The 72,089-nt window shown below is 39.7% G+C and overlaps 2 protein-coding genes across 2 annotated transcripts; both read right to left on the reverse strand.

The window, feature by feature from the left end:
• Nucleotides 1-2,123: 2,123 nt before the first annotated feature.
• On the reverse strand, nucleotides 2,124-23,480 carry Ifi44 (interferon induced protein 44). Its single transcript, XM_036191393.1, is given in 10 exon segments — nucleotides 2,124-2,270; nucleotides 13,199-13,372; nucleotides 16,531-16,631; nucleotides 17,595-17,766; nucleotides 20,194-20,340; nucleotides 20,477-20,672; nucleotides 21,711-21,747; nucleotides 23,033-23,047; nucleotides 23,050-23,158; nucleotides 23,160-23,480. Coding segments are annotated over 10 exon segments (1,419 nt in total).
• Nucleotides 23,481-28,184: 4,704 nt separating this feature from the next.
• Ifi44l (interferon induced protein 44 like) lies at nucleotides 28,185-39,287 on the reverse strand. The gene is given in 8 exon segments (XM_036191395.1): nucleotides 28,185-28,256; nucleotides 31,210-31,428; nucleotides 32,275-32,375; nucleotides 33,819-33,990; nucleotides 35,913-36,065; nucleotides 36,806-36,997; nucleotides 37,668-37,720; nucleotides 38,816-39,287. Coding segments are annotated over 8 exon segments (1,434 nt in total).
• Nucleotides 39,288-72,089: the final 32,802 nt, after the last annotated feature.

Below are 72,089 nucleotides of genomic sequence, written 5' to 3' on the forward strand. Positions count from 1 at the left end.
TCAAAAAACTCAAGGACTTTAAAAAATACACAAAAAAATCTCAAAAGAATTTAGAGAAAATGAACTTAAAGAAAACAAATGTCAAGTGATGACCAAGAAAAGGCAAACATGAAGCAGATGGGGATGACAAAGACAATCTGGGATCCAAAAACTCAATTCAATAAACATTGAAGAGATCTCAAGTTGAAATGAAGATGGAACTGAAAAGCTCAATAACCCAACTAGGGAAAAGCCTAACAGGTCGAATGGATGAAGCAGAAGGCAGAACAATGGGACTTGAAGTGCATTGCTATCCTTCTTAGGGCATTTTCTTGTTGATTGTAGTACATGTGTGTTTGGTGTAAGAAAACAAAAAAAACTTTAATCACTTCTGGCTAATATCGTTGACCTAAAGGATACACAATGGGTCAAGAGAAGAACATGGATCTGAAGCTGAAAGCAGGAACCTATATTCAAGTCCTGGACACCTGATACTAGGTAGCTGACCCTCAAACAACATTATCTCTGCCTGTAAGTTTGTATTGGTCTACTTTACATTATTTTAATGGCATACCTGTGCAGACTATAAAGAAAACAGGTCTAAAGAGCATTAGTGGCTTTCTTTGTCTTTGATTTTGATTGGGGCCTAGGACTATCATGTTGTATCATATAAATTAATGAATGAAAATCAAAGGAATGAATGGATTATAATTAGCCCCTGTGAGTCTTTAGTCTAGAATCCTGTGTATTAGTCTAAATTTCTGCAAAATACTCCTAATAACTGGTATTGAGGGAGAGCAGCAGTAATAAATGTGCCAGGAACATAGCAGAATTAATATATTGTGGGTTTACAATTTACAGTGGTTCTGAATGCAGCTAATTTGTTTTGTGACTAATAAAAAACATGAAACTAATAGTTGGACAGAGCCACCTAGGCACCAACCTGCTCATCACTGCTCATGAAGCCCCACAGGCCAGGACTAAGACCACCCTCTAGGCAGCACTGTCCATGTTTATCCATCTCTTCTACCCACACTGCTCACGCTCTCTCCTTCCCTCTGTCCTTTCCTCCTATTGCATCCCCCTCTCTTCTTGACCCTTCATTTTACTGTTCCCTCCCCTGTGCCCAGGTCTCATTACCATGTATGAGCCTGCTGCAGCTTGGCCCTCTAGGCAGAAACTGCAGAAATGTAATCCCTGGTTCTCTGGACACAGTCATGCCATTTGAACTGAGACCAACTGCCTATATCTTGTATTTAGTCATTTTAAATGACTTCTAAAAGCAGAGTCAACATGATTAAATTTTATTCTCTCCTTTGGTCTTTGCTACAAAATTATGGATAGGAAACTAAAAGCTGAAATAAAAGAGGTATCTGGTACATAACTTACGGTTTGTGGATGTCTTTGTAAAACAGAGTTTATTCTACCACTGGGTTATCAACATTATTTTCAAAATCAAGTTGACATCTTTGACGTTTTACAAGGTGTAAACTTCACATTAGAGATTTATAATCTACAGTTTTAACTGTACCTCCTATACTTGTAAATATTAACATTGAGGTTTTCACTTTATAGTACTACAGAACTTCAAATCTAGAAAATACTTTAATCTTCTGAAGTCCAAGATCCTTATTTTAAAAATAAATAAAATTTAGAAAAGTAAATCTTATAGAAACAAAGGAAGTAACTTCAGAGGTCTACTAAACAATAAAGGAAAACATCACACTCAGGTTCCCAGAACCCTGTGTCAATTCCCCCTCACTCAGACTGTGGATTCTGGGAGGAGGGAATGCCCTACATGGTAGAGAATTATGAATAATAATTGTGGGATGGAAGGGGTTGATTTTGTTAAATACAAGCAGAAGTTCATTCTTGCAAATTACTATTTGGGTGATTTTTCAAGATAAGCATTTTTCCATGCACATGGAATGCAAAGGAAATGTAGTCCAGATGAGTGCTGGGTGATGTATAAATGAAGCATGCCTGGAGAGAAAGCAAAATTAGAACAGTCAGGAGTAAGTCTAAGGACCTGAAACTGAGATGGCAAGTTTATCAGAGACCACAGAGTAACTGCTTTCTGGTTACAGGCTGATCATTGGAGGATGGACAGGAGCCTGTGACCCGCATACGTTTCTTTGGCATGGCTATAATGCAATTAGACTTGACTGTTCTGAAACGAGCTGAGCCTCTAGAAGCTGCTTAGGCTTGATCCCCATGGCTTGCTCAGCCTGCTTCCTAATAGCACCCAGGACAATCAGCCCAGGGGTGGCGCTGCACACGGTGAGCTGCGCCTTCCCACATGAAACATCAAGAAAATGCACCACAGATTTGCCCACAGGCCAAAATGGTGGTGGCATTTTCTCAAATGAGATTCCCTCTTCACAAATGATTCCAGCTTCTATCAAGTTAATGCAAAAGTACTCAGTACAGCTAGAGAGAACTTCCGTGGATACCTGTGGAGAAAGAACATGGATGTTCCAAGAAGAAATAACAAAGATTAAAATTATTAAAGAAAGCTTCCACTCAGTTGCATATAAATGTAGGCAAAGATGGCATGCATGGGTCTGTTCATGGGTCTGTGTGTCTGCGTGTGTGTGTGAGACAGTACTACCCTGAAAATCCATATTGTTTGCTTCCTTACTCACCCAAGCTAGCAAAGCCTAGAGAAATATCATAATACTCAGAATAACTGAAAAACATTGGCTAATTCATAGCATATTGCTAATCCAGCCAATAAATCACAAATGCTTTAATAGACATTTTCTATGTGGAGAGAGCATCTTTCTTGTGAGTCTTGGGTAAAATAAGACGTCTTTTGCTTTACCTACTATATTTAGATCTACTCCCAAGGACTCTCAGCCATATTGGAAGTCCTACTGTTTTTTAAATAATCTTAATATATACCTCTCAGATTTCATCTCAAAACCAAATTCTCCTGCACTTTACAGTTTTAACAATGAGCTGTTATTTGGGAAGCAAACAATACCCATCCTACACACTCCTTAACAAATCTACTTTAGTGAAGAAGAATTTAAACAACAGCCAAGCCTTTGCCTTGGGAAATGGGGCAGAGCCAAGTCCAGCTCCGTTGGTGTTTTCATCCTTTCTCAAAACATCCACATTTCTGTAGGTGATACAAGAGTTCACACTTTTAAGTGTTAAAATTAATGCTTAATCTGTAGGAATTTCCAGTCAAAGCAATAGACATTTTTTACATTATCAGAAAAAGAACATACCCATGATGCACTATACTATAAAATAAAAACTACTGCCGCAAGAAAAGAGTCATGTAAGAACTAGCGAGAGAAGGAATGCGGATCAGTCTCGGGCAGCTCTGTGAGAAGCCCCCATTTGAAACGGCACTTGAACAATTCAGTGAGTTTTAACAGGGACTCCTGGAGCAATCTAGGAAATTGTTCAGAGCAGGAATTGTTCAGGAACACGCTTCTTCTATTTAGGAATGGAGAGAAGTAGAAATGTTGGAATAAAAGGTATGGGGAAGAACAGGATGTGTTCTCAATGGTGAGCTTTCATTACTGACGCATCCTCTTCAGCTTTCCATCCAACACCATCCGCATCACCACAAACTCCACCCTAGCTGGACACTCTCCCATGCTCTTCCTTCAGCTAGTTTTGTGGGTTTTTTTTTTTTTTCCTGAGTTTGGTCAGAGAAGGGAGACACGGCTGGAGAATGGAAAGCAAGCCAGCATGTCCAGGTCCCTCTCACTCCCTGGAGCATAAAGGCTGCAGGCTGTGCTGACACATGCATAGGTCTGCGGTAAAGAGCACCCTTGCAGCCACTTCTCACCAAGATGCCTTGGCTGTGGTGACACTTCCCTCCAACGAAGTTCAACTCTTTGGTTCTTGGAGCACCACCTCCTCACACTGTCCTCTGAGCCCCAAAGGTGCTGGTGATTTCTAGCTGTCTGATCTATGTCTTCGTTCTGTTATTTGCCTTCTTGTCCTTCTCATAATTTAGTAGCTAAATTTCCTCACATAAGTGACTAAGGCTGCTTCCCAGCTTCATCTTTCCTGCCTTTCCCTATACTGCTAAATGGTTGCTTTTGTTTTCCTCAATTACCTTTGAGTGCCTCAAGGTCATATTCTGTCAGCCTCATATCTTTTCTATTCATGTTATGCTGTCTTCAAAATATTATTAAACATCAATTATGTGTAGACACTCCACTAATAAATCCCTGACCGTGAAAAACACTATAGCCAAGTGTGTGCCTTGTGCTAAACAACTGACATATAGTGTAATAATTTAAAGACATGGCTACTAAAGACATCCCATCAAGAGCCACAAGGTGACTCACTGAGTAGACACCTGCCACTTGTGACACCACAGGAAAAGCATCATGGCAGGAGCAGGAAACTGCTTAGTCATTTCACATCTACACTCAGGGAGTTGAAAGGGAATAGGAAGTGAGTCCAGGCTTTTAAAAAAATTCAAAATGCAACCCTCACAGTCTTCAGAACCACCCCCAACACACCCCAGTGACATACTGTGCAGCTGGGGTTATCTCCTGGTCCTGCCTGGCCCATGGCCAGAACAAATCTCTGTCACCCACCAATCCCACAGCTGCTCGGACCCAGAAAAACACACAGATGCTTACATTATTTATAAACTGTATGGCAGTGTGGCTCAGACTTCTTGCTATCTAGTTCTTATATTTTAAATTAACCTATTTCTATAAATCAATACCTTGCTATGTGGCTCGTGGCTTACCAGTATTCTACATCCTGCTCTTCATGGCAGTGGCTAGCAGCATCTCCTGACTCAGCCTTCCACCTTCCAGAATTCTCCTCTCTGCTTGTCCCACCTACACTATACTTTCTGCCTAGCTACTGGTAAATCAGCATTTTATTTATCAATCAATGAGAGCAACACATTCACAGCATCCCCAGCAATACTGTAAGGCTCCTAAAGGCCACAATCTTTCCAGACAGCACCATCAGCAAGGGACCAAGTGTTGAAACATGTAATCCCATGGGGTCTGTTCATATTAAAACCACATCTCACCTTTTGCTAGCAACCTAGCAACCTCCTGAGTTCTCAGGCCTTGGCATTCAGAATGAGAGTCACACCCTTCATTTACTGATCCTGAAATACAGGAAAAGAATGGCCACAAACCAGACCCCAGTCATTCACCACTACAGAAGAATGCACCTTCATAATTATGTGCACAATTCATCTAATGTAATCTCTTTTTTTAGTTTTTTATTAAGATATTTTTTTCATTTTACACACCAACCAGAGATAACCCTCTTTCCTCCTCCTATGCCCCCCCAACCTTCCCCCGCAACCTACCCCTCATTCCTCCACACACAAGAAGGCAAGGCCTCCCAGGGGGAGGCAATCCAGTATAGACTAATACAATCTCTTGATAGATAGATAGATAGATAGATAGATAGATAGACAGACAGATAGATAGGTAGATAGATCATATATCAATCAATCTTGTTTTTCTGAAGAACCCTGACAAGTAGCCCGTTCTAAGAAGTGTAGACTTAGAACAGTATAACTGAAAAGAATCCATTACAAAATTTTATGGTTCAAGTGTTGGCAGGAAACAAGGGTATATTCTCATTTTTGTAGTAATTTGTTCTTGTAGCCAATTTTCAAACTACTAGTTTCTATCCAATAAACCTAAAGCAATTATAAGTTAAAATTGAGGTAAAATAACCATTGAAACATAATTTTTCTCCTGTTTCATAATGACTTTTCAAATTATGCTCATGTATAGTTGTCTTCAAAACTTGGTTATCCAAATTTGTAACTGGGAAATCACATTTATTGAAAAACAAAAAAGAAAGATAAAAAAAACATGAGGCATGAGCCCTGTCAAATGTTGGAGATTGTATTTCCATTCTTCAGGAAATCTTCAGGTTGATAGATACCTAATAAAGTAGTAATGTGTCTGAAAAATAAGTTTTTGTTTTGCACCAGAATAACTAAATATTACATCAGACACGGTGTTTTCTAACACTTCCACATAATCAACACCAAAAGCAAATGTTCTTCTCTTAAATAATTCACGTTACATTACTTAATGGTTTCAAATGTTTTGTCAAGTTACAAAGTTCCACAGGCTTTTTACAATGAATGCATCACCTCCCCTTTCCTTTATTCTCTCTAGCCCCTCCTGCGTCCTCTCCTGTCGTCTCTCCTCACACAGTCATGGTCCCTTTTTTCTTTTTCTTATTGTTACATCCATTTTATTCAAACCTCAGAAGCAGCTCGTCCGCATCTCTCCACACTGTAGAGCATTGGCCACTAGGGGGCAGACACGACCAAGACATTTCATATGTTTCTAACAATGCTTTACATTTTAACCTATTTGAAATATTCTGGATAAGTGAGACAGTTGAATAGCTTGAACTGTTTGGGAGGCACGCAGGCAGTGGGACCCGGACCTGTCCTTAGTGCATGAGCTGGCTGTTTGGAACCTGGGGCTTATGCAGGGACACTGCTCAGCCTGGAAGGAGGGGACTGGACATGCCTGGACTGAATCCACCAGGTTGAGCTGAATCCCCAGGGGAGTCTTTGCCCTGGAGGAGATGGGTTTGGGGGGGTGGGCTGGGGGGAAGGCGGGGGGGGGGGCGGGAGGGACAGGGGAATCCATGGCTGATATGTAAAATTAAATTAAATTATAAAAAGAAAGAAAGAGTGCTTTTTTTGTAAGCAGAGGTATATATATATTCTGTTGCTGTGAGAAGACACCATGACCAAGGTAACTCTGATAAAAAGAAAGCATTTAATTGGGGCCGACTTGCAGGTTCAGAGGTTTAGTCCATTTATCTTCATGGTGGGGAGCATGGCGGTGAGCAAGCAGACATGGTGCTGGGGAATGAGCCCAGAGTTCTATATCTGGATTGACAGGCAGTAGGAAGAGAAGGACTCTGGGCTCTCTTGAGCACCTCAAACCTCAAACCCACCCCAGTGACACACTTTGTCTAACAAGGCCACACCTCCTAATAGTGCCGTCCCTATGAGCCTGTGGCCATTTTCAGTCAGACCACCACAGTAAGGAAATGTGCAAATTTTTTCATTTTTTTTTATTTTGATAATTTAATTTCCTGCTGGGGTCCAGCCTCAGCTCAGGTTTGGGTCCTGAGGTGGGGAAGGTGCATCAGTGTGAGGAAGAAATCTGACCACCAGGTGGGTTGCACTCAAGTGGCCCTAAATAGCTCAAGCATTCATTATTTGTACTGTAACAGAATGTTTCCCAGGTTTACATGAACAGCTTAACTATTGGCTACTGTTTTTGAGTTTTAAAAAAATATATCATGTTTTAAGAAATGCATTGTAATCATTATTAAAGCCCCCATTGTTCCCCTTTATGTGTCCTCAAATACATTTTCCCACCCGCTACATGACTTTATTCTAGACAAAGTGTTCAGCACTTTTGCAGGCTTAACTAAATATCAAGCCAGACACATCCTGCTCTTATAGCACCCATGTTATCTTGCAGCTACTTTTGGTTACAAAGTTAAAAAAGTAATATACCTGTAGAAGACTTTAAGGACAACAATATCCAAACCCAAACAATTATTTCATTTCTGAAAAATATCCTTTTGTACAGTTCCCTTTTCTACAAGAGAATTCCATGTCTCAATCTCTCTATAAAAGGCAGAATTTGATAAGACAATCTTTTCCCATCCCACTATACCACACTTCTTTCACCAGTATAAGCTCTTACATGTAGCAGGAATCTTAACAGGTCTTACTAATAAAAAATAAAAAATAAAAAAAAAACTGGAGCCAGGTATTGGGGTGAATGCTGGAAGATCAGAGAAACAGAACAAGCCACAGCTACCTCACCTCACCAGTTCCTCAGCTGATCCTGTTTCCTCAGACTGGAAGCCTCCGAGTCCTTATCCAAATGAATCTCAGCTGAACTGCTGCTCAAAAGCCTAAAAGCTTAACCAGGCAAAAGCTTAACCAGCCAAACGCTTCACCAGCCGAATGCTTCACCAGTCAAATGCTTCTAGTTTCTGGTTCTCACACCTTATATACCTTTCTGCTTTCTACAATCACTCCCTAGGATTAAAGGCGTGAGTCACCACACTCCAAAAACAGATGGATTTCTGCCTCTGGAATGCTAGGATTAAAGGCGTATGCTACCACTGCCTATCCTCTATGTCTATCTAGTGGCTGTTCTGTCTCTGACCCCAGATAAGTTTATTAGGGTGCACAATATTTTGGGGAACACAATACCACCACACTTATGTATGGTAAAAGTGGATCTATCCATCCCATACTTTACATTGCATTTCTTCCCATTGGATTATACTAGATCCTATCTTTGATTCTTTATGCTTATTGTCCAGGGAACTTACCCTCAACAGTTCGCCCTACATGTACTTCTGAGACTTTTTCCCTATTCTGTGTATGCATGCCTTACTCTCCTTCCCAGAACTCTGAGACATAGTTAATGTTCCAAGTGTTAAGTCTGAAAAGTCCCAGGATTAGGAGTTGTTAGAAATTTTGGGAGAGAGATTTGAGAAGCATTAGTCCCCTGCTGAATTTTAAGGGAAAGTATTCAAGAAAGAGTAGAATTTCCAGGGAAATTACAGCTGTTGCATGTGTGACTGACAAAATAAAACTAAAAACCACATAAACCTTCAACAATATAAGGAGAGAGAAAAAAGCCTGCTGTCCTGGGGTCCTTGCTAAGTGAGAATCCATTTCCATGGGCGCCAGAGTAAACGGATTGGATGCATAGTTGGACGCTGACCTGAGACTAGTCTGTGGCTCCTGACATGTTCCTCTGACAGTTTCCTGAACGTATCTAGTACATTCTGATCACTGCCACCCTCAGCCTCATTTCTTCACATCCCGAGTTACTTCCTCATTCACATCCTTCTGTTTTGTTTTCTGTTTGTTTGTTTTCTTTTTGTGACACATTGAGTCTAACCCGGTTGTCTGTGTGACCACACATTTGCTGTTGTTCATTGTGGCATGGTGAGCTCATCAGAGAGTACAAACCGGAGACAGTGTCTGTGGCTTCACCAGAATCCATAAGTAGCTCATAGCATGAAGGAACGAGGCCAGACCTACCCCAGAGGCCCCATGATTTCTTGTTTACAGGCTCATTCTGTGCAGTTCCATTCTTGGCAGCTACAGTCACTATGTGATCATGACTGCGAATTCACCCACAGGACAATATTTCACAGATCTAATCCCTGTGTCCCAGCTCTTACCTTCTTCCTTCCCAGAGACTGAGAAGGGACAAAGAATGTCCTCTGAGAGTACCCCACTAACACTTATTCTCAGTATCTTGAGTAACAAGGAGCCATTGCATTTATAGCCTTCCATTGTGAAGAGAATTTTCTCTGGTTAAAACTGAGGTAAACCTTTTCCTATGTGTACAAAGGTAAATATGTATAAGGGAGCTTGGCACTGTGTCAATGTAGTTAAACAATATTAAATTACTTCCTAGGACACAAGACTTGCTCAGCTATGGGCTTTACCAAGCTTACAGTACCAAGCATGGGTTCCTTCTTATGGAACAGGCCTCAATACTAATCACAGTCTTTGGTTACCCCCACAGCAGTCATGACACATTAAAAAAAAAAAAATCACACCAATGGGAACACCTTGCCTGACAGCTTGGTCAGGTAAGACCAACATAAAAGAATGCAACACATCTTTGCATTATTAAACAAATATTCCACAACATAAGTGAATGTAACATCTTGAAATAAAATTCTACAACAAAAACATGTATTATTTTTCCTGTGAAAAAGTAAATTAAATCTAAATTTTCTTTTATATTAAAATGGAAATCAAAGAATAAGAAAGAAAATGCATGATCTGCAATCACATGTGTATGTGTATATATATATATATATATATATATATATATATATATATATATAAAATCGAGATATATGCTCACACATGCACATGTGGGTGTAATAGACATATAAATTAATTATTGATTGTGGTGATATTGTGTTCCCCGAAATATTGTCTGTTCCCCGAAATAAACTTATCTGGGGTCAGACAGCAGGACGGCAGAGATAGCACACGCCTTTAATCCTAGCATTCCAGAGGCAGAAATCCCTCTGGATCTCTGAGTTCAAGGCCACATTAGAAACAGCCAAGCATGGTGACCCACACCTTTAATCCCAGAAACCCAGCCTTTAATCCCAGGGAGTAACCGCAGAAAGAGAAAGATTATATAAGGCGTGAAGACCAGAAACTAGAAGCATTTGGCTGGTTAAGCTTTTAGGCTTTGAGCAACACATTTCAGCTGAGATTCATGTGGATGAGGACTCAGAGGCTTCCAGTCTGAGGAAACAAAACCAGCTGAGGAACTGGCAAGGTGAGGAAACTGTGTCTTGTTCTGTGTCTCTGATCTTCCAGCATTCACCCCAATAACTGGCCTCGGGTTTGATTTTATTAATAAGACTTTTAAGATTCATACTACAATTGATAACACTATTTTCCTACATTTCACACTCACATACATTGTGACCTCATTTCAGACTCTTGGTTTGGGTTTCACCATATACTTGCTTTTCTTTGTAGCAGGTCATCAGAAATGATACTTTGTGGTAAGCTTAGGATTTGAGGGGCCTTGAACATTTCTCTTTACCTTCTTGTAATTCTGCAAAAAAATAATTCCTTAGGAGCCTACTGTCTCTTCAACCCTTGCTTCAGAATGCACACATGCAATGTGGCACAGTCACTGTAGACACAGCCTAAATAGGAGCCCTTTGGTGGTGGGGGGGGGGGGGGGCGTGTTGGGTGAACAAACCCACAGCCAATCTCAAACTTAGGTAACAATAACCTAACTTCTGACTTAAGTTCTAAATTTCAGAGTGGTTTCTTAGACAGCAATACTTAACAAAATTCAGTGTATTAGTTCATCAAGTTTCTTTTTTGTTTTTGTTTTTGTTTTTCTCTTTCTTTTTATTTATTCTTCTCTAATACAAAATCACTGTTTCCCGCCCATTCACTCCTGCCAATACCTCCCACCTCCTTTCTCCCTCAAATCTACTCCTCCTCCATTTCCCTTCAGAAAAGAGCAGGCCTCCTGGGGATATCAACTGAACATGGCATGACAAGATACAATAAGACTATTCACAAAGCCTCATATCAGGGCTGAGCAAAGCAACCCAGTAGGAGGTAAAGGGTCCCAATAGCAAGCAAAGGAGTCTGAGACAACCCCATTCACACTGTAAGGAGTCCCACAAAACACTGAGCTAACAGCCGCAGCATGTACACAGAGGACCCAGTGCAGACCGCGCAGGCCCTGTGAATGGCTTACCACTTCAGTGTCTGTGAGCCTCTCTGGGCCCTGCTTAGTTCTTTCTGTGGAATATCTTTGCCTGGGTCCTCAACCCCTCTGGCTTCTACAATTCTTCCTCCCTTTCTTCTGCATGGTTCCCCAAGCTCCAAGGGGAGGGACCCAGAGGAGATCTCTAATTTGGGCTCTTTCTCCCCCTAATGTTGGCTGTGTGTCTCTACATCTGCTTCCATCAGTAGCCTTAGGAAGCCTCTCTGACAACAATTGGGCTAGGCACCAACCTATGAGTATAGCAGAATATCATTAGTAATCATTTTATTAAGTTTTTTTTCTATCCTGTCTCTGTTATAGTCATCTGTTTATTAATGCTGTCCAAGTTGAGTTTTATCACTTGTAACTCATAATCACAATAATAGAATTTGAAAAGTAATGACATATACTTGAGTTAGATTTGGGTTTTATAACAACAAACCATTTTATTTTTCATAGATATGGAATATAAACTCACCAGGAATTATGATTGATTTTTCATAACTGATTACTTTTATCTTATTTTTCTATTTATCACAGGCATTGCTTTTCGCACATGTACTTCTTCCTAGCACAGTTAAAATGCATTCTAGTTTCTGCTGCTGCTTCTTCTTCTTCTTCTTCTTCTTCTTCTTCTTCTTCTTCTTCTTCTTCTTTTTCCCTGTTTTCTTATTGTTCTGTTGATCAGTTAATTATTACTACATGATAAATTCTCTTATTTTTCCTCCTTTTTGCACACATGGGAGTGTTTCTTTTCTGATGCCTAAAAAAAGAGAAACAAAATGGCCTTAGTTATTTTACACTGAGAAGCAGCCAGAAGGTTGCTAGAGATCTAAGCTCATCTCAGCTAGGAGCCTGCACACAGCAAGAAAGAGGACTGGAAAAGCTGAGGTGACTGTGTCAGACATAAAGCTGAGCAGTGTGAGGCCTTCCCAGTTCTTTCAGAATTAGCAGTTAGTGAGGAGGATAGAGTACTCAAAAATAATGAAATAATGTTTGAATGAAATAAACCAGAACTCCCATTTAATCTCTAATAGTAACAGTGCAGCATATGCTGCCCACAGACTGATAACAGAACACCCTGAAGGGCAAGTTGAGTCTATAATCACAAATGATAAATATTTACCCAGGAGGAGCCACACTAAATAAAGCAGAAATAAATAATGTGGAGGTCAAAAATCCAAGCTAAAAAATATCACAAAAATATTCCACACTTGTATATTATAGCATTATTTATAGTAGCTAAGGATGGAAGCCATCTAGGTGTGGAACAATGGAGGAATGAATACAGAAAATGTGTGAGCTACACACAGTAGAATTTCTTTCAACTACAAAGTAAAAAGTTAGGTTATTCCTGGGAAAATGGATGCAACTAAAGATAATCTATTGAGCATATTAGGCTAGTTTCAAAAGACATTTTACCCCAGTTTTGGTTCCTAGATCTCTAGATAATTATATAAATTGTGTATGTGTGTGTGTATATATATATACACACATATATATATGTATATATGATGTGTATCACATATGATCAGATGCATTTGGTTCTAAGGCAGGGACAAATCCTCTAAGATCGCATCTGATGAGAGATAGTGTTGATCCAATCCGGTCCTAGGTCCCAAGCAAAACAGCCAGTGTGAAAGAAGAAACCAGAGGTGAGCACAGTATTTTCAGACAGTGAAAGAAATATATCATTTCATAATTTTCTTTGTAAAACAAGAGTGAAGTTATGCAGATCCTCCAAGACAGATTGGAGGAGGAAGGCAGGAAGAAAATGTGCATTAAAAAGGTATATTCACCCAAGGGGTTAAAGGTCAGAGCTACTCATATGCCAATAGCCCAGAGACAGACCTACCAGGTAAACAACAGACCCAAACAATAATTAGCCAAGTTGATGATATCTTCAAGCTCTGAGATCACCAGTCTACCTGTTTGTTCAAAGGCAAGTCCTCTAAGAAGTCATTTGCAGTATGCAGGATCTCTCTCAGTGCCGAGAGGATTACCATGTTCTTCACAGGGTCCAGATGCCACTCTGAGACATAATTACTAATCACCAAGATGTCAGAAAGGGCAAAACCAAAGTCTCTATGGACTGCTTCTAGCTGAAATTCAAAATTTAAAACCCAGAGCTGTATAAAAATGAGAACAGATTTTGATCCATGATAACACATGTTAAAACAAATGTCAGTGCTAAGGAAGAGACAAGAGAATCCCAAGGACTTGCTGGTCTATCAGCCCTGTCAAATAAATGTGCTACAAGTTCAGTGAGAGACTTTTTCTCAAAAAATAAAGTGGAGATCAATTAAGAGGACACCTAACATCAAATCAGGACTTCCATACACATATGTGGTTATACACAAATAAGCATGAGCACACATGCACACTCACACAAAGACACATACACACAATCTCTCAGGTGTATCAAATAGTAAAAGGTGTAATTCCAATATAAGTTATCAGAGAAGTAATAAAAAGCAAGAACTTGATCATCATTTTCCTATATTTTTTTAAAAACAAAGATCAGATCTTCTACAGTACTTTCTTGAACAACTTCACATCAAGTTCCAATATCACTGTTATTTTTATTTAAAATGCATTAATATATTAAACATGAATTAAAAACAAATGGTATGCTCATTGATCATTAAGTGTAATATTGTGAAAATGAATGACCTGCTAAAACCAAGCTACAGATTCAACACAATCCCCATAAAAATTCCAATGTAATTATTCATAGAAAGTGAGAAAACATCTGTAACTTCATATAGAAAGACACATATTTTAAAAAAAGCAAAACACGGTCACAAAAATAAGCCTGAATAATAAAAGGACTGAAGGACTAGTGGAGGTGTCATCATCCCAGATCTGAAATTGTGTTACTGAGCTACAGAGATAAAATAAGCATGGTATTGGCATAAAACAGACATGTTGATCTATGGAATTGAATTGAAGACCCAGACATAAACTCACATGTAGTCAGAAGATTTCTCAGGGCCACTTATAAAATAATTACTCAAAGGCTGATACTAATTACTAATCACATGACATACGGCAGGCTTCTTGCTAGCTAGCTCTTATAACTTAAATTAACCCACTGCTATTGATCTATGTTTTACCACGTGTTCTGCAGCTTACTGGTCTTCTGGCATTTGGTTCCTTGGGTGGCAGACTGGTGTCTCTCTGCCTCTCCTTTCTCTTCCTGTCTATCTGCTCAGGTTTCCACCTGCCTCTAAGATGCCTTGCCATAAGCCAATGCAGCTTTATTTATCAACCAATCAGAGCAACACATATTCATAGCATATAGAAAGACATTCCACAGTGCTCACACACCTACAGATATCTAATTATTGATAAAGAAGCTAGAAATACACAGTGGTAAAAAAAAAAAAGAAAGAAAACACCTTCAACAAATCATGCTGGTCAAACTGGGTGGCTACATGTAGAAGAATAAAAATAGATTTGTTTTTAGTGTTAACTGTCCTTCCTCACATTCTCTCCCATCCCCCTCTGCATTTAATCTTCCTAGTTTAGTGTACCCTTTATCCCTCTATAACACTGTATTAGATTCCCATTCCTTGGGAGAGTCCTCCCTTTACCTCTCAGTCTCTTACTTAGTATCTAATATCTGTGGTATTTACCACCCTGCAAAAACCTCAACTGCAAATGGAGTTTTGTGCATCAGTTTAAGACCAGATACACTGAATCTGATAGAAGAAAGTGAGGCATATCCTTGAACTCATTGACACAGGAGAAGACTTTCTGAATAGAACACCATTAGAAAAGCACTAATACCAACAACTAATAAATGGACTTCATAAACTGAAAAGCTTCTTATGGCAAATGACACCATCATTTGGCCAAACCAGCAGCCTACAGAATAGAAAAAAATATCTTTGGCAATTATACATCTGATAGAGGATATCTAAAACATATAGTTTAGTATCTAAAACATACAAAGAACAACCAAAAAAGTCTGGACATAAAGAAAAAGCAACTCAAATTTTAAAAAGGGTATAGAACTAGGCCAAGAGTTCTCAAAAGATGAAACACAAATGACTGGGAAAAGTTTAAAGAAATATTCAACATCTTTAACCATTATGGAAATGCAAATCAAGAATACTTTGAAACTTCTTCTTACCCCAGTCATAATGGCCAACATCAATAACACAAATGATAGATCACACAGGCAAGAATGTAGGGAACACTTATTAATTAGTGGGGAGGGGACAATAAACTGGTACAACCATTACGGAAATTGGTGTGGTGGTTCCTTAGGAAGCTGGCAATAGACCTACCTCAAGACCCAGCTATACTACTCTTAGGTGTATACCCAAAGGACTTTATATCCTACTATACAGATACTTTCTCATCCATGTTCATTACTACTCTACCATACTCATAATAGCTAGAAATTGGAAACAGTCTAGATGTCTGGTTCCTCAGGGTTTTTTATTATTTTGTTGTTGTTTTGTTTTGTTTTGAAAGTGAGAGGACATAAAATTGGGTGGGTATGTAGGTTGTAAGTAACTGGGACAAACTAGAAAAAGGAAAAACATGATCAAAATTTATAGGGCTACTTTCTAATGTCTATGATTCGCTAAGATGTAAAGTCAAAAATGAAGTGTCATCACCACTGGCTTCTACATTTCTGTCTACTACAAATATCTAGCTGTCCATTACATAGAGAACTCCATGCATCTCAGACTTTTTACCATTTTGTCCTCTAGCAGATTGATTTATACTTCCTTTGCTTAAATTGTTTATCTTTATGTTTCTTCTCTTACTAAAATGCTTAAATACTGCCATTCATTGTCACCTTTGCAGTGAAATAATCCCCTATGACATTTTCCTCCTTCACCATTTTTTGCATGATAGTATCATATATAATCATGGCATATTCTTCTGTCTACTTTTTCATTTCCCATTTCCCTATATTCTCACTTCTGTCTATAAAATTATATGCTTTTTAGTACAATAATGTCTTTATCATCTGTGTATCAGATTATAGGCTATAGTACTGGTTTGATCATAAAGAAATCAATAAATATTTGTTGAATTAAATTATAGCAAGTAAAATTAAACATAAAGTAAAACACAAAGATGAGTTGCATGTAATTCAATCTTCTAAGCCTGGGAAATGTGTCCTACCTTTTCTAACACTTATTTTAATTCCTCTTCAGGTTAACAGTTATCTATTGTTCTTTGTAAGGTTGGATATTGTGTATATAAAGACATTCCTCAGAGAACGTTCACTCATTACCTTGAGTTTCACAGGCTCACAGTTGTATATGTCTATCAGATCTTCTCTTGTAATCAGATCCAGGCTATCCATGTGGGTAAGCAAAGCCCCAAGCAGGATGCCTGTGTCAAAGAAATACATAGGACTTTATGTTGTCCTTACAGACAACAACATCATTTCTAAATTAGTAAATTAGCAATTTTGCTGGAGGCAAGCAATGGGGAAACTTTAGATTTAGGGAGTTCTCTACCACCTTCCTCACACACATCATTCACTGGAGTTTCTTCAGCATGGGATGTCCCCTTTGTGCCAAGCTAAAAAATAGAAGCTTCACAAAAGACTACTTAAAACTAATTAAAGTTTACTCCATATTATTGCCAACTGCTATTCAGTCCTGATCATGTTGTTTTAATGGAGATTAGAGAAAATGCCAGAGAACATGGAGAAAGGCATTCCAAGAGAGCAGAGCCACCATGACCTCATGAGTAAGCTACTCCTACTTCACAATATTGACAGACAGGTTCCTGCACAAGATTTTAAACCTTTCCAATTCAGTGGGTAGGTAAGTCCTTGTTTGCTAATCAAATTGGTGATGGGCTTTTTCCCACTCCAGTGGATAAAATGAAGAAAAGCCAGAGTTGGGCGCCAGAACCACCAGCTTGTGTTCACCTCCTGCCTTTCTGCTGCCTCTTTCTACCAGGTGTGTTCTATATCTGCTCTTTCTCTTGCTAAAATATTTCTTTCTATTTTCTAATTCTTTAAGGTCCAAAAGGAAAGATTTAGTATGTCAGAAACTACATGACAAAATACAAAGGCAGTGTGTGGTTGGGGTTGGCTTCTCTTCAACTTGTGCAAAGCAAGCAAACAAAATAGTCAAAGGGAGTCCTGTCACTTCAGCAATTTTAAGAGGTTGAGGGAAATTGAGTTTAAGACATACAGTTATTGCGCTCTCAACTGGATGTAACCATTCTGATGATCCAGAAAGACTCATGGTTGCAATCACTGTAGTCTTTCACTTCACTCCCCAAATTTCTGCTGTAAAGTCTAGTCAGTTACTTTTAGTAGCAAAATGAAATGACACTCACCACATTTTATCAGTTCCCTTCGAATCCTTTTTGTTTTTGCCACCAACCCATGGGAGAGCTGTTCCACAGAATTGATATCAAACACAAACACCATACAATGGATTCTGTCCTTCAGCAGTGGGTTGTGGATATAGTTTGGATGGTTTGATGTGATCGGTTTTGTGGAATTGAACTGTAAAGTAGATAAGAAGACAGAAGTTAGGGCACTCAGAAAGGAAGTTAGAATCATCCCATGGACTGTGTTTATTCATAAACTATACCCAGTCCTGTGCATTTGAACAAAATGCACAGAAATTTGATGTTAAGAGGACAACCCTAAAGTGGAGAGGGCAGTAATTGCCCAAGTGGTCAGCAGTTCTTTTACACAGCCTGATGATGCCTCTGTGACCAAGCGATACATGATCTGGGGCTATAATGAGAGAGCGTTCTACTTAAGAAAGGGAACAAGGCTGTGTCAGGAACTGCTCTCAATAAAAGAAACCATGTGTGTGAAGACAGAGGTCAGGGCATTCAGAAACAAAGTTGGAGTCCTCACACAGTGAGTGAAGAGAAGAGTGCCTTGTGATAGGATGGGACCATTATTCTTGAACTAACAATTGCTCTGCCAGGGTCTGTCTGACAGTGGCATAAGAAATGGTATCTGCACAGTCTCTTGATTGTATGCCTATTCGTGCAACAAAAACACGGAATACCAGCAAGCCATAGGAAACTACTACTTCTCTAAAAAGGGAAAGCACACAAATACATATGTATTTTTATGATTTCTTATAGGAAGAACAAAAGGATTTGTTTAAATAAGCAGAGAAAGAAGAAAACTTCTTTAAACATTCTTTATTCTACAAATTTAACTTCAGATATATAAATAATAAGTTATAAAAATAAAACAAAATCAAATTTTAAAACAAATTTATAAATCAAATTAAACATTGTACTTAGGATAACTACAGAGTCAAACTATTTCTTACTGACTGTAAAATAGTGTATAATTTGTATGCCCCATAATGATATATGATTGCATGCTCAACATAGTATAAGAATATGCGGGTTGGGGATTTAGCTCAGTGGTAGAGTGCTTGCCTAGCAAGCACAAGGCCCTGGGTTTGATCCTCAGCTCAAAAAAAAAATGGAGAAAAAAAGAAACTGCTAAGATTGTTATGTTATCTCCTGTTTTAATTGTTATTTTACTAAATAATATTAAATATGATTGGGTAACTTACACTAATAGTGGAATCTGTTTTGAATCTACTGTGTGACATGAAGAAATTAGTTGTGATACAATATTCTATCCAATCTACTGTCCTTGAGAACAAGAATTCTCAATTTAGGAGAAAGTCAACAAAAAAATATAATTATAAAAGATTAAATAAAAATTCTCCAGTCTTTAATTTGAGACTACCACAAATCTTTGATTTTCCCCTTCCTCTTTCCTTCCGTAGTCAGCATGGCCTGAAAAGCTTAAGGATGGAGGACACACTTTGGTGAGGCTGCTACAGATTTACTAACATATTGGATGGCATAAAAACAAAAACCAATTTCTCACATTTTGGAAGAACATAGAATCAAATATCAAGGGGTCAGAAAAGTTTAGATCTATTGAGGTTTTTCAGATAACCATTTTTAGCCTGTACCCCTGCATGGCAAAAGGGATCAGCTGTCTCATGGTTTCTGAGAATGATACTAATTCTACCCCTAAGGGCTCCATCCTCAAGACACACCTACTTCCCAAAGCCTCCACCTATTAAAGCCATCACACTGATGTCTGGGACTTCAGCATATGAAAACTTGAGGAGAAACAAACATTCAGTCCCTAGTGTCTGTTATAGCTGGTTTTGTGTCAACTTAACACAAGCTAGCATCTTCAGAGAGGAGGGGCCTCAATTGAGAAAATTCCTCCATAAGATCCAGCTGTAGGGCATTTTCATAATTTGTGGTTATGGGGGAGGGCCCCCCCATTGTGGGTAATGCCATCCCTGGGCAAGTGGTTCTGGGATCTATAAGAAAGCAGGCTGAACAAGCCATGGGAAGCAAGCCAGTAAGCAGCACCCCTCCATGGCCTCTGCATCAGCTCCTGCCTCCAGGATCCTGCCCTGTTTGAGTTCCTGCCCTGACTTCCTTTGAGGATGAACTGTGATGTGGAAGCATAAACTAAATAAACTCTTCCCTATCCAACTTAATTTTGGTCATGGTGTTTCACCAAAGCAATAATAACCCTGACTATGACAGAGCCCATTCTGCAGTGCTCTAAAAAGGGAAACTTCTGAAGTTCATAGCTTCATAAAAGCTGTCACATTCCCAAGCATCTGCCTTCAGATTTCCTGCTAGCAAAAGTGGCTACTTATATAATTCATACAGATAGATGTCTGTTGCACACACAGTCATCTAAACAATTGATGGTTGTTAGGATAAGTTTAACAGAAGAATCCTCTGGATTTTTTAAATTCTTTGTGAAATTTCTATCAAAAAAGAACAAAGGCATTTGAACAAGTACAGTTTAGAATGCTGAAGCAGTAGTGTTAGTCCAGGGCATGAAGTGAATGGTGGGCAAAAACTGACATTTTAAAAATCAATCTGTGATTTTTAACAGTCAGTCAAACCTTACCTGGTACCTGTCAGGAGTGTGGCCACTTAAGATGTAAGCTGTGTCATCTGTGTGCAAGCCAGCTTTCTGACTCAGCCCCAGTGAGTCACACAGGACAAACGGCAAGGGGCCATCACCATCCCTGTATGTGATGGAATATGTCCTATACTGAAAAATGAAGCACAATGTGAAACGGACATTTCTTCTTGTTACAAATTGAAATAAAGTCAATTGATTGTCAACATGGTTTTCCAATACACTTAACTTGAACTGAAGAAACTCAGGCAGCCTAAACTACACTTACCTTGTCAGATATGCCATTTTTGTCACAGCCCACCAAGGCCTGGTGTGTGATGCTGCCGCTGAAAACAGACTTGACTGAGTTGACGAAGCTGGACTTCCCAGCTCCTATAGGACCCAGCAGCAGAATTCATGTCTGGGGAACCAGGTCTCCATACGGCTTATAGGTGCTCAGGGCAGTCAATAAATTTCTCTGAATCCTATTAAAATCAACAAATTTTAAGAACTGACTGGGCAGTTCACATGTTCTCACCATACATTTTCTAAGAATTCACTTATCTTCCTTATCTTCTAATTAGCACCTTGCCTTCTTCCAGATACACACAAGACTTGAAAATAGTGGTTTGACATAAGCTTATGTATCTGAATACTACGCCTGAAATTGGTGTTTGGGAAGATGGTAGAACCTTTAGGAGGTGGAACCTTGCTGAAGGAAGTAGGTCAATGAGGGCAAGCTCATTTATGTATGACCTCACCCACTTCCTGTTCTTTCTCTCTGTGCTTCCTGTCTGTGGATGAAATGTTGTCAGCCAGCTTCCTGGTTCTGTGTCTGTGCTTTCTGTGACTGCTGCCACGGCTACCCTGCCATGTGGTTTCTCTCCCTCTAGAACTGTAAACTGAAGGAAATCCTTTCTTCCTTAAGTTGCTTTGGTTGTGATGTTTTGTCATAACAACTGAAACATAGCTAATACACTGCTCTAACTTATGTCATACTGTAAAGGAAATAAAAACAAAAATAATACTTGCAACTAAGACTAATTAGTCATAAAACTGTTCACTTATGTTACTGCAGCTTGTAAATTCACTAATAAATATCAGACATGCCATATGTGAAGATTAATAATGATAAACTCTAAAAGCAATTGCATAATATGTATTTGAAGTTTATAGAAGTAGACCATTTCTAACATGTTCCCAAAATTCATTAATAAATGTTCTCAGCTTCATAATCATTCTCACATATTCTAAAGAAAAAAATTTACTGTAAGAATTCTAAAACACAATGTAAGCAAAATTATTTTCCCTTAGTATACAGCATTAAAAATAGTCCTCTCCCACTCACTATTCTTAATATTATTAGGATCAATTGTTTTACTATTATAGATATGGGCTTTGGTTATTCTTTGATGGTTTATGTATTAGCTGTAATAATTTGTGTCATCAATTTTATTGACATTCATTATTATAATCAAAGGTAATAAACAGTAATAAGATAATAAAAAAAACCATTGACTTACACAGCAATGTCTCTTGTCTTTCTCTCATCCAATAACTCTAAGGAAAATAATAATATAGATTATAAATTCTTAAATTATTGGCTTGTCAAATGAATGTGAGCAAATTCACTAGAGACAAATATGTAAGTAGTCTTTTCACAGGAAAAAGCAAGGGGAGAAAAATTACATTGCCTCCTTTGGAAACACAAGAGCTCAGGAGGAGTGTCTGCAGATGGGTTCTCCCACCTGCTCAGTAGTAGTGTGGACTTCTTTGCTTGGATGTAAATTGGGTTGGGACTGTCTTCTGAATTAGAGAAGGAGAATAAAGATGTACAGACAACCAAGGAAAGACTAACGTTAATTGATAGTCTCCCTGAAAGTGGTAATAGGTCTAAAAGACACAATGTACAGAGACGCATAAAAATAATTTTTAGTTTGGGTAATTTGGCTAGAGCAGGTCCTCTGGATAAGTGAGACAACTGAATAGCTTAAACTGTTTGGGAGGCACCCAGGCTGTGGGACCAGGACCTGTCCTTAGTGAGCTGGCTGTTTTGGAACATTGGGCTTACATAGGGACACTTTGCTCAGTCTGGAAGGAGGGGACTGGACCTGCCTGTACTGAATCCACCAGGTTTAAATGAATCCCCAGGGGAGTCTTGGCCCTGGAGGAGATGGGAATGGGGGGAAGGAGCTGGGGGAAGGCAGGGGCGGGGGTGGGAGGGGGAGGACAGGGGAATCCATGGCTGATATGTAAAATTAAAACACAAATATCCATATGAAAAAAAAAAAATTTAAAAAGAACTCCAGGGTCTTTAATATGAAAAAAAAATGTAGGAACACTTACAAAAATAAAATGAATAATGATAAAATTAAGAACATAAGTTGTAAAACCTTAAACAAGTACAAATTAATGTAGCAGTTATTCTTTTAGGCTGAAATGAACTAATCAAGGAAAGCCGAGTCTGCGTGATCAGTGTTATGAGCATCTAACACAGCCAAACTCACAGAAACAAACTAAAGACTATAGGCCGAGTGGTGGTGGGGAGTGGGGGAGAAGGTTAAAGGTTCATTACCCAAGTCGTAGATACTTCGTGATGACATAATCCTTAGAGCTGCATCACTATACCATGGAATGACAATTGTGACAAAGAGGTACATCTTGTGTGAAGTGGTCTCATTTCCAAAAGATTGGATTTTAACAATTTCTGGCCAGATGTTAGTGTGGGTCATCTCTCCAGATTTAAGAGTCCAAGTTCAAAGGTGCCTTTTCCGCAGGGATATGTCATCTAGAACCCACTAAACATGCAGGGGAGACCTCCAAAGGCTTCTCTAAGCAAACATACCTTCACATCGAAAGTTTCACACTCCTGAATAGACATGGTAGAATATCGAAGAGGCAGTCCGAGCTTTTCACATACCTCCGAACTTATAGTCATATTTTTCTCATATAACACTACATAGATATCAGGAATCAATATTCTCTCTATCATAGAATAAAAAAGCTGGCCTATGTGTTCCTATTGCACATGCTGAAACTTCAGTCTCTCGGAGTGTAAAAAGAGTGACAGGAACAATTTTGTTCTGGAAGCCCTCTGGCAGGTAGGCACCCACAACGCAGTCTCTCCTGTAAAACACTGTCATGGTAGGACCATGACCCCAACCTTTCCAGAACAAATCACGATGGGAAAAGTTCTGCTCTGTCGCCTTATAAAGAAGACAAAACCGTTTTCCTCCAAAATAATTCTGCAGGCACTTTTCTTGCAACCATGTCAAATGAGTTTTCATGGCCATACTTCACAGCCTAGTGGAAAGGCCAACACAGTCCTCATTAAACACTGAAAACCAGACGAGTACACACAGCTTTCATTTACTGTTATTTTCTCACAGAAAACAGGAAATTAATGAACATGAAGTAAAAGCATAGCAAGAAAATCATTACCAAAATGTTCCTTTAAATAATTGCTTTCAAAAACTTTAAACGTTCTTGTTTGCAAGTGTCTGGGGTAAGAGGAAAGTTACAATACGTACCTATATGAAGAGTCTACACAAAGCCTCGTGCTGAGGGCAGCGTCTGCCTCAGTAAAGAAGCCTGCAGTAAATGAAGAGAGAAACTTTCCACAGCTTCCCGCCTAGGAAAATAACCAAAACTCGGCATGCCTAGTCATGCGGAGCAGCAGGCCAGTTTTTTTCCAAACATAACATTTTTATAGATTATTTGGGAGTTTCACATGCTGCACCCTGATCACATTCACTTCTAGTTTTCCCAGATCCCCACCTCAGCCATGCTCCTGTTACCTTCCCCTAAAGAAAAGAAAAGAAAAAAAAAAAAACCAAGTCCAATTTTTGTTGCCCATACACTCACTGGAGCACAGGGCAAACTCCCTTAAAGAAAACTGAGGCTTTCCCCACCCTACCCCTGCCAGAGCCATCAACTATGAAGAGCTACACTTCGGCATCCCTAGCACAATTTCTAATAGTTCTCTTCAGTGGCTGCCTGTCTAGATTGTATTTGGGGGGCAGAGTGGAGGGGACAGGTTGTAACAGAAGCCTTCTACATCTCTCATCCTCAACTGTGAGTCTGTGGTCATCAATATCATCTGAAAAAAAATTACTTTTAAATAGCAAAGTCAAACAAAAAGTGTATTTGGAAAATTTAGGAAGCACAGCCTCTCACAGGGCTGAGGTTTGTCTTTTAAGGTAAATTCAACAAGTCTCTATGTATGGACATACACAACAAAATTACAATCTAATTTGCCTCCAAAGTACATCAAAAAGTCATCTACTTCTCTTAGTCCATGCTATTATTTCATTCCAAATTAGTTCACATCCCTCCACGGGCTGTTAGAGCAGCCTCCTGCTTGGATAGAGCATGAGGTGGGCAAGCCTATGCACCCTTCCTCAACAGCTGGTTACAGGAAGAATGTCTCTTTGCTTCCATCAGATATGAAGAAAAACAAAGGTGGTCAACACTGTGGACACTGTGGAAAACACACTAAGAAGATTACAGAGAGAAATGAGGAATGAGAAACAGCTCTCTTCACTTCATAATAAGAGTGCTAGAGACTCCTAACAGCAGAAACAAAGCAGTTTATGTTCTGACATTGCAAAGTCAGGAATCAGCTTACAGAAAGGTCAAAAACTGAATTTGTTGCAGAACAGTGGGGTGTTTTGTTGGGTTTCTTTGTTGTTGTTGTTGTTGCTGTTGTTGCTGTTGTTGTTGTTGTTTTGGTTTGGTTTGGTTTGATTTGGTTTGGTTTTTATGCTCCCAATTGCATTTCCCTGCCCTCTGAATTTCTCATTGGCAGAGTTCTTCAGAGCAGAGCAGTCTTCCCACTTATCTAGCACAGTCCCTACTCCAAGCCCTCCATCACCCTGAGGCTCAAGATCTATCTGCCTGTCCTGATAGGTTAGCTCAATTACATATTTCAACCCTAACATAAACTGAAAAGTGCCCATGCAAGCAGGATCCAGAGACCAGCTAAGGAAGGCAGGAGTTTAGTACCTCCTGCTTATCTGTGATTCCCTGGGGAGTTTCACATGAACTTCATACTGACAATGGACTGTAATGATTTATTCCTTATAAAGGTCAGAGGAGGTAATGGATGGAACATTTTGAGGATTTGTAGTGGCAAAAGCCATGAAAAGTAATCAGATTCAATATGTCTTTCAAGCATAAAAGAAAGCTGAGAAAATTTACTGATGGGATAGATGTGGGCTAGCTGTGTTAGGAGTGGGGTAGAGAAAAGGATTATTCTTACTTGATCGTGGTGTTGGATCCAGAGTCGTGCAATAATGGGCGACAAACCACCAAAGTCTATTAAACCAGAAGCAGACTTTATTCCCCCCAAAAATTAAATAAATAAAACACAAAATAATGGAAATATCATCATGGGGCACAAAAGCTTATCAGCTAGCTGAGACCACAGCCAATATTAGAATTTTGAGGCTGTTGGAGGTGGGCTATGAGCCTCTTTTTATAGTAAGGGGTAAGCATTAGACACAGACAAAGGAATTTTTACTAATTTGAAGTTAAACTTTTAGAGACAAATTGTTTTAGGTTTTTATAATTTTCCATTAACAAGGATTTAGGGGCTTTAGCTAAACAATATTTGTATATCCCTGCAGCCCTTCCTGACTCAGTTCATTGATGTTTGCCCAAACCTGCAACTTCTCCTTGCATAGCTGGGTTCTCATAGTGGGGAGGAATACGAAACAACACAAGGCAGGTTGTTAGTAGAACTCATTAAAAGTTAACTTTGGTTTCAGTAGTGAGTGGTAGGGGGTTATTGAAGAATAGCTAATCTCAGGACTGCAAAGTGTAGTGGCTAGCCATCCCAGCCTTGGCCTGGAAGTTCCAATCCCCATTGAGGCTTCCGTAATGGTCACACCCACAAGGCGGGCCTGAGGGAGGAAGCAGAAGACCCAGGATGGAGAGAAGAGGCTTCTCTTGGTTCTGGGACCCTGGACGCTGGAGGTAGACTGAGCAGAGTTCTCCAGAGAACACTGCCGGACTGCGCCATACCTTTCCCAGACCCTGCAACCTATCCCTTCATTTGTAAGTTACCCCACAAAATAAACCTCCCTTTTAACTATGTGGAGTGGCTTTAATAATTTTACCAATAGCAAAGGGCAATCTTTAGTTAAAAAAACAAACAAACAAAAACTAACATTTGGGTTGTTGAGAGAGCTGCCCATTGTAAAACACAGAAGGGTCCAGTTAAAGGTTAACACCCCTTTTGCTAGCCAAGCTGATGGCTGTCAGTTTCCATTCCATAAGTTTATCCTATATTCCTATCTTATTCCTGTGTTCCTATCTTATTCCTATATTCCTATCTTATTCCTGTATTTCTATCTTATTCCTATATTCCTATCTTATTCTTGTATTTCTATCTTATTCCTATATTCCTGGACCCTAAATAGCATGAATAGTGAGACTATTTATTATTGATATGCAAATATATTGGGAGAACACCATATATTCTGTCTTCCATTGGATTCTATAAGTGAAGACATAAGTGGGTGGTGTGTGAGTTCAGAGACCAGGGCATGACTGCAACCTGAGAATTATCAACATATGCGGAGAGATACATAAAGTGAAGGGAAGGTTTCAATAAGGAAGTGCAGCTCTATAGACCAAACCTTGTGCCTCCTCCCTCTTAGAGGTCATAAACATTCAAAAGATTTACCCAAAAGGACTGTAAATACAAAAACTAGTGGAAAGCAGGATGAGTGAGCTGTCCCAGGAGCCAAGAAAAGAAGGAAAAAGTAGTCATCTGTGTCAATACCATTCTTTCCTTCAGAATCTCCTCCACTTAGCACATGGAGAAGACTGCTCCTTCTGGGGAGCTGTGAATTTGAGTGGAATGGTCTGTGTAACTGTGAGAAGAGAGCATTCGGGCTATAGCCTTGTCTCTCTATGGAGAAAAAGCTAAAAAGTGCTAGATGTTGAGACTGTTGCTCTGCTACAGCAGAGGAATAAAATGTCTCCATAAGAATCAATCTACTACTGCAAGACCCAGCTGTACCACTCTTGGGCATATACCCAAGGAATGCTCAATCATACCACAAGGACACATGCTCAGCTATGTTCATAGCGGCATTATTCATAATAGCCAGAACCTGGAAACAACCTAGATGCCCCTCAACTGAAGAATGGATAAAGAAAATGTGGCACATATACACAATGGAGTACTACTCAGTGGTAAAAAAAAAAAAAAAAAAAAATCATGCAAATGGATGGAACTATCATCCTGAGTGAGGTAAGGACAAACACAGTATGTACTCATTCATAAGTGGATACTAGATGTAAAGCAAAGGATAATCAACTACAACCCACATCTCCAGAGAAGCTAGCTAACAAGGAGGAACATAGGAAGGTCACATGAATTGCCCTGGGAAAGAGAAATAGATGAGATCCACATGAGTAAACTGGGGGGTCAAGGAGAGTAATGGAGGGCAAGGGATGAGGGATGAGAACATAAGGAAATGGGAGGTTTGAGCTGGAACAGGGACAGAGTGGGAGAGCAAGGAAAGAAATACCATGATAAATGAAGACATCATGGGAATAGGGAGAAACAGGGTGCAAGGGAAGTTCTCAGGAATCCACAAGGATGACCCCACCTTAGACTATTAGCAACAGTCGAGGGGGTGCCTGAACTGGCCTACCTCAGTAATCAGATTAGTGAATACCCTAACTGTCATCATAAAGCCTTCATCCAGTTATTGATGGAAGCAAATGCAGAGATCCACAGCCAAGCTCCAGGAGCCCAATGGATGAGAGAGAAGAGGAATTTTATGAGCAAGGGACATGAGATCATGATGGGAAAATGTACAGAGATGTCCAGCCAAAAAGTGTGGGCTTTGGTTTCCTCAGCACCCCTTAAAGGATGCTTCAAAGGAAAGCTTCGAAGCTGATCCCAGCAGAGATGGGAAGATCCCTGAAAAGCTGTGGCAGAGACTGAGCAATGACATATATAAATATGATAATTTTGGCAATCAGAAGGTATCAGACACAAAGTCCTCACTGTCTGAATGAACACCTGTGGTCAGGGTCTGATGCTCCCTGGCCTAATGGTACACATTATGTTATGAGTTCAGTGTCAAATATCTCCCACAGACTGATGCATCCAAACATTTGGCACCAGGTGACTGTACTGTTCTGGGGGCTTATTAAGCCTTTGGATGTGGAGCTAAACAAAGTGAATCACTGGGTCTGGGGCATGCAGAGGTGGTCATTTGTGGTCCAGATCAACCCTGATACCAACCTAAGCTATCTGCTTTCTGATCTACCAAGACATGAGGAGTCGCAGCCACAGTCTCCCACAGATACAGCTATACTTCGCTATATCACTGAGCTTTCTCCACCAAGATGAACCCTCTACAACTGTAAGCCAAAAAGCCATCCTCTCTTAAATGCTACTCTCAGGTATCTGGTCACAGCAATGAGGAAACTGTCTCCATTTTTGATGACTCCTTTGAATACTCATGATTACACACATGAATCAACCTGACCATAACAGACATCTGTTTGTTTGAAAGTATGTCTAGAAGTCTTAGATTTTAAAAAATGTCAGTCAAACTGAAATAAATGAGATTTCTCTTTTCACTAAAGGAATAGTGCTATGAGTGGAAAACAGGAGACCTTTGAGTTTGTTGGAGGTTTCCAGGGGCTGGGGTCCTATGAGTAACCCTGTGCAGACGGAGTAGCTTATGTCTAGGACTCCCTCTCTCTGTGTGTCTCTCTGCCTCTCTCTCTGTCTCTCTGACTCTCTCTCTCCCTGTGTGTATGTCTGCATACAACAGCAATTAATGAAAAATAAGGCCATATATTTTTTAAAAGAGCAAGGAGGGGTACACAAGAGGGCTTAGAGGGAGGAAAGGGAAGGAGAAAATGATGTAATTATGTTATAATATCAAAATAAGAAGAAAAAATGTCCATCAAAGACACCCCAGGTCAATGGCTTTCAGGTCCTTTGTCTTGTGAACTTAAAGAATGGATGCCACACACCATAGACAGGTGGGTCTTAGAAAGTAGCTTAGGGCAGTTTTATAGTGAGAACTCAAGAGAAAGGAAGGAAGGCTCCTGTGATAGGCTGCTTTCAAGAACCCCATCTAGAGGTTAACCAGGCTTTACCAGGTTAACCAGTTGAGGTATGGGAGGTTAGATTGTGGCCACATGTCCTTCCCATGAGCTAGCCATATGTCTCCCCATCCCTATAGTGATATTTTATTTGTACTGAAATGTGATTTTATTTGTATATTAATAAAGTTGCCTTGGGGTCAGAGCAAGCCATAGCAGAAGCTGGGTGGTGGTAGTGCACACCTTTAATCCCAGCACTTGGGAGGCAGAGTTAGGCAGGATCTCTGTGTGTTCAAGGATACAGCATCGTATAGCTACTGCACATCCCCATGTCTTAGCTGTAGTCTTGGTCACATGCTCATGCATATCATTCATGCAGCCATGATTATTAAGTTCTTATGTACTGAGAAAAGCAATAAAACAAGAAACCAGATCATTCTTGAAACTCTATATCTTCATGAACATTCCTAAAAGTGAAACTTCCCTTGAAATACTACTTTAGGAAAATCCACTTCCTTATACCTATCCTAAAGGAATTCTTGTCTGCTTAGTATCCAGAAATAACCTAAAGAATAACCTGGTTGAACGTAAGATAGACTGTCAGAATGCAGGAATCTGTTGAACTAAAACAAACCAAAACTGAGGGGCTAGAGAGACTGCTTGTCAGTTCAAGAGTGCACACTGACTTTGCAAAGGACCCTTTCACTTCCCAACCCACACATTAGATGGCTCATGACCCCTGCTGCAGTTCCAAAAGACCTGACACCTCTGTCCTCCAAGTACACCTTAACCCATGTGTAAATACCCACACACAGATGTATACATATGCACATAGTTAAAAAAATAAAATAAATATTTACCCAAATAATAAAATATTAGAAAGAAAACTGAAAATTTTGAGGAATTATTAAGATTTATAAGAATATTATAAGATTTAATTTTCTTTAACAATAGTCCTAATTTAGACAACTCCCAGGAGGACTTCAGAATCATCTGGAAGACTTGCAAGACAACCTTCTATGTTGACTAGTAAGATTGCATCTTTCAGTAGTTCCTCTTTGGAGACACAGCCATGATGTTTTAGAATTCAGCTGATTGAAATCAAGCATGGAAACATTACAGGAATAGACTTTATTTCATGAAATTAAAACATTAATGTAATTAACAAAGTTAACAAATATTGGCTCTTTTTAATTAATTTAAATTGTTTAGAGGCATCCAGGTTTTCAAGCAGAGATAAGTAACACCCTCTCCACACTTATTTTCTTATTCTTTTTCCAGCATCTTACTCTTTGTGTCTTCCCATCTATATGAAGTAGATGTCTAAGTAAATACCATCAAGCTAGAGAAAGTGGTGCAGAGGAGTCATTGTGAGCATCTGTAAGATTTACCAGATGTGTTGAGCTCTGTGACTAGAGCTCCAAGGCCTGCTTCTCAAAGAACTTACCCTCTATTTAGAATAGCAGATATCTATATAATTTTGCAATCACTGCACAATTAATTTAGAATACATAGAATTGCATAATGTGCTAGAGAAATAAAAGCAAAGATATCAAGATATGAAACTGTAGTAGGTACGGCATATGGAAGCATAATTGTTATAGGGCATCTCTCTCCCTCTCTCCTCTCCACTTCTCAGGCTTCATCTTCATTTTTGATACATGATTAGCTGTTGAGGAGCCATTAGCTGATGCTGTTTAAAAAAAAAAAAAAAAAAAAAAACAGAACATCACCATTAACAAAGGCAGAGTCTCAAAGAAGCTGTCAGTGGACTAACTCTCCCTAGGGAAATTCAGGTTTTGGCTAAGAAGGATAACTAATGCCACAGAAGACTGCCATTCCTCCAAAACAAGACAGACAAAGGCAGGAGTGAGCACACATTGCAATACACTTCAGGGCGAGGTAAGTGGGTCCCAACCACCCCACTGAAGTACAGCTGACGGTTTTCCAAAAGACACAAGTGCTTTCAAGATGAGCCGGGTTACCAGTTTCCTCAGGAGGCAAGTCTTCTAAGGAGTCTTCCGCAGCCCGCAACATCTGCCTGAGTGCAGCAAGGATCAGGACATCCTTCATAGGTTCCACCGATCGCTTCAAAGCATAATTACTAACCATCAAGATATTAGCTATAGGAATATTTAGCATGTTTTGTACATTCTTTACCTGTGAGAAATATATTTAAAATTCATTTTATGTAAAAATATATTTGTGAAACATATATATATATATATATATATATATATATATATATATATATGAAGTATTTCATACTAGAAATTTGACTGAATATTAAATACGGTTAAGGAGAGAAGCTGAAAAGATAATGGCTTGGCAAATCCTCTTCAGGATACAATTGTATCTATGTAAATTATGGATAGTTATTAAAATGAAATACAAACTGCAACAAACTGAAAAATCAATCCAGTTATATGTAGTAATGAGAGCAGAACTCAAGGCCCCCCTATTCTTGGCAAGTGAGCTCTCCTTGAGCTACATCTACAGCCCCTTTTTGCTTTTCATTTTGAGACGTGGTCTTGAATTCCCTCTGTAGCCCAAATAGGCCTTGAACTTGCAATCTTATGTCAGCTTCCTGAGTGTCTGACATTACAGGCCTACAGAAACAAACTCACCTTGACCTAATTCTCAATCCACCTATGAACAAACACACACATACACACACTCACACACACACATATAAACACACATGTGCACATGCATGTGTGCGCACACACACACACACACACACATAATGGTGATGAGGGAGAGAAAAAAAAGAGTGGACACATGGCTGTGATTCTGTCCCTATATCACCTGATTGTAAATATCACTCTTTTTTTTTTTTTGGTTTTTCGAGACAGGGTTTCTCTGTGTAGCTTTGCGCCTTTCCTGGAACTCCCTCTGTAGACTAAGCTAACCTCGAATTCACAGAGATCTGCCTTCCTCTGCCTCCCCAGTGCTGGGATTAAAGGCGTGCGCCACCACTGCCCGGCTGTAAATATCACTCTTTACCTGGCTTTGAGAAGTCATATTTTCTGTCATGTTTAAAAAACTGTCATCAAGAACTTCATCACAGTTATTCACATTAGTAAGCAATGCTACTTGTCCAACACCTGTATCAAATAGACATCATTATTATAGGAATATATCAAGATAGTTTTTCTTCTTTTTTCTTTTTTATGCTTTTTTTAATTTTTTAATTTATTTCAAATCTAGATTTGAAGTACTTAATCACTAGAAAGTGGCACTGGAAGGATTAGGAGGTATGGCCTTGTTAAAGGAAGTATATCTCTGGGGGTGAGCTTTGTTGTTTCAAAAGTCCAAGACAAGCCCAGAGTCTTTCAATCCCTATTAAGATGTAGAGAAGTCTCAGCTACTTTTACAGTACCTCTGAAACTGTAAGCAAGCCCCAGTTAAATGTTTTCCTTTATAAGAGTTGCCATGGTCATGATGTCTCTTCACAGCAACAGAACACTGACTAAAATAAGGGATATCTTAAAATTCAACATAAAAGAAAACATACAAATAAATCACTCAGAAAATGGATAAAAGGTATGAAAGAAAGCGTTTTACTAGAGATATATGGAAGACCAGTGATTATGTTACAAGATAGTTAATGCTATGGATTATTAGGTAAAGCAAGTTAATGCCATAATGACATATTTCTACATATCTATTACTGAAGTTAATTTTAATAGCGACAACAATAATACCAAATATTAGAAAAAACTCAGAAAACTGGGATTGGCCATATAGTGCTAGCTGGAATGTAGCATGATGTCAGTGCTTTGAATAGCAGTTTTGTGATTTTTTTTAAAAACTAACATACACTTTCTATATGTTATAGCAGTCTTATTCCTGGGAAACTATGCCCCCACAAAATGAAAACACTAATGTTCAGAAGCATTATATCTATAGTAACCTAAAACTAGACAACGGTTAAATATATCCTAATATAACTATATGCGGGAATATTACTCAACAGCCATAGGGTAAATGCTCACTACATAAAATGTCTGACATGGACTTGAAAGGGCGTTAGGCCAAGTTAAGATAGTCAGTCTCAAAAGATGGCATAATGAATGATTTTATTTACATAATATTCTCAAGTGAAGACTTATAACTAGAGAGAAGTACTCACAAATAGTTAAGGATGGTGAAGGGTCAGTGTGTTATTTTCATAGTGATGAGATAATTCTGTATCCTGGGTTGTAGACATAATTTCATGAATTGCTACATATGATAAAATAGTTTAACAGCATAAGCACCTTGGTTTTGATCTCACTAGATAGTTTCTGTGAGAAGGTTAGTACCTTTAAAAAACCACAAGAGAATTGTACAACAGAAGATGATAGACAGCCTAGTGCTCAGTTCTACAGGTGAACACGTAAGATGGCTCTCAGTCAAGTCTTTCAGTGATGCTGCACTTGCCACCAACTTGGAGCTCAAGATACTTCCCAAAGGAAACAGACATGATACTCCTCACCATGCCCTTTGTCACTTTCTATGAATTGTAATTATTTCAAAGTTTTCCATGCTTATACAATGAGACTTACCACAGTCTATTGCATCTTTGTGGACTTCTTTGAGCTTTGCCACCATTTTATCTGACATGGTGTTAACAGAGTTGATGTTTAAGACATAAGCCACACAGTGAATCCTGTCCTTCAGTGGTGGAGAGGTGACAGAAGTGAAGTGCTTTGGCTTAATCGGCTTACACGGGTTGAACTGGATAGAAAAACAAGTTGTTATTTTCAGAGACTCTTCAGTTTCCACAGCAGAAACCACAGCTGCTCGTCTGCTTCTTTCCCCAGTGTCTCCCCTGGCTTCTTATTTATAGCTTCCTGCCTGCCTGCTTCTCATTGCCAGGATCCCACTATAGTTCTCATAAAGACAAACAGCTTTATTGTTCTGATAAAAATGATGGTTAACCACTGTAATTATTGAAAAAAAAATGCAAAGAATAAAATCTGACTTAGATCTCCAATCTCCAGAAGCAAATAACGTTAAGATGTGCTATGGATCATTTAAGATTGCTCTTTCAGAATTTTGCACACTTAAAAGGACTGAGGCAGATGTAGAAAAGAGAATGAAATGACATTCAAACTTAAAGACTATGATTTCTTCTTAATTTTTCAAGGCAAAATAAGATTAAACGAAACTAGAGAAATACCAACTTCCAAGTGAGCGTCTCCTTACCTTCCTGAGACAATAGATTGCAAAACACAGCAAGCATTTGTAAGTGTGTACTCTGTGTGTGTGTGTGTGTGTGTGTGTGTGTGTGTGTGTGTGTGTGTGTGTGTGTGTTCAATGTTGAACTGAACTGACTGTTTCTCTGATATGAAAACTGAGGGTCTTCGCGATCTGACTTTTCTCTCCTTCTGCTCCCTTCATTCCTGAAATTTTGTAATTCCTTTCCCTAACTAGACCGTAAGTCTCTTGAAAATAAATCCTGCACTCTTAATTAACAGTGAATTTTTTTTCAGTTATTCTCTTTGTGTCTAGAACAAATTATATTGTAATAAGTAATTTCAAATGAAAGAATGCATACATAGTCAATCTTTCCAATCAAGTGCAACCGAGAGGAAAAAAAGATAAATGTTTAGAAATTGAAGCCAATTCCATCACATTCCATACCTAAAAGAAAGGTGCTAAATGATTAACTCTGTGAGCACGAGGAGTACATCATTCACCTAATATTCTCAGATGTGCTAGGACACAGGCAGTATTAATCCTCACATTTTGTATATTTAAAATCAAGGCTTAAAAAAACATTATGTAACTTCCTTCACCTGTACACATCTAATATGGATCCAGACATGTAGTAGCACTGCTTTGTTTTTGTGGAATATATCAACAGACAATAGTTAATTATTCTAATATCTTCTATGTATAATTAAACTAAACATGCACAAAATTAAACTACCACTGGTTTAACTATTTAAATGACTTCTTCATTCACAGTTTACATTATTGAAAGAAACATGTAGGTGGGCTGGAGAGATAGCTCAGAGGTTAAGAGCACTGCTTGTTCTTCCAAAGGTCCTGAGTTCAATTTCCAGCAACCACATAGTGGCTCACAACCATCTGTGATGAAGACTGGTGCCCTCTTCTGGCCTGCAGGGATATGTGCAGACAGGACACTGTATACATATAAATAAATAAATAAATAAATAAATACATAAATACATAAATAAATAAATAAATAAATCTTTTTTTTTTAAAAAAAAAAGAAACATGTAGGGCATATAAAAGAGTCATAAACAGTACAGTCTTATTTATTTATTTGGTTTTCCTTTTTCTTTTTTTAATTTTATAATTTGATTTAATTTTACATATCAGCCACTTATTCCCCTGTCTTCCCTCCTCACGCCCCTCCCTCCTCACGCCCCCTCCCTCCTCATGACCCCCCCCTCCCCAGCCTTATGAATGTCTCCTGAAGTTCAGATAAGTCTAGTCCTGCCATTTAGTTTTATCTCTCAGTGGCACAGACTATAAGGACCATCTCTTTACCTTTCTCTCATAAATATATATTCATTTAAAGTATAGTAGAACTAATGTTGGAATCATATAATGGCAGTTCAAATAGTCTTGTAGGGTAAAGATGCAATAAAACAATTTTAAGTGTCTTGAGGTGGAAGAAATCTTACCTGATACCTGTCTGGTACACAGCCTTTTAAGATATGAGATATGTCATCTATGCACAGTCCTGCTTCTTCTCTCTCATCCAGCCCCATTGAATCACACAACATAAATGGGAACATTTTTCCACCTTCTTCATCTTTAACAGAATATATTCTGTACTGGAAAAAATTATTGAGTTAAAGTATATTTGTTAGCATTCAAAACAAAATGAAAAAAAAGAAATTAGCTAATGTTTTAATATAATGGCCTGAAACTGGCATAACCCGACTACCTCAGCCTCCCAAGAGTTGGGATTACAGGCATGTACCACCACATCAAGCCTGAAAAAATAAATTTCTTCAGTATTCAAAGCTGCTATGAAGTCATAGTTCTTCCATATGTGGCTCAGGAAATGGCTTAACACTGTACTCTACTAGGAAGTACAGAACCTGTCTATGATATCACACAGTTTGGATGCTGCGGCATTTCAGTTAATGCCTAATAAATTCAAGTGTTGTTGTAGCATCTCAACTGGACTTCTCAGACTAGGCTGACATGTGAAAATGAATCCACATAAGAAACAAGATGCAATTCATGAAAGTCTTAGAAACATTTGAGCTATTGAATACAGAACCAATGATAAACTGATGTTATAGTCTTATTATATATTTGCAATAAGCACCAAAATGTATTTTTTATATAACTAATTCTTGGATCTGTGAAAAGCAAAATGCTTCTCTAGATAACATTATTAAATAGAGATAATTCTGATGCATTTTTTCTATTTTACTTAATTATTTAGTATTTAATTGTAGATTAGGAAAGAGGTTATGTCTGAGACAAAATTACAAAGAGGTAAACAAATATATTCATTGTAACCTGTAAATTGTAATCTTCTGCAAATCCTCAGGTAACTTACCTGTTTGGTAATGCTGGTTTCATCAGACCCCACAATGGCCTGGCGAGTTAGGTGGCCTTGGAAAGCTGACTTCACTGAATTGAAAAAGCTGGACTTTCCAGAACCTACTGGACCCACCAAGAGAATACGAACTTCTGAAACCAAGTCTTTTTTGGGCCTGTAGGCTCTGAGAGCAGATAGGAGCGAGCCTTCCTCGGTACCTATTTAGAATGCAGGAATTAAATACAACAGCAGATCTTCCAAAAAGCACTGTAGTTACCCTAGAGCATCTTGTTCTTCTATTTTAGGGATGAGTTTAGCTACACACTTATTTCAATTGTAGCTTTATAGTATATCATGTATAGCACCCTAAATATAAACATCCTGGGTTAAATATTTTGCACCTAGACAAACTGCATTTATATATTGGAGTAACTTTTTTGGGTTTTTTGAGACAGGGTTTCATTGTGTAGCCCTGTTGTCCTGGGACTCACTCTGTAGACCATGTTGGCCTTGAACTCACAGAGATCCACCTGCCTCTTTCTCCTAAGTGCTGGGATTAAAGGCATGCAACAACAACACCTGTGTGAAATCTTAACCTGTAACAAGTCATTGTTAACCTGAAAACACAAATCTTTGAGATATATCAACACTGAAAGTAAGTGGTTATTTGCAATAAATATATTAAGGGGAAATAAAAATATATTCATATCTATAAATTGGAAAAGGGAGATTTTGTTTTTATATTAACTGGAATCTGTCGATAACAACTTTTTATCATTCCAAGTAATATGATTTTTTGTTTTTCTTACTAGTTTATTGTTAACACTGTTACCACAATTAATCTAAATATAATGAATAACAGGTAGGTCAAAGACCAAACTTACTGTTGGACGGTCAACATCTTCCTTATGAAGCCTGGATCATTCTTAACGCCTACAGAAAACAAGCACAGCATAGTAAGCTCCCTGACTTGTTTGGTTCTCTGTGGTCAAATCTCTTTCCTCAACTGGGCTGATCTGTTTGTATAACCCTCTCCTTCTCAACTAAGAGTTCAAGTTGGCCACACCCTGAGAGGAAGAGGAGAAAACCATGAATCTCTTTGCAATGGTGAAGTCAGAATTTCTCCCCGCTGTCCCCTTCCTCTCCTCTCTCCCACCCTCCCTTCCTCTCCTCTCTCCCACCCTCCCCTCCTCTCCTCTCTCCCACCCTCCTCTCCTCTCCTCTCTCCTGTCCTGACCTTCATCCCCATCTCTGTCTGTTTGTTTCAAGGGAATAAGAGAGAGTTTATTCTGGAGTCACTTTATTGACCATGACCTGGGAACACAGATAGATGCATGTTCCCCAAATTCCATGTTCCAATGTTGAAGCAGTTTTACCACATTTTTATAGTTTTACGGAACAACGAAAGTCATAAATCAAGACAAGTTTAAAATGTGTTGGTAGGTACATCAGAGAGGCAGATACAACAAGGCCATCTCTGTCTTTATACATATCCACCTTAAATTCTTTGCTCACAGAAGTCTGTAGTGTAGTTAGAGTTTTCCTGCCTGGCCCACAGTCAGGACAAATCTCTCTTACCCGCCAGTCCCACAGTCGCTCAGACCCAACCAAGAAAGCACACAGAGACTTATATATTGCTTATAAACTGTATGGCCATGGCAGGCTGCTTGTTATCTACTTTTTCTATCTTAAATTAACCCATTTCTGCTTATCTATACTTTGCCACATGGCGTGTGGCTTACCAGTGTCTTTACATGTTGCTTCTCATGGCGGCGGCGGCTGGTGGTGTGTCTCCCCTTCTACTTCCCAGAATTCTCTTCTCTCTTGTCCCACCTATACTTCCTGCCTGGCCACTGGCCAATCAGAATTTTATTTACACAGAGTGATATCCACAGCACTGTAGTCCTTAGTCCTGCCTAATAAACTAATGTTTATTTATCCTTTTCCTTGTCCTTGCACACCAATGATAATGCATGAACTGCAAATATGAGAACCAAATGCAAAGACAGATTACCCTTTTATACATACCATCTACTCGGAAAATTTCACACTCCAAATATCTAGAGACAGAGTTAGCATTGAGTTTGAGTTCTTTTATCAGCACATCATTAAGATGAAGTTTGTATGTTTCTGGATCCACAGAGAGTGACAAACCATCAAGTGAGGAAAACTTCAGAAGTGTACCATTGACTTCTACTTGTGTGTTCAAAAGCAGAGCCGACATTCCAGTGCTGTTATTCTCTTTCAATGAAAACCAGACACAAGTACTTGGCTTTTCAGAATGCAAAACGGGAAACTCTTCCAGCATAAAAACACCCACAACAGCTTGCTTCAAGTGAACTACTGTCATCGTGGATCTCTGATGAGCGCATCTCTTACTCATATCAAGAGTGCACAGTTGATGAACTCTAGACTTATAAAGAAGAGTCAAAGATGTATTCCCAAGTAGTTTTCCCAGAATCTGTTCCTGTAACCATGTCAATTTGGTTGTCACGTCCATGTTCCTGCAACTGATAGAAAAACAAATAGAGGTTGAGGGACTAACATAATAAAGCAGTTTAAGTTACAAGTTTCTGTTCAGTTCCAGTGAGTTCTATTGTCGCTGACCCAATTAAAACACAATATTTTGAAGCCAAAAATATACAATGTAGAGATGTAGAAACAGCATTTACATATGAAAAAAGATACTTTAGAAATGATAAATAGAGTTAAAATTTAACACGGGGCTGGAAATAATGGCACCCTCCTTTAATTCCAGCACCCAGGAGACAAAGATAAGTCTATCTCTGAGTATAAAGCTAGCCTGGTCTACATACATACTGAGTTCCAGTCCAACCAGTATTACACAGGAGACTTTGTCTCTAAATAAATAAACAGAGTAAATAAATAAGTTTAACTTTGTTTGGCAGAGTAAATTCCAGACTAGAGAAAAATATAAACCAAAAATTAGTAATTAATAAATATTTTATTTTAGTCAAATAACAAATAATTTATCTAGGCTTTGTGGATCACATAGTCTCTACCTTGATTACTTGTCCATCATTGTAATCACAACAGTTATAGGCAACATGTGTTATGATTTAAGTGTGATTCACCCCAAGATTCATGTATTGGGAGCTTTACCCTCAATGAGATATTGACTGATAGAACAATAAAGAGACAGGACTTAGTGAGAAATAAACAGTTGGATTTAAAACAATGCCCTTGTAGGAAACTAAGGGATTGTTCAGAGAACCCTAGTCATTTTTCATGAGAGAGTTATCATAAAAGCCTAAGATTGTCTATGATTCTGATATCTTCTGCACATGTATGATACTACCATGATACAGTCCTCCTTAATGTAGTACAACAAAGAAGAGCCATAGCTGGGCAACAAAGCTTTAGATATCTAGAGCTATGAGGTAAATGAACCTGTTTCCTTTATAAAGTTAGCTTGTTTGAGATATTTTATTATAGTAACAAGAACATACTAATTCTATGTTTAAATAAATGAATATGACAGCATGTCAACATTATATACCACACATGGACTATAATTTGCTAGCCCATGAATTAGAGGACAGAGATGAAAAATATATTCAAAAAATAGTTCACAAGGAAATAACAGAAATAGGAAAGTATCAATGGATGTGTATATCCCACAGTCACAGCTACTGTCACAGCCATTACACTAGTTACTAGCATGAAAAAACGGTATAAACTGTTTTTTAATGTGTTAAAAATCATTAGACAATCAGTCTAATTAATAGGAAATCTGGTAAATAATTATAGTACTAGCTAAGATTTAGAAGAATTATCACAAAAAAGCAAACTTGACATTTAGAATTGTACTTTCCTGAGTTGTACATGTTAACTTCAGAGAGGTATCTTAGAGGATTAGAGGCGGTTCAGTGAGGAAAGTGTTTGTTGTGTAAGTACAAGAGGCAGGGTTCAAATTCTCAAAACTCGGGCAAATCCAGGCACAATTGTGCTTATCTATAATATCAGCATTCCTATGGCTAAAAGGATCCAAAAATAGAAGAATACCCTGAAGGATGTGAGTGAGGTAGAAGCATGTAGCCAGGTGGAAGCATGTGGCCAGGTGGAAGCATGTAGCCAGGTAGCCTGCTAGATGTAGCAGTGCACAGGAGACCTTTCTTCAAACAAAATGGAAGACAAGTACAGGCACAACAGGCTGTTCTTGGAACTCCACAAATGCTGTGGTACACGTGCACCTATGTACACACACACACACACACACACACACACACACACACACACACCAGCCACCTGAAATGCTGGGAATTTAAGTAATGCTTCAGCTACACGAACAGAACTAGAACAGAATTTTTATTTTGGAGTATGACAAAAAGAATACTTTGCAAGCTTTGTCCACAGGAATTCTGAAGAGATCTAGACTAGAGAAGGAATTAACAGGCTGGAGGTATACAGAACTTGTTTTATCTCCCACTAGCTTCAGTCCTGTTGCATTCAGATAAGCAGGATTTCTGGTGTGGGTCATTACACAGCAGCCTAATTACTGGATATCTGAAATAAGACACTGAAGATACAAACTGTAAAGGAAAGATAAAATTGACTTTGAAAACAAATGATTGCCTTATAAAAAGACACAATAGAAAAACCAGTTGGTGAAGTATAATAAATATTCTATAAAGCTATCCTGCAGAGGAATAGGGAAACAATGAACCACACAGAAAAAAAAATAGCCCAAAAATGTAAAGAGCCAAATCAAAGATGTGCTGACCCAAAAGCACAGGAAAAAGAGATAAACATTTTGTAACATGACTCTGTGCTGAATACATTTCACATCAGAATAAATATCCAGCAGTGCCAACAGCTGGCCCAGATGCAGAGATTCAAAAATGATGGTGTTGGAGGCTGGAAAGATAGCTCAATGATTAAAAGAACATGCTACTTTTCTAGAGGACCAGGGTTCAGTCCCCAGCTCTCTCACAACCACCTAAAACTCCCATTTCAAGGGGTCTGAAGCTCTCTTCTGTCTTATACATGTATGGGTAGACATGTGAACACTCAAGCATACACACATACCCATAAAACAAGTAAATATTTTAAACAAAATTGTTGACATTGTCCAGATGGTGACATAAAGTTCAGTGGAAAATATATTCAGGCCTGCACTGTTTATGAAGACGTGTAGATCAGGTATACACATTTTGGCACATCTACACAATGAAGTCAACAGCAGTTGATGTCAATGGATTAGCTCCATTATTATAAACATGGATAAAGGTCAAATAATTTTCTTTTAATTTAAAAAGCAAGCTAAGCATGAGAAATTAAGTCTGGTGCCACCTATATAAAATGTTAGCACAAAGCAATACTAAAGATTACATTCATACATTATACACACAGTAGATGCACAGAAATAAGTATGGCAATGATCTATGTAAATGTCTGAATTATGTATCCCTCTGTGAATGAAGTAAAGAAGAGAACAGAGTCATAGATGCTTCTGCTTTTCATGTAATACTTTTCTTCTGAAGCAAATCACAGTTGAAATGTGATTGAAATATTTGGAGATTGTTCTACTCCCTGAACTTAGCAATGTGTGAAATTTTCATTAAAGTAAGCACAGAGATGAATGAGAAGAGTGTGATCACCCTGACAGCGTCGCCCTGAAGATCAAAGAGAACCAAGTAGGTGGAGAGCCTGGTGGCCAGGAGGTGCTTACAGGCTGCTGAGACCTGGAGGAGATTGCAACAGAGGGCAAATTAAGTAGAAATTTTTTTCTGAGTGTGGTGCAGTCAGAAGACAGGAAGTTCTTTGGCTAATTTAGGCTCCAGAGTCACAAGATATAAAACTGAAATTCAAAGCAGGAAATGCTTGGTTGGCTGCACGCCAATTAGCCTTATCTTTCATTTTCCTCACTAGGAAGAACGAAGATGTGAAAGGGAAAGCCAAACTGAAAAAATTTTCCTTGAGCCTGACTACATGCAGACATGCATAAAATGGCGATGACCCATGAAAACTCACAGTAAACAAATCCTTCCTATAAGATTGCCTGTGTCCTTGGCCCTATGTTGCTAATGCTTTCACTGTTCTTCCTGGAATGGCCCCATACCTGTTAGGAGCTCTGCTGGGTAGCACAGCTGGTGCTACTCAAACCTAGACTCCCTTCATTGAAACAAGCACATGATGGTTCTGCTTTTCCTGACTCTATGCAGCACTGCAGAGCTCACTTTCCTGTTTACACTCATTCACACATCAGCTCTAGACCTGGGAAAGAGAAACTGGACTGGATAAGAACAATAGTGTTAAGAGGGATGCAATGTGCTTAGGCAGATGGTCAAACATGCAGTTACACACATGACTGCTGCTAAGTGCTACAAAAGGAAGAGGAGTAAGAGACAGTGGCCTTACCCAGTTGGGCTCTTGGTGAAAGGTCTCCCTGCAAATCAGATTTTAAGCTGAAGCATGAGATAAAGGAGAAACAGAATGAAGTGAAGTGAGACAGAATGCCATTATCTGGGCCTCCCAAGCAAGTGTTTCTGTCCATTTAGAATAGAATGTGTTAAGAGGGGCTGTGCCTGTATAGAACAGTAGCTTTCCTTACACAAAGTGGCCCAGTTTCATAAAACAACAATGCTAATGCAAAGTGACTTCTGTCAATGCAGGTTAAAGCCTTGTCCAGCCCCAAGGGTTTTTACCTATTCTTATTACATCTTCTTCTGTCATGTTTGCTTGATAACACTGGGAGGTCTGCTCTTCTCTGAAGGGAAATGGAGGAGGCCAGGATCTGGGGAGAGGGGAGGTGGAGGGAAGAACTGGGAGGAGTGGAAGAAGGGGAAACTGTGGTCAGGATGTAATTAATGGATGAGAGGAGAATAATTTGTTTAAGTCACTATCTGTCCAGAACAAACCAGAAGATGCAGACTGATTGTCTTAGAGTTTCTAGGGTCTCTATTGTTGTGATGAAATACCATGACCAAAGTAACATGGTGAGGAAAACGTTTATTTATCTTACACTTCCACATAATAGTCCATCACTGAAGGAAGTGAGGACAAGAACTCAAACAGGGTAAAAATCTAGAGGCAGGAGCTGCTGGAGGGGTTCTGCTTACTGGCTTGTTCCTCATTACTTTTTCAGCCTGCTTTCTTATGGATCCCAGGACCACCAGCCCAGGGACGGTGCCACTAACAATTGTCTGGGCTTTCCCATCAATCACTAATTAAGAAAACACAGTTTCTCAATTGAGGTTCCCTCCCTTCAAACACCTCTAGTTTGTGTCAAGTTGACATAAAACTAGCCAAGACACTGATGTATAATGACTTATGCAAATAAGAACTTAATCAGTTGTGAACATGAGCACATGAACATGTAAAAACAGTATCAGAGAAAGCAGGTCCATGAGCTTAACAGACCATCCATGATGGAACTGCTCCATCTGCGTTGTATGAAAGAAGGGCTGTCCAACAACACTGGAATTTGGAGGTACCTGACTAGCCTCAGGCCATTTCTCAAAGTGCATCATGGGACTGGCAAGCAACAAACCCCTGAACTTAGTATGACCTCAATACCTGATCAGGCCCATAGGAAACTACAATTCACCTGGCCCAATTGCACCTGGAGCCACCTGTACACTTGGTATCACCACTGCTTTGGCAGCTCATTGCCCTGACCCTTCTGTGACATTATTCCTTACATAAATATCTTATCCAAGCACCTGTGGTGACTCTTTGCATCTATATTGGCTCTCTAGAAAGATCTTTTGAGACCCTCTCTCTTCAACCCTTCCTTTGCCATCCTGTATTCTGTATATCATTGTGTACAGTATGGTGTATGATCTGGGAGTTCCTGCTAGTAATTAAGGTTGGAATCAAATAGAAGAATCTGTGATAGCCAAAATCAAATCAATAGTATTCAGTGAATTAAAGTCAATGAAATTTGTCATTCAAAAATTCTAACATACAGTAAGATACAAATGTGTCATCTACCATGATGAAATGATTCACTACAGAGAGAGTGAGAGCATCCAATTCACAGCACTGAGTCTAGTGAGGTCTCAAAACTCTTCAAGTTGAGTTTCTTATGAAGACAGTTGAAAGTTACAACTGTAAAAAGAGATGTCTTAGAAAGAAACTCACATTAATTTTCTCTTGTTTTGTAAAATTACCACAAACTTAGAGGCTTTAAAAAAATCCTCAGACTTAACCATACAGTGTCTGTGGATCAAGGAATCAGGTGGATCAACTATATTTTCTGTTCAGGGTCCCTTAATTCTGTTTTATTTTTCTATACAAGGTCTCACTCAATGACAGACCAGCCCAAAATCATTACATAGAGCAATCTTGTCTTGACCTCATAGCCAAGTATCAGACTCCAAATGCTGGGGTTGTTAGTATTAACTACCACACTTGGCTCCTGGGTTCTCTGCTTTAAGGTGTTTACTGACTGTAGTCTTCTGAAACTCTGGAGCAATCTGAATTTCAGCTTATTCAGTTCATGGGAAGAACTCTGTGCCTTGTATATAGAAGATTGTGTCCTCTGTTTTCTTATTACTGACCAACCCTAAGCCATGCTTCTAGATGATACTCCAAGTGCCTTGAAATTGGCCTTCATAGTCATCCAGTACTCATCCAACATGATAATAACAGACACCTCCAAGGCCAGATGCAGAATCTCCCTGTACCCATCAGATTTCCTTTGAGTCTCTTCTAGAGAAGCTAACTTTTCAAAGGGCTTGCCTAATTAGATCATGTGAAAATAATTTATCATCCTTAAAATAAATATTAACCATAGGATTGGTATCTCATTGTATTCAGTTCTCACACACCAAGGGAGGGTATATAAGTCACAGATGGGGAATGAAGGTACATCATAGAATTTTATCAACTACATAGGACAAGTCAGAGAGCCAAAGCAATCATTTTAAGCCTTTTGTATTTCTGTATTCACTTATTCATTCATCCACCCATTCACCTGTTTTTTCTTTCAATACAAAAATTTTGCTCAATGCCTATAGGTCATTGCTAGAATCTGAGACATAAATATGGATAGATACTACCCTCATGAAAATATCCCAGAGAGGTTAGGGAATGTTTTTACCCAAGAATAAGGTTAAACAAAATAAAGGATTTAAGGCAGAGAGAAAGGATTCTTATGATTCCTTTTAAATATTTTAACATATTGGGGAAACATAAACAAAGAATATTCTCATATCTTGAGTTCTAGATTGATATCTATTAGGGTTTATACATCAAATTTCACTCTAAAGATATACATCAAATTTATACATCAAAAGCCCACACCATGCCCAGTGTCATGTCACTCCATCTGCCTACTGCCTGAAGATCAAGATGTAAAGATCTCAGCTGCTGCTCCAGCACCATACCTGCCTGCCTGCTCCCGTACTGCCCACCATGATGGCCATGGATTTGCCCTCTGAAAGTGTAAGCAAGCCCCAATTAAATGCCTTCTTTTATAAGTTGCCTTGGTTATGGTGTCTCTGTCTTAGTTATGTTCACTGCTGTCCTCAAGTACAGAATGGCTGTGTTAATTTGAATGTGATTGGTCCACATAATCTCATAGGAAGTGGCACTATTGGGAGGTGTGGCTTTGTTGGAGTGGGTATGCCTTGTTAAAGGAAGTGTATCACTGTGGGGGTGGGCCTTGAGGTTTCCTATTGCTCCAGACACTGCCCAGATAGTCAGTAGATTTCCTGCTGCCTTCTGGTCAAGATGTAGCTGGCACCATGTCTGTCTGCACACTGCCATGCTCCCAGTCATGATGATAATAGACTGAACCTCTGAAACTGTAAGCAAGCCACCCCAGTTAAATGTTTTCTTTCCAGGAGTTGTCATGGTCATGGTATCTCTTCAATAAAACCCTAACTAAGACAATGGCCATGGCTGGAGCAACTTGATAAACAAAATAAGTAATGGTAGGGCCTGAAGAGATGGCTCAGTGGTTAAGAGCACTTACTGCTCTCTCAGGACAGCTAGGTACAGTTCCCAGCACCTGCAGAGATGCTCACAGACATTTTTAACTCCATTTCCAGGGGACCAAATGCCTCCTCTGACCTCCTCAGGCTTCTGAACATGTAGAAGTTCAGATATATATGTATGTATATGTGTATATATATACACATATACATATATATGTGTTTAAGTAAATAAATGAATAATGGTAGTGTTAGACTGCAAACAATAAGATAAACATTGAGTAAATAATTAAATGAATACTAACATATCACTCTTAATTCCAATTTATAAATACAGAAAATTAAAACTTGGTATTAGGAAAATTTCATATTAATAGATTTTACAAGCAAGATGTAGAGCTTTGATGTAAGATACCGTGACAATGAAATACCAAATCCATACAGAAATTGCAATATAGAGGTTTATAGGGATGAGGGGTTAAGGCCAATAGAAAAGCAGGCATAAGGCTGTGTTCAATTGCTATGGAGAGAGGGAATGCTCCTAACAGAAAGGAAATCCAGACCTGGAGTATGGTTGAGACTCAACTAACTGGCAGACAACTCCCCAACCCTGAAGAGCCACTGCACTGGTGGGAGTCCATCTCCTAAGGTTCCAGAGAAAGCTGGCCACAGAGAATGTCTCACTGGAATCTAGAGTCCGTGGGACCCAAGAACAAAGCTCTTCTCTTGCAGCATCTCTCCAGCGCCCTCTGTTGAAAAGGCTTCATGTGAGCCTGTAAAGAAAAATATATGCAAAGAAACGAAATCCTATTTTGGAGCCAAGCAATGCAGAGAGACAATAAATTGATAACTAGAGGAGAAAAAAGATGATGGTGTTGATGAGGAGGAAGAAAGTGGGAGGAGGAAGAAGAAAGAGGAGGGGGAGGGAAAAGGAGTAGAAAAGAAGAGGGAAAAGAAGGAGTGGTAGGAAGAGAAGAGAATGGGTGGGAAGGGAAGGAGGACAGGGAAGAGGAGGAGGAGGAGGAGGGGGGGGAGGAGGAGGGAGAAGGGAGGAGGGGGAGAGGAGGAGGGATAAGGGAGGAGGAGGGACAAGGGAGGAGGAGGAGGGGGAGGAAGAGGGAGAAGGGAGGAGGACAGGGAAGAGGAGGAGGAGGAGGGGGAGAGGAGGAGGGAGAAGGGAGGAGGAGGGAGAAGGGAGGAGGGGGAGAGGAGGAGGGAGAAGGGAGGAGGAGGGAGAGGAGGAGGGGGAGGAAAGGAGAGGGAGGAGGAGGGAGAAGGGAGGAGGAGGGGAAGGGAAGGAGAGGGAGGAGGAGGGAGGAGGGAGGAGGAGGGAGAGGAGGAGGGGGGAGAGGAGGAGGGAGAAGGGAGGAGGAGAGGAAGGGAGGAGGAGGAGGGAGAGGAGGAGGGAGAAGGGAGGAGGAGGGGAAGGGAGGAGGAGGGGAAGGAAAGGAGAGGGAGGAGAAGGGAGGAGGGGGAGAGGAGGAGGGAGAAGGGAGGAGGAGGGAGAAGGGAGGAGGGGGAGAGGAGGAGGGAGAAGGGAGGAGGAGGGGAAGGGAGGAGGAGGGGGAGGAGGGAGAAGGGAGGAGGAGGGGAAGGGAGGAGGGTGAGGAGGAGGGTGGAGGAGGAAGGAGAAGTAGGAAAACTGGAAGAACAGCTTTGGTAAAATGGTCATAAAAACCAGCGTAAATAAGTGCTGTGGTTAAATATTTGTTCCCTGCGAGTTTACATGTGATAGCTGATCCCCAATGTGATATTATGTAGAGGTCAGCCTAGTGAGTGAGATTGTTTCCATTACAAAAGAGATTCCAGAGAGCTGCTCCCCTACCACCCCTACCACCTTCACAACCTACCATGTGAAGACAGCTAGCTAGAAGGTGCCAGCTGTGAACCCAAGGAGACTGCTGTTAGATGCTGGATCTGTCGTCTCCAAGATCTTACACTCTGCAGCCGGCAGAAGTGTGAGAATGCATCCCACTCTCTTGATTAACTGCATAAAGCATTTACAGGGAGAATACTTAGGACACCTATAAATCAACATATAGAAAAATTACCACTTCCTACCTGACCAGTGGACCTGTGCAAATGTACTTAATTCCATTGATCACCAAAACAATGAAAATTAAACCCACACCACAATGAGATACCATTACATACATACCAACTGACTGAAATAGCAAAGGCCTGGAAATCTGACTTTTTCCTTACCCATCTGTACCCCCTTTAAGCCTCCTGTATTATCATTCTACCCAGGACTTTAAGCATTACACTTAATAATACAGTGTTTTTCCATTCCCAATTTTTAAGAAATGCTTTCAGTCTTTTCCATTTAGTATAATGTTAACTATGGGTATGTTATAGTTGAAATGTATGCCTTGTGTTCCAAGTTTCTTCAGGGCTTTCACAGTGAACTTTATCAAGGAAGTTTTCTGCATTGATTAGAATGATCATATGATTTCATGTGGCATTATCCTACACTTCAAATATCCTAAAGATTTCACTTAGTTCCTATAAAGATTTTCAACAAAATAGAAATGAGGGACGAAGTTCCCATTCACAAAAGCTTCAAAATTATACCTAGAGATAAATCTAACCAAGAGGGTGAAAGATCACTACTATGAAAACTTTAAAACACTGAAGAGGAGCCTTTCGGTCTCTAGGAGGATGGAGTCAACATTATAGAAAAGACTGTACTATCGAGCGACATCCATGGCTTGTTGAAATCTTCTTGAAAAATTCCAATGGCATTCCTCACAGAACTATAGAAGACAATCCTAGAATTCACACAGAAGCACAAAGGACCTCGTATAGCAAAAGCAGTTGAAGGAGAAGGAGGTACAGTAGCAGCACCAATATCAGATTTCTAATTTACTGGAGATCCATAGCAAAAAAATAAAAAATCCAATACTGGCACAAACACAAACATGATGATCAGTAGAACATCAGACCTAAAGAAAAAGGCACACATTGACAGCCACCTAATTTGTGCCAAGAGTGCTTTAAAAATGGGAACATCTCCAACAGATGGCGCTGAGAGGCTAGATACAAACATGAAGAAGGAAAACAGAGCCATATCTCTAACTCACTCTCTGTAATAATCAATTCAGAGACCTTAGTGTAAGATCGAAAGCTTTGAAGCCAATAGAGGAAGCCATGGTGGATAAAGCACAGGAAGACATGTGCACAGGCAAGGACTCTCTAAGAGGGCTCACAGTCAACAATCCAGTAAATAAGACCTAGACTTGACAGTTGAGACCAGTTGGCATTCAAATGCTTCAGTCCAGCAAAGAAAGTAATCAGCAAAATGAAGGAAGCCTACAGAATGGGAGAAAATCTCTGCACACTGTGTGTATGACAGCAGATTTATATCTAGAATGTATAAAGAACTGGGAAAATTAAAACACACACAAAAACATTCAATCAATAAGTGACCTAATGAATTGAATAGAGTCCTTAAAGAAAATATACACATAGCCAGCAAATATCTGAAGTTGTTCAACATCTTCAGGTGTTGAAGAAATGCAAATGAGAACCACAGTGCGATTCTGTCTCGTGCCAGCCAGAGGGATTCTTATCAAGAAAACAAAGTACAGCAATCATTCTATACACTCAAAGGATCCTAAATCAGTCTACTACAGGGATATGTGTGCATCCATGCTATTGACACGATGAACGATAGCCAAGATATGGAACTAGCCCAGAGGTCAGGTAGCAGATGAGTGATGAATAAAATGAACACATACACAGAGAGTCTGACTCTGAAAGACTAATATTGCATGTTTCCTCTCATATGGAGAACCTACATTTAAATTCACACACATGCAATGTGTGGGACATAGAAGTAGAACGTCTACTACCCAAGGGGAGCGCTGATGGGAGAGGAAGAGGAGAGTATATATGATACATCTTTATATATTTCTACAATGTCACAGGACTACGGGCAGGTGAACAAGAATGAAGTATAATGGTACAGATGAATGAAGACATCAGCATGAAACTCTGTCTCAGAGAAACCCTGTCTCGAAAAACAGAAAAACAACAAAAAAAATAAAACAAAAAAACAAAAACAAAAACAAAAAAAACCAATTGAGACGAATGCTTTTCTGCATCTTTATATCAAATATGTTACTCAAAAGAGAGAAAAAATCTACTACAACCAAACCGGGCCACAAAAAAAATGGTAAATATGGTTAATTAACTTAAAATTTGTTTATACTAAGATAAGAAAAAAAACGACTTCTGCTCGGGTTTTTACTTGAGAGGAATGTTGTTCTGCCACAAGGGGGCCCCTTGCCACACTTCGCTGCCTAGGAGGACCACTTTTCTCTAAAGGGTGTTTTAGTACATTTTGTCTGCTTATCATTGAGTGACAACCCAACCAGACCACACTCGGCTGAAACTGTCATCTATGTGATATAATCCTCACACTGTGTAGCATAAAACTTCACCACAATTACCCCAGCAAGTGGCCATTCAACAAGTATTGAAACTTGTTTCTCTGGAAATTGTTTTCTTCTTGCTAGAAAGTTCATCTTAATTTGATATTAAAATCTTCCATTGTAATTCCTGGCCTTAATATTTGCTCTGATGATTAGAATCCAATGTCTCTGTGTTGACAGGGTGTAAACTTCAGTTAAGCAAGGGAGGTGTTTTCATTGTTTACATCATTCCACAGACCATTCTTAACCTGATAGCTGCTAGCACTCGCCTTTTTTCTGACTACTGCCACATTTAAGCCATTTATAAAATTTGCACTATGGGGCTCTACTAATCCTTCTCAACTTTCTGTTAAAGTTACACAATTCCTACCTACCACAATAATTTTATTCTGACTCTTACAAGCTAGGCTCCTCACATCTTGAGTTACACACAAATGTATTGAGTGTTTCCTACCTTACAACATTACTAGTACATGACAGGGCTTCAGTAACATTCATCAGAAATACTACATCCTCACAATGGTAAAGGTGACTTCACTTTTCTCCTTTTTGTCTAAATATGTTTTAGAATACTTTTGTTTTTCTGCAGTGTACACATGCTGTCTTTGTGGGATGACCCTCTTTTTTTTTAAGTCTAGTAAAATCTGCTTGTAAAAATAATTCATCTACAGGGCCAGACCCTGGTTTCAGCAATGAGGAGCACGATTTTCAGAGTGCTGCTGCTGCTGTTCTTCCTCTCATTCACCAGCAGAGAGCGCCAGCCTGGTGTGCACGCCTCTTTATGAAGATGCAATGGGCGAGGGTTGCCTGTAATAGCATTCTGGCTTTCATGAAACTTTAGATAGTTTCACATTGCAAACAGATCTGTCACAATCATAAGAGCAAGTTTATTTTTCTGTATAGTTACAGGAGAACTAGTACTTTGGATAAGACAGTGCAGGATGATTTCTTTGAGAAAGGAGCATTTAAGACGTCAAAAGTGAGAAACGAGCCATGAAAATGAGGCAAGAAAGAGTTTTAGGAAAACAGCAATCAAAGTCTGAGGCGGCATTAGGCTGAACAGAAGAGAGAGAGAGAGAGAGAGAGAGAGACAGAGAGAGAGAGAGAGAGAGAGAGAGAGAGAGAGAGAGAGAATAAAGACCAGATTGGAGCTTGCAGGCTGCATCAGGGAATGTGCATTTAATTCGGATTGGATGAATTACATACTTTGGTTTTCTGAAGCTCAATCCCTGTTAGTCTTAATAAACAAAAACCCGGAGTCAGATATCAGGGTGAAAGCTGAAAGATCAGAGAAGAACAGCCAGCAACCAAAGACTTCTCACCTCTATGAAATCCCAGACCAAATAGAGCCAAGATCCTGTCTCCATCCACCTTATATTCCTGTCTCCACCTCCCTAGTGCTAGAATTAAAGGTGTGCACCACCGCTGCCCATCTCTGTTTCTCTTTTAGACTGGTTCAATCTCATGTAGCCCAGGGTGGTCTTGAACTCCTGATCTTCCTGCTCCTTCCTCTCAAGAGCTGGGATTAAAGTTGTCTGCCTGGCCTCGGTGGCTGACTAGTGGCTAGCTTTGCTCTCTGATTTCCAGGCAAGCTTTATTTGTCAGAATACAAACAAAATATCATACAACAGTTTTCTATTAAATGCATCATTGTGGCTGCTGGAAAAAGGTGGAATAAAAGTAAGGACATTGGCAAAAGCAGATGCCAATTCAAGTGGAGATGCCAATCCAAGTGGAGATGCCAATCCAAGTGGGCAGTGATGGACTGGCTTAGAGTCGTGGTGGTAAGGATAAAAACAAGTGAAAACTCACAAAAAATATTTTTGACATTGAGCAAAAAAAATTTGGCAGTGACTTGTATATGGGATTGGAAAGGGGAAAAGGCCAATTAAATATTTTGCTGAAGAAACTCGTTGTATTTTATGAATCATTTTATGAATCAAAGGGAAACTGAAGAGAAGAGAGATTTACCAGGACCAAAGGATGCATTTTGATGCATTTGTTACCAGACACAGGGAAGCTGAAGTGCCCTGTGGGAGCTTCTTTCTCAATTGATATCTCTTCTAGACACCAGTGAGCTACTTTGTGAAAACTCTGGTCTTTCCTAAAGATCCATCCCTCTGCCTCACAACCTACATTCCCTGAGCCTCTTCTTTCAGCAGAGGGAAGCATCACTTCTGCCAGACATATATGTCCATCTCATTTCAGTCCCCAGGGACGGCAAGGAATCAAGACTGTTTCTTGTCTGTTTTTGAAGTCCTGAACCACTGCTAATAATTACATAGAAAATATTCACTGTGCAGAGATTATGTAAACAAAATGGCACCATCAAAACATCAACAAATAGCTGGATGTGGTGGCACATCCCTGATGTTCTGGCTCTCTCATGTGGGAGGGGAAACAGAGATAGAAAGGTCACTAAAATTTCAGAGCCAGCCTAATGGATGCAGAGTTCTAGGCCAGACTGGACTACAGAGTGAGACTGTCTCAAAACAGCAACAATGAACACTAATTAGTTTAAAAACACATTGTAAAAACTTTTAAAGCCAAGTCACAATACAAATTTAAAAACAAAAAATAACAAGCTTTTCTTTTTTAAATGAGAGATGAGGGTTGTTGGCTTCTTTGCATTTGCTTTCTCCACTGACCTCTGAGGTCATGTCAATCTTCACCACTAAACCAGTCTGGCAGCAAGAAAGATCCACTAGAAGACAACAAGACACCACTCCAGTCCCCTCTCCACACGACTCCACTTCACATTCTGATCCAAGGAAAGCTGCAAAGATCAACATGTTCATTTTCGTTAAAATGTGGACTGGAACAATAGGGAGAAGGGGAAGCTAAGGGAGCTGGGCTCAGAGAGAAACAAAGGCAGGGAGAGGGACCCCAAGGTAAGACATACACGGCCAGATTGTAAACTCTGGGTTCAGTGTCTTCAGCTGATGGAAGAGAACATGGAAGTCAACACCTTATGAGCCACAGGAATTTATTTCTGCCATTTCTGGAAACAAGGTCAAAGCATCATCAGACTCACTGTGTGCTGAGGGCTGGTGTCCTCAGCAGCAGCTGTTTCTCCATAACATCAAACTGAGGAACCAACCGAGGGCTCTCCCAGGTGTCTTTTGGAAGTGTTTGTTCACAGGAGCTCTAATCCTATTGCTCAGCCTTTCCCAAAGGCTGCACCTCCTCACACCCTCACCTTGGGGGTGAAGAGTTTGGCATAAGAGCTGGGAAAAGGGAAGACATAATTCCTAGTATACAAATTTGCTTTTTCTTTCTAAAAAGTGGACAGAAAACATAACTCCTAGTATATAAATTTGTTTTTTCTTTCTAAAAATGGAAAGGAAATCATTTAGTTCTTGGAATTAAAGAAAAACATTCAGATTCTCCCAGATCAAATATTGTTTCCTAAATACAACACACACACACACACACACACACACACACACACACACACACACACACACAAAGAATAATGAAAGTTGATGAGATTGTTTAGTGAGTAGAGGCACCTAGACTGACAACTCAGGCTAATGATATGACTTTGTTACCTGAATTCCATAATTCAAGGATTTTCCCTAATATTTGCCCTCCGACCCCCACACATGCCTGCAAAGAAAGAATGGCATGGTTATAAATTACGGACCATGCTGACTGCAGACCACCTCCCAGCCAGCTACTTTATAGTACTCCTCACAGATCCACCTCGTGGTGTTCTCTCAAGACTCTGACTATTAGGTGTACACAACAAGGATATTCAGCTAAGTAGATTTTGTTCTCAGGCTAGATTTCTCAGATCTTAGTCCCTAAGATGACTTCTGGCTTACATTCAGTTCTGTATCTAGAATTAATGAACAACAGTCTGATGCAGAATGTGTCCTAGAAAAATCCAATTTTCTATTTTTATTACAAGCTCTTTATTTCTGGCAGGGATGTAAGGAGGAGAAAAGGTAAGGCTGGGTTTTCAACAGTAGGTGGGTACCACAAGCTCTCGAAATTGGAAAAAGGTGCCTTTCAACTTGGAAATTGTGATTTGTCTGAAGAATTTAGAAAGAAAATACATACAAACCTCAGCCTAACCCCAACTCCTCATGATTTTTCTTTCTTTTTTTTCCTATATGAGTTATGGAAGACTGTGTTTTTCGAGTAACTAGTCCATTTACATCTAGATTATCAAATCTGTGGGCTTAGCTAGGCATGGTGCACACACCTTTGATTCCAGCACTCAAACCAAAAATCAAAACAAAAAATTGTGGGAATGGAGTTGTTCTAGTCATTTTACTGTTCTAGCAGACTTACAGTCAGGTTACCGCTTTCATTTCTTCCGTTAGTAGTTTCTACCTTCTCTGCTTCCCTCCTTTCCCATTTCCTCCACCTTTCTCCTTTTCCCTCTTCCTATCTTTCTTTTCTTTCCCCTGTTACCCTGATGATGAGTGTGTGAGTTTTGTGGTCTTTTTAAACAACCAGCTTTTAATTTCATTGATTTCTCCAAGTTTATTTTCTGTTTTCAATTTCATTAACTTACCGTCTCATTTTTACTGTGTTTCTTTATCTGCTTACTCTATAGTTAATTTGGTATTTTCTAGTTTCCCAGGGTGAAAACTTACTGTCTCGGCCAATTTAGGCTAAAATACCATCAATGAAGTGACTTAAAGAATGTACATTGATTTTTCACACTTTTGGAGACTGGGAAGTTCAAGGTCAGGATGCTGTCATTGGTGGACTCTCCTAAGGGTCCCCTTCCTGGCTTTCACTTGCTTTTTTCACTTTTTCTTTCCTTCTTGGAATAGCATCATGTGGTGGAGAAAGCGCTGGTGTCTCTTCTTATAACGACACTGATCATTGTGGATGCTTTACCCTCATGACCTCATTTGAACTCTATATAGCCTCGGGGATAAGCTTGATCCTCTTGCTTCTACCTCCGAAATGATGGGATTACAGGTATGTGATACCTGGTTGATATGGTGTCAATAACTGAACCCAGGGAATGCTAGGTAGGCACGCTTTCAACTGAACTATATCCCTAGACCATGTTCCCCAAAATTTCCTTACTTTTTTTTGTACCAATTACTTTTTTTTTTTTTTTTTTTTTTTTTTTTTTGCCGGAGCTGAGGACCAAACCCATGCATGGCCTTGCACTTGCTAGGCAAGCACTCTACCACTGAGCTAAATCCCCAACTATCAATTACATTTTAAAGAACATTTTTTTTTTACCTTTCCCTTAAAAAATGTATTTTTATCTAGGCAGAGATGGTGCACACATTTAATCCCAACACTTGGGAGGCAGAGGCAGGTGGATCTCTGTGAGTTCGAGGCCAGCCTGCTCTACAGAGTAAGTTCCAGGACAGCCAAGAATGTTTCACAGAGAAACCCTATCTCAGAAAACAAAACAAAACAAAAAAAATGTATTTTTAGTAGTTACTCTAGAGTTTGCAATGTACATTTACAACTAATCCAAATCCATATTTATATATCTCTTTAATTTTTTATTTTTCTTCATTTTAAACACTTTTGTTTTATTACTTTTTCCTCTTTAAAATTTTTTCATATTGTAAATATCTCATAATGACAAAATATTCCTAATTTCTCCCTCCTATCCTTTGATTCCTAAGTTTATACTTGGAAACATACATAATATTCTATTGCTATTATTTTGAACAAACTGTAAGTTAACTAAGATTTTTGGAATTGAAGTTTTAATTACCGTCACCTTAATCACTCTAAATACACACATGACAGAGAAGTATCGCCCTTCTCTGACACTTTCTTTCTTCAGGGAGGTCTGCCTATGCTCTCTGCTGCTTTTCTTATCTCTGAAGATCTTTTAACATTTCATGCAAGGCAGTCAACAAATTTCCTCAGTTTTTGTTCATCGGAGAAATCTTTACTTCTTCTTCACCCCACTTTAAAAAATGGAATCTTGAATGTTGCCTAGGCTGGTCTTGTACTCCTGGGCTCAAGATATCCTTCACCGAGCTTTCTGTAGCCAGGTCTCCAGGAATGTGACACAGTGCCCACTTGCTTCACTTTTGAAGGCTCCTTTCTCAGAATCTAGACTGGCTTTTCCTCTCCCTTTCAAGATAGTAAGCATTTCATTCCACTCTCCTCTCATTTGCATGGTTTCAGAGAAATTCAATGTAATAATTCCTATCTTTGCTCCTGAATAGATAAGGCCCTTTATCCTCTGGCTTTCAAGTTTGTTTGTTTGTTTGTTTTTTAATTTTCTGAAGTTTAATTATACTAGGTGTAGTTTTTGTTACTGTTGATGTTTGTTTATTCATTACCAATTACCATTCATCCCCCTTTCTATCTCAGATGGGATGTTGTGGTGAAAGGAACTCTGGGAAAGAGGCCCTTCATGTGTTCAGATGTGTACATATTGGGAGCAAATATTCAGAAGCAATCTGGTCAACGAGCTATGATCATACAGTGCTTCCTAATCTCTGCCCACATGCTCCTCACTGCTCCTAGCTGAGTATTCCCTTCTCTGTGTTACTAGACACTGGTAAAACTTTATTAGGTGAGACTCTGGAGGGCAGTCCTTAAACACAGTGTTCTGGCCTTGGTATTTCAAGGCTGCTCGTCACCGAAGTGTCAGTTTTTTGTTTGTTTGTTTGTTTTCCTGTAGAAGTGGTTCTCAACCTTCCTAATGCTTTAATATAGTTCCTCATGTTGTGGTGACCCCCAACCCTAAAATTATTTTCATTACTACATTTTAACTGTAATTTTGCTACTATTATGATCGTAATGTAAATATCTGTGTTTTCCAGTGGTCTTAGGTGACCCCTGTGAATGGGTCGTTTGACCCCCAAAGGGGTACTGGGAGAAAGTAGAAGCACTCCTGGACTAGAGCTAATGACGACTTCCCCACTCTGCCCACTGCCTGGGAGCTGTGCAGCCGGTGCTCAAGCTGGTTCCACCCCGAGTGCTGGCAAGTCCCCAATGACAGTCCAGGCTTTCTCCTGCCTCCCAGGGAGCTTTCTACTCTGGGTCTGCGCTACCTGTCATTCTCTGTATCTACATTTCTGATGGGGCAGGAGAGTCTCCCCTGTGACCCCATTGCTTTGAGAGAGCCAAAGCAATTTTTCAGGTTGCTGATTTTTCAGGTTGTTCAGATTTTTACTTGCTGAGATGACCTCCCAGCTCCTCACACACTGGAAAAGAAACTGCTAATCAAAATAATTTAAGTGGCTAGAATGTTAAATTTTATAATGTTTTAAAAACTTTTAAATAGATAAATAAGGAGTTGATAAATGAGGAACAGATATAAGGAATAAGGTGATTTTTCCAAATGTTTGCAGAATACCTCTTCTTGTTTATGCCACCATTATGTCAAATTCAACATATTTGGAATCCTTTAACTTACTGTATTAGTTGTGTCTGCATTACTGTGACTGTAACACCTGCCAGAAACATTTAGGTTAGGATTTGTTTTATTTGTTATGGTTTTAGAGGGTTTCACACTGTGGTGAGGAAGGTGTGGCAGCAGGAACATGGGAGCAGAGACTTTCATATCATTGCTAGCCAGAGAGCAGAGAGAGAGAAAGAGAGAGAGAGAACCTTCAAAGGCCCATTCCTATTGACCTAGTTCAGCTAGCCATGCCTCCCTCCTAAGGTTCCACAGCATCCCCCAAATAGTGCACTTGGGGAATGAACACCCAGTTATGAGCCTGTGGAGGACATTTCATTTCAGTTACAGCACTTAGCTGGCTCCCGTGTTCTTTGTTGTAGTTGTTTTGTTTTCAAGACAGGGTTTGATGTGTATATATACCTGGCTGTTCTGGAATACGCTCTAGACCAGGCTGGCCTCGAACTCATAGAGATTTGCCTGCCTCTGCCTCCTGAGTGCTGGGATTAAAGGTGTGTGCCACCACTGTCCAATGCTTCCTGTGTTCTTGAGCTTTAGTGTACATCTGTCTTTCTGTTAGCTACCTATGTTCAAAACCTTGGCTCATCTTTCACCACTATTTGAAGCTTTATCTGTTGCCATGACATGCCTATTACACATCCGTAACTTAGTTGCATGTCTATTTTCCCGTCTGTGTCCCTCTTGCCCCTTCTATGGTTCTTCACCACTTGCCAGAATCTTGCAATTGTTATTTAACATCTCCTTAAAAGTCAGCTTTGGAGTCAGAATAACCTGAAATTAAATCTTGGTTCTGCCATTGTAGCCACCACCTGACCTTGAGTACAATACATTTATCTTTCAAGCGCAGGCATCATCTGCCAAATTGAGACAGTAACTCAGCTCAGCTCAGAAGATGACTGTGAGGACTGAAGACACCTGGGTGTCAGGCAGTGTGTCATAAGCAAGACACTCTGTGTCGAGACCTTGATAGTCTGCTGGTGCGAAGTAAGAACTTAGCTTTTGATCGCTGCTTTATGTGACTATTCATTACTTTGGTCCCGTTTAGTTCTACTGATCATTGTGAGCATGGCTCTCGCTTGTTCTCAATCTTTCTGGAGTCACTCTTACCTGTAGAAGTAAGCTCAAAGACCTTTCCCAGGCACCCAAAGCTGGACCTGCTTGTTCCCTTTCCTCTTGACTTTCACTGCTCACTGTGCCCTTTACACAGCCTTGTTGTTGTTGCTCAGTAAATATTTGCTGAGTAACTAGATTGTGTTCTTTGGAAAGGCTTTCAGAAAAGCCAATTGCATCCAACCATATGCTCCTCCTATGATGGAGGCACACAGGGAAAGTTATGTTTATTTCTGGCAAGACTCTCTACAGGGGACTCATGTATACAAAAGAAGGACTTTTAGAGAAGTTTTTCCTGTTCTGCCACCTCCTCCTGAATACCAAGGCCATATCATGTAGAGACCAAGAAGTGATGCTGCTAGATTCTGCTGTGTCAAGTGACTGTCCAGGGTACGCTGGTGGTCAGAGCATATTTCAGATCCTCTGGCTGGAGTAGAGGACAGCTGCAGCAACAGCAAACATTGCACAGGAATTCAGAATCAGCTTCTAAATTTTGCTATAGTAAAAGAAATGTACGACTAAGATGAGTCTGTACACCAGGAGGAAGGATGAAAGGGGCTGCAGCAGGATGAAGCTCTGGCCAATGGTGCCTGGGGCGGGGGTAGAGGGAGAATCTCGGTTTCTCATGAGTTTTGAGAATGTATGGTATGAGAAAGTAAATATCTGACTGGGGCTAGGAAAAGGCAAACCAGTGTAATTCTCTGTTTACATGAAATCCCGGCCTTAACAAAGCCCTCTAAAAGGCATCTTCCCAAAGATATGGAGGGCTTGAAAACTGGTGGGCTTTTTCCTTGGGAGAATATGAACGTGTCTACTCCCTCTCAATAGAGCACCAAGGACAGAGCAGAGGAACAGTTCCACCCTAGTCTAGTTTGGTGAACCAAGAACTTACTGAGCTATTTAAAGAAGCATAGGTGATGGGTTATTTACAGGAGTGTGAGTAACCACAAAACAGCCACATCACCAAAGCTTCTCACCCCAGTATGGATAATGGTTTCCCCATGAATAGTTAGATGGCTTTCTCTCCTTCTGTGAAGCTTTCATCTTCTGTGTACTTGAAAGAACCTTCTGGAAGTTTGTAAAGATGGGCAGAAGAACAAACAGCAAGGAAAGATGGGCAGAAATCATACAGCAAGGAGGGACAGCACAGGAGGGACTGGGATCTCAGGAGGGGCTTATGACCCTCAGACCCTTCTTCTAGGAGGGAGTGTCAACAGGCCTCATCTTGAGGATCTCTTGCAAGTAGTCACGGCTGTTTTGATTAAGATTGTAGTTGTATTATGTTTAGAGGGTAGGATTCTACCACTGCTAATGAATCGGTGGTTAGGGAAAGACTTTTCTTTGAGCACTGGGTTCTCATCCAGTGAGCGACACCTGGTTCAGAACAGGTCTTGTAGAAAATGCTAGGACATGTTTACAGCAGTAGGAGTGGTAAGCATAGGGGATGACAGACAGGCTCACACAGCCTTGGATGGTATCAGCATCTTAGCCTATCTTAACTTACTAAGTCGTTAAAAAGGCTGTAATCTAGTTTAATTCCCACAGTACGCTCAATGTCTCATTCGTTCAGAAAAAGCGGTGTGTTAAGCAGTGGGTGCACTCTGAAATCAGATTGGATTGGGCTTTGAAATCGTCTCAACCACTTGCTAGCTCTGTGACCTTGGAACTCAGAGACACTCTGAAGTTCAGTTTCCTTGTTTTGTTAAGTGGGGTGATAGTACTGATGGTAAGGTTAGTTGCAAATATCTACTGTAAAATGTGTGTGGCACGCCTGGAAGAGTTGGCAGTCAGTATGAATGACTATTGCCACCATGATTTCTGAAGGTCACCATGCCACTCCATTCTCTGTCCAAATTATCTTCTTCAAGGCCATTCAACTATAAATGTAACAGTGCTTCAACCTCTACTTGCTACCTCATAATGACTATGTTACTATGAATAATAACAGTAACTATGAATAATCATAGTGTGGAGCTCAGCTGTAGCTTCATCCCATGTCCTGTGGTGGGACCTTCCGACTGCTATCACCTCTTGTGTATTTCAGACTTGCAATGTAAGAAACCGATGCTCAAAAAAGAGAAGGAACTGCACAAAGTAAGGGCAGAGTTGGGATCACAACTTAGGTCATTGATCTCCAAAGCATATGCTCTTTATATTTACCTGCTTTTTTCCCCCCTCCCAAGACAGGACTTCTCTGTGTAACTGGCCTGGCTGTCCTGGAACTCAGTTTGTAGACCAGGCTGGCCTTGAACTCACAGAGATCCACTTGACTGCCTCTAGAGTGCTGGGACTAAAGGCTTGCACCACCACTAGCCAGCCTCTGTTTGTCCACATTTTTTTAACCTCAGAGAAGAGAGCTCTCTCTTTTCTGAACACAGCGACCAGACACACAAATTGCTTCCTAAGATGTTTAGACCTGTTCCCTTCGTCTGCCACTGTAAATGCACTTCATTCATTCATTTGTTCACTTGCTCAGCAAATGTTTACTGGGTGTGAATTAGGTGCTGGGATCTTAAAATGGTTAAGACAGCCTGTGTCTTCAAAGAACCCATTCTCTTGTGGAGAATAAAGCCACATATTTAAGGAAGTGGGGGAGTCAGAAACTAGAGAAGCCAGAGTTCCGAATGGTGGGGTTGAAGGGAGGTGTGGCAGTAAAAGGTAAGGCTTTCAAAGGAGGCAGCTGAGTTGATTCATTGCGTTGCTCTTTGTATCGATCATCTAGAAATGTGCTTTAAGTTTAGGCAGCTTTTCTGTTTTAGGTTCTAGTCAAAGCCCTAGGCCTAAACTGAGACATAGTCTCTTCCACTCTATGTCCTCAAGATTTACAGTCCAGCCAGGAAAGAAGGACTGTAATTAGTCAAATGCCATTAAAATTGTATGGAGATTATGCCAGAAGAAGGTAGGAGCTACTTTGGTGGTGAGTAAGTGGTTAATTCTATAGGGCAAAGGTTGTTTTGGAAGTCCAATTTACTTTTAATATACTTTTGTCTATTTATTCCTGTCTTGCTGGACTTTTTTTCTTCTTTAAATACCTCTGAGGATGTCCCACAGACCATGCCAAGTAAAAATAGCACATCTAAAGCTACATTGTATTCTACAACATTTTCCTGTGAAAGAAGCTATAATTTAAACCATAATGCATCAAGATAGGATGATGTCTCCATAATTAACAACATCTTGATAAACTAAGGAGATGAGTATATTTCTAATCACATTTGAACTGTGTATTACTTGACCACCATCGCCCTCTATGAAGTGGACAATAGCTCAGCACCAAGTCTAGCTTTCCAATTGCGTGACTCTCTCTAGAAAACACTTTTCAGACTTCGCAAACCTCAGACTAAGTAGGTAACAGTAGTTTTAGTAAGAGGTCAGAAACTTAGAACACAGCAAATGAGTATTATACATACTAACTATACATTGCTGCATCTGTATTTTTTTCTAAAGATTTATTTATTTATTATGTATACAGTATTCTGCCTGCATGTGTCCCTGCAGGCCAGAAGAGGGCACCAGATCTCATTACAAGTGGTTGTAAGCCACCATGTGGTTGCTGGGTATTAAACTCAGGACCTCTGGAAGAGCAGTCAGTGCTCTTAACCACTGAGCCATCTCTCCAGCCCTGCATCTGTATTTTTACCATCATTTTGCACTGCACTAAGGGTGAATGTTAAGGGAGGAGCACAGCTGCACTGATGATTGCCCCTGAACATGAGATCTGGCTTCCTGAGCAGGGCAATGCGGCCCATAAGGGTAATAAAGCTATTGTCCTATGGGACACAAGTTGACAAGAGACTGCAATGAAATCCTCTCCTCCCCACTCCTATGGCAGTAAGGACTGATCATTGCCTCTACCCATCTCAGATCTTAGGTAGACTCTTCATTAGGGGCTAGCAATCAAATGAACTCAAGACTGATTGTCTGGTGGAATGTACAAACGTTTTCTCATAAAGAAGTAAAAATCCAAAGAGATGGACAAAGCGGAAAGCTCTAAGGCTTTTCATACAAAGAGAAATACATTTATAAAGAAATTGCAGGACTGAATGACCTGGCTAAAGGCAGTGACTGCCAGGTGGTTGCTAAGAGAACTGTGCTAGGGAGGTATGAAGCTAATGAAAGGAAAAGTTACTTTGCTGAGTTTGTTTATTAGTTTATTGCTGCAGCAGTTTATTCCCAGTCGGATAGTAGGCTATGTTTGTTTGTTTGTCTGGGTACAGAGATGACACCTCTCCCAGAGGAATCTTTACAGCCTGCTACAAGTGTGGAAAGGAGGGTTGGTTAGTACTTTCTGCAGTACTCTTTGTCCACTGACATCAGCCTGAAGTAACCATGTACCAATCCAGCATATTTTGGGGTGTGTTGTTCTTAACTCCATCACCACATTTGCTCCCCTTTGACATTCACTTAACTGAGCAACTTCTGGCTCACTGGTCCACTTGATGAGGCGACAACGGTGGTTTTCCTCCTTTCTTGGCTTTACCTTTATTTCCCCCTCACTCTAGTTATCTTGGGATTGCACTCATTCAATAAGCCATTAGCATCTATGCTTTGTTTCCTAGAGAGTCTGACCAAGACCATAAATAAAGAACTATCATAAAACCAGATAGAAAGACCAGCAACTCTATTAAAAAAAAAAAAAAAAAAAAAAAAAAAAAACTGGAAGAGATGAGCAGTTTATGAAAAAAAAAAACCTAACCATGAATGTAAATGACTCTTAAAACTGGGGAAAGATGGCTAATGACATCATAAGAAGAATTGTAGAGTAAAATTAGAGTGGTGTGTACTTTTAGAGCACTTTTAGAACATGCCTCTGAGCAGACATATTCTCCATTGACTATACCTTTTCAGTTGTGTACTATGAAGCTGAATTACCTGTTTTCAACTTCACTGAGGAATCGTTTACATACAGTTAAATCACAGCCATTGAAAGTGAACAATGCAATGACCTTTAAAAATTGTATGCTCCTGCAAAACCACCACCACCCTCAAAACATGAGTATATTCTTTAAAAGAATCCTTGTACCTTCATTCCAATGGGTCTTAGCCCCCAGAAACCATTGATCTGCTTTCTGTCATAAAAGGCTCATTTTCATCTTATATAAATGAGATCACACAATGAGTACTCTCTAATATCTTGCATCTGTATTTAGTGTGTCATTTTAAGATTTATTTATGTTTTATAAGCATTAATCTCTGTTATGTTCTTTGAATGTACCACATTTTATTTACCTAGCCAACTGTTGAGGAATATTTGAGTTGTTTACAGATGCAGTAAAGCTTTTAGGAACATTTGTGTACAAGTCTGAATGGAAATACATTTAAAAAATTTTTTGAGGGGGCATAAATATTTAGGAGTACAGTTGCTAGATTCGATGATAGGTGTATGCTAATTTTGAAAGAAATATCAGTTTTCCAGAATGATCATGCCATTTTCCACCCCTAATATGAGAATTCCAACTGATACACATCATTATCAATTCTTCGCTTTGTTGGATTTTTTTGTTTTTTGTTTTGTTTTGTTTTGTTTTTTCTGAGACAGGGTTTTTCTGTGTAGCTTTGCACCTTTCCTGGAACTCACTTGGTAGCCTAGGCTGGCCTTGAACTAACAGAGATCCACCTGGCTCTGCCTCCCGAGTGCTGGGATTAAAGGTGTGCACCACCACAGCCTGGCCGGCTTTGTTGGTTTTTTAAATGTTATAATGAGTATGTTATGATGCATTAATGACTTTGAAAGATACATTTAAAAGTAAAAATAGATAATTTCTCCCCTCAAGTTTGGAAATAATACTGTGAAAAGGTTGAGTATTAGAATTTGAGTAGGGAGGTGTGTTACTTTCGATTACTAAAACAAGATGCCTGAGGTAATTAAATCAAAAAGAAAAAATTCACTTTGGTTGTCAATTTTAGGAGTTTCAATCCATGGCTGGTTGTTTTGGGGCCTGTGGCAAAACAGAATTTTATGATAGGAGAGTATGGTACAAGCTGCTCACCTCAGAGTGGTAAGAAGACGAAGAAAGAGAGGAAGGGATCAGTATCCTGTAATCTTCTTCAAGGGCATTCCCCCCATGACCTTAAAACTCCCACTAGGCCCTATGTCTTAAAATTTTTCGCTACTTTCTAGTAGCACCATGCAGAGGAGTCCCAAGCTACATGGGTCTTTGTGGGGAGACATCTAGAGCCAAAGTGTAGCAGAAAGTATTTTAAATTTCTGTTGCTATGTATCATATTACAACAATTTAGCAGCTTGAAATACTACACAGTTATCATCTGACCTTATCTGTTGATCAGAAGTCCAGGTCCAGCTTTTTGCTGGGCACTCTATTCTGTTTAGGGTTCTGCAAGGTGACAAGGTCTTGTTGAGTTCTTCAGTTTTTAATCCTTTTGAGTCAGGATCTCATGTATCCCAGATTGGCCTTGAACTTTCAATATAGCTGATTTAAACTAAAGAAATATTTTATTGTATTTTAAATTGTGTGTTTGTGTGTGTGTGTATGTCTTTGTGTGGGTATGTTCATGTGAATGCAAGTGCCTTGCAGAGGCCAGAAGAGGGCATCAGATCCCCTAAAGCTTGAGTTATGGGTGGCTGTGAACCACCTAACATGGGTGTTGGAAAGCAGATGTGGGTTCTGTGGAGGAGCAGAAAGTGCTCTTAGCTGTTGAGCCATCCTTCCAGCCCTGTGACTGGAGCTTTTGATCCTCCTGCTTCTTCCTCCTGAGTGCTGGGATTGTAGACTGTGTCCCATATCCAGTTTGATGTGTTGTTGAGGATTGAACCCATGGCTCATGGAATTGGCAAGCACTTTACCAACTGAGTTATATCCTCAGCCCTACAGCTACATTCTTCATGAAGCTCAGCATTCGCTTCTAGTTCACATGGCTCTTAACAGAATTGGATTCTGGTGGTTGTGAGACTGTGGCCTTTTTTCCCCTATAGCTGCCATCTAGGGCCCGTTAACCTCTAAAGGTCACCTGCTTTCCCTAGCTTGTGTCCCTTTCACAACTTACTTTCTCAAGGCCAGCAAGAAAAGCACCTTCTCTAGTTCTTCCAGATAAAGTCTTCATCAGGTGACATAATATCTCACAACATAACATGGAATATTAATCCCATGCCAATCACTACTATTTTCTATTGTTAGACAAAAATCACTGATTCTGCCTGTACTCAAGGGAACAAAGGGTCATTGTTGGGTGTATCTGACAGAGGAAGAAAACTATGTCAAACTTGCACAGTAGTTTTCAAGTTTTCATCAGGGTTGCCTGTGAGCCCACTAATAGTTAAGGTTCCTGGGACTTGTTCCCATACCTTATTTTTTCTTTTATTTTCTTAGTAGGGTCTTACTATGTTTCCCTGTCTTATTTAGGGTTAGTGTTACTGTGATGAAACACCATGACCAAAAGCAACCTGGGAGAAAGGGTTTATTTTGCTTATACTTCCAGGTCACAGTCCATCACTGAGGGCAGTCAGGGCAGGAATTCAAGTAGAAAACTGGAGATAGGAGCTGATATAGAGGCCATGGAGGAGTGATACTGGTTTGTTCTTCGTGGTTTGCTCAACCTTCTTTCTTATAGAACCCAGGACCACCAGCCCAGGAAGAGCACCACCCACAATGGGCAAAGAAATCATGGGTTCAAGGGTTTGTTCCAAGTCATTCACAGAGAAAATCACTTTGAAATTTATGAGACACATTTGTTTTGAATTCTCTTAAATCTATTATGTAGACTCAACTTGATCTAGAGGGGTGCACAGGTTTTCTCAACCCAAGACCAAGGTCCTAGTGTTTTGTTTTGTTTTGTTTTATAGGAAAAGTGGTGGTGTCCCAGAAATAGGAGCTCTAGAACCAGGTTGGGGATTTAGCTCAGTGGTAGAGCACTTGCCTAGCGAGCGCAAGATCTTTGTTTCGATCCTGAGTGGCAGAGGAGGCAGAGAGGCTGGCAAAATGGCTCAGTGGGTAAAGGTGATTGTGGCTAAGTCTGATTGCCTGTGTTCAGTCCCTGGAATCCAAGTGGTGGAAGGAGAGAACCAGCTCTCACAGCTGTCCCCTGAATGCCACACATACACTAAAGCACATGTGCACACATACTTGCATACACACACACAAACACACACATAAAATAAGTGAATAAAAGTTTTAAAAATACTGACAGATTTACATATTCAAGTACTTATAGCTACAATATCTGACAGACTGGAAGAGGGAAAGAGAGTTAATTGTGTGTGTGTGTGTGTGTGTGTGTGTGTGTGTTTAAATTCCTCAAAGCAACACTAATGATAGAAGGTGGCTTTCATTCACCAAGAGACTTGGATAAAGACATTTACAGGAGTGCTGGGCAGCAATGGTACATGCCTTTAATCCCAGCACTCGGGAGGCAAAGCCAGGCAGATCTCTGTGAGTTCAAGGCCAGCCTGGTCTACAGAGCGAGATCCAAGATAGGTACCAAAACTACACAGAGAAACCCTGTCTCAATAAACCAAAAAAAAAAAAACAAACAAACAAACAAACAAAAAAAGACATTCACAGCAGCTCTCTGATATGGCCAAGACTACAGGTAACTAATAGAAGTGCAGATACATAAATTGGACTATACATACTCAATGAAATACCACACAGTAATTTCTAAGAATGGTAGTGTCTGCCTGCAACAACAGTATTAGAGGCAGAGTCAGGGAATCATGGGATCTAACCCAGATTGTGCTACAGACTAAGTTCCAAGCCAGTGTACACTAAACAGTGAGACTGTCACAAAAAGAAGCCAACAAGCCAGGTGTTGTGGCACACGTTTTTAAATTCCAGCACTCAGGAGGCAAAGGCAAGCAGATCTCGGTGAGTTTGTAGCTAGCCTGGTCTACATAGTGAGTTCCAGGCCAGTGGGTGCTATGTAGACCCCTTGGGGGCAGGGAGACAGAATGACAATTTACTTCCTAGGTGGTGGCATACCAGTACTTGTGAGGTGGAGTCAGAAGCATCAGGAGTTCAAACCAGCTTTGGCTACATAATGAGTCTGAAGGCAGCCTGGGCTACACAAGAAACCAGTCCAATTGAGTCATAATGTCTGTTAGTTCCCTTATTTCTCTGTTAAGTTTCTGTCTGGGAGACATATCCATTGGTGAGAATGGGGTGTTGAAGTCTTCCATTATTAGTGTGTGGGGTTTGAGGTGTGATTTAAGCTTTAGTAATGTTTCTTTTACATATGTGCATGCCACATAAATATTCATAATTGAGATTTCATCTTGTTGGATTTTTCCTGTGATAAATATGTAATGACCTTCTTGATCTCTTTTGATTATTTTTAGTTTGAAATCTATTTTGTTGGATATTAGGATAGCTACACTAGCTTGCTTCTTAAGTACATTTAACTGGAAAGCCCTTTACTCTGCGGTAGTTAGTGTCTGTCTTTGAGATTGAGGTGTATTTCTTGTGTGCAGGAGAAGGGTGATCCTGTTCTTCTATCCATTTCTTCTATCCATTCCTTTTATAGGCCAATTGAGCCCATTGATATTAAGGGACACTAATGACCAGTGATTGTTAATTCCTGTTATTTTTTTGGTGGTAATGTTGTGTATTTCACTTCTTTTGGATTTGTTGGTGTGGGATCTATTGTCCATGTTTTCATGGGTGCATCTAACTTCCTTGGGTTGGATTTTTCCTTCTAGTGCTTTCTGTAGGGCTGGATTTATGGATAGGTATTATTTAAATCTGGTTTTATCATGGAATATCTTGTTTACTCTCTCTATGGAGATTGAGAGTTTTGCTGGGTATAATAATCTGGGCTGGCATCCATGGTCTCTTAGTGTCTGCATAATTAATGTCTGTCCAGGACCTTCTTCTGGCTTTCAGTCTCCATTAAGAAGTCAGATGTTATTCTGATGTGTCTGCTTTTATATGTTACTTGGCCTTTTTCCTTTGCAGCTCTTAATATTTTTTTCTTTATTCTGTATGTTTAGTGGTTTGATTATTATGTGGTGAGGGCACTTTGGGGGGGCAGTCTATTTGGTGTTCTGTAAGTTTCTTGTATCTTCATAGGCATTTCCTTCTTTAGGTTGTGGAAATTTTCTTCTATGATTTTGTTGAATAAATTCTCTGTACCTTTGAATTGATATTCTTCTCCTTCCTCTATCCCTACTATTCTTAGATTTGGGCTTTTCATGGTGTCCCAGATTTCCTGGACATTTTGTGTTATGACTTTGTTGGCTTTAATGTTTTCTTTGACTAGTGTGATATCTATCATATCTTCAGTGTCAGAGATTTTATAGCTGAAGTTTCCCTGTGTCCTGCCTGGTCTGCAGCCACTCAGACCCAAGTAAACACACAGAAGCTTATATTAATTAAAACTGCTTGGCCATTAGCTCAGGCTAACTACTGACTAGCTCTTCCATTTAAACTCAGCCCATTTCTGTTCATCTATATGTTGTCATGTGTTCGGTGGCTTTACCTATGTGCCAGTAGATAATGTTCCCTGGATGGTGGGCTCGTGATTCCTCACTCAGCTTTTCTCTTCCCAGAATTCTCTTTGTCTGTTTATCCTGCCTATACCTCCTGCCTGGCTACTGGCCAATCAGCCTTTTATTTATCAGCCAATCAAAGCAACACACATTCACAGCCTGCAGAACACCCCACAGCAGAGATCATTTCTTCTATCTCTTGCATTCTGTTGGTTATGCTTGCATCTGTAGCTCCTGTTCATTTACTCGGATTTTCTATTTCCAGCCTTTCCTTGGTTTGTGTTTTCTTTATTGCCTCTATTTTTCAAGTCTTGAACAGTTTCCTTCACCTGTTTGATTACATTTTTTGTTTGTTTGTTTCTTTTGGGTTTTTTTGTTTGTTTGTTTTTGTTTTGTTTTGTTTTCTTGGCTTTCTTTAAGGGATTTATTGATTTCTTCCAATATTTTGTCTTTTCCTCAATTTCTTTAAGGGAATTTTTCATTTCCTCTTTAAAGTCGTCTATCATCTTCTTAAAATCATTTTTAAGGTCTTTTTCTTCTGTTTCTTCTGCATTGGGATGTCCAGTTCTTGCTGATGTAGAACCACAAGGTTCTGGTGGTGCCATATTCCTCTTTATGTTGTTGAATGTATTCTTGCACTCGCATCTACCCATCTCTTCCTCCAATCAGTGCAACCAGTGTCTGTGTCTCAGGGAGTCACTCTTGGTCCAATTGGAGCTCTTAGTGCAGTTGGAACTGGCAGAGTCTATGTCTCAGGGAACAGCAGCCATCTAGGGGATGGGTGGGTTTTGGTGGTGGGTTGGGGCTTGTTGGTTACAGGGTCTGGTGGGGGGTGGTAGTAGTCAGGCCTACCCACCACAGTCTTACCTGCTGGCCTGCACCGGGGGCTGCACTGGGTAGGGTTATGGGGCTCTGGTTGTGCCCCTGGGCCTAAAGCCTAGAGGCTGGGGTGATCAGCTAGGAGAACAAAGACTCACCTCTTGATCCAATTAGAGCTGGCAGAGTTTGAGTTTCAGGGGGCAGCTGTGGGGTGGTAGTAGTCCTGTTGGCATGCATCTCGGGCTGCCAAGACTTACTCTTAAAAGTGACCGTTATGTTTATACAACACCATATTTAAGCATGTTTGTTTTGTTATTGTTTAGTTTTAAGACTTCTTAATATATAATGGACACAAGATATTTCATTTGCAAATGCTTTCAAGTTACTGTGCTTTTCTTTGCTGAATAATGTGCCTAACTAAGAAAACTGTTATTTTAGATGAAGTCTTACTTAGTCCTTTCTTTAGTGAATCATGCTTTTGACATTATATCCAAAACTCGTCACCAAAACAAAGAAGAAAATGTTCATTTCTGCTATGCTTCCATTCTGAGTCTTTCAGCTTTGTATTTACATGTATGTCTCTCATGTACTGAGATAATTTTTATATAGTCCAAGCTATGTGCCAAGATTCTTTTTCCTGCATATGGTGTTGAATATCATTCATTGTCTTTCTATATTTGTTAGACATTGATTTGACTATACATCTATTTCATGGAAGACATATTATATGTAGGGCTCAAGTAAAAATGCAAATACATTTCTAAGTACATCCTCACTGTCCTCTGCAGATCCCCTAACTCTGTAACCTATTTGTCACACTATTGAAATAGATGGTATCCAATGTCACTCATAAATTTGATTTGTGTGATTTTGTGTCTCTTTAAAAAATAGCAGTTATATTAAAGTAGCATAAATTTAAAGAACAGATCTCTGCACCACGGATTAGATTATCTTTAATCCAATAGAAGACCATTCATCCTTGTTAACTAGGGCATCAGACTTCATCTTTCTATCTTTGTACCTGCCTCTATATCCAGGTTTCTTGTGTAATTGCATTTTATAAGAATGATAATCTTCACTTCCCAACTGGACATTTAAATTATCCACACAAATCTTTGTTTTATTTGATGAGACTAGACAGCTCCTAAAGAATCCACCATAACTTGTATACTGTATACTGTCTTCTAGTTATACCTTCTAGCCCAGTGCTCTGGGCTTTTGATTA

The sequence above is a fragment of the Onychomys torridus genome, chromosome 6 (genome assembly GCF_903995425.1).
Source record: "Onychomys torridus chromosome 6, mOncTor1.1, whole genome shotgun sequence".
NCBI lineage: Eukaryota > Metazoa > Chordata > Mammalia > Rodentia > Cricetidae > Onychomys > Onychomys torridus.